Genomic DNA, 65,891 nt, shown 5'->3' on the forward strand with positions numbered 1-65,891 from the left:
TGCTTCCTGTTTTACCTTATTTTTTTTCTGCTAATTGCATATTCATTCGTAGCATTTTCTCATTTCTTTGCATATTTTAGTCTATAAAAATTTCTGTAATGAAGTTTATCATTCGTTCATTAATATTATGTGTTTGTTTTTAGCATTTGAAGCTTATCATTGTTGTTTGGCATTTGATTTCAGATCTCTCATTCATTAATACTTGTCATTCATTCTTACTGCACATATTGTTGAAATTTTGTTTTTTTTATTTCTTCGTTCAGTATTTTTAGCCAATTTCTTATTGTTGTTTTTTTTCTCATAGACTATTTCCAATTTAGTCATTTTAGGATTTCCTGTTTTAGTACACATTTCATTTCAATTGTAATGTTAGTTATTTTCATGTTTTTACAATTCCTTTTTATGCTATTTTCAGTTTACTAGTCTTCTTGTTTCATATCAAGTCCTTGATTCAATTCCTTAATCGTGTGTTTTTCATGTTTTGTTGAGGAAGTGTTAGTTGTTAATTGTCTTCGCTATTAGTTAATTGAAATAGTTAGATTTCATGTAGTTAAGTATTAGTGAGTTGAAATTTGGTTAAGTGTCAATTGTTAAATATAGTTTTAATTGTCATTAGAATTCTTTCATGTTTTTAAGCAATTAATTAGTATAATTTGCTTAATATAGTTTTTACTTCTATCTTGTGTACTGCTTGTGTTCATTTGATTTGTGCAGAATTGCATGAGATTGGAGCGGAAATGACTACGTGACACGAGGAAGCACAAGAGTAGAAGATTTTTGCTTTTATTTTTAGAATTAGAATTTTAATTGGGTTTGTAAATATTGCAATTTACGCCCTCTGCGAAGGGTATTCATTTGTTGTAATAGTTAGTTGTTTTTACTTTTCTTGAACATTTTACATTTCAATAATTCGGCAATAAAGGTTAGTTTAGATTTGTGTACTTGAATACAAAATATTCCTGTTCCCTGAGTTCGACCCGGTCTCATCCACTAGTGAGAACCGGTTTTTATTATTTGATGTCTTGTTTTCACATGTTTTTCATTTAAAAATCTTTTAAAAATTACAACGATTTAAAAGAAGACATCACCACAGCTTATCCCAAAGTAGATAAAGTCATTTAAAAAATGTAAAGCATATTTTTCTCTTTTGTGGGTAAGTAAATCTATCAATAACTAGTTTTTCATGATTTGACCTTCATCTACCATATATACATGTATTGATTTTGTAATACATGTACATATGAGTATGAATATGCATGAGAAAAACTCATGTTCTAGATGTTCTCTTTAATCATTTTGTAAACTAGTTGTATTTTCAAATGGTTAGATCTATATATTTTAATTTTCAATGGTAGTTTTCTATTTTTAATTTATGTTCATGGTTAGATCTTATGTATCTTGAATTTTAATGGGTTTTTCTATTTTTAACTCATGTTCATGGTTAGATCTTATGTATCTTGAGTTTTAATAGTTGTTTTCCATTTTTAACTTATGTTCATCATTAGATCTTATGTATCTTGATTTTTAATAGTTGTTTTTCATTTTTAACTCATGTTCATGGTTAGATCTTATGTATCTTGATTTTTAATAGTTGTGTTTCATTTTTAACTCATGTTCATGGTTAGATCTTATGTATCTTGATTTTTAGTGGGTTTTTTACACTTTTGACAAATGTTCATGGTTAGATTTCATATATCTTGATTTTGAATGGTTATTGTCCATTTTAACTCATGTGCATGATTAGATATCATGTATTTCGATTTTTAAGAGTGGTTTTTCAATTTTAATACATATGAATGGTTAGATCTCATGTATTTCGATCCCTAATAATAGTTTTTCATTTTTAGCACATGTTCATGGTCAGATCTCATGTATTTTGGTTTTTAATGGTAGTTTTTCATTTTTTTAATACATGTTCATAGTTAGGTCTCATGTATTTCGGTTTTTAATGGTAGTTTTTCATTTTTTTAATACATGTTCATAGTTAGGTCTCATGTGTTTTGATTTTTAGTGGTGGTTTTCCATTTTTAATACAGGTTTATAGTTAGATCTCATGTATTTCAATTTTTAATGATAGTTTTCCATTTTTAATACATGTCCATGGTTAGTTCTCATATATCTTACATTTTAATGCTAGCTTTCTCATATAGATGCATGTTGATACATATTAATCATCATGTATCCGCATGTATGAACCTTAAAAAAATATGAATATATATTTTTATGGTATATGTAATACACATATACCCGGATTCAAAGATGAACCAAGTGCGGGTCCAAATGTGGAACCACACAAGAGTTCTTGGATCCCATTTCATAAGGAACTATCTAGTTAAAAAAGAAAACAAAAAAAAATACATATAATATATATGTATATCTTAACGATTTTTAAATCTGCTATGTTTTAAAACAAAAAATATATATTATATCAGTTTCTGGTTGTTGGCCTGGTTCAGACCAGACCTGAACCTAGTTTGGTTCAGGTCAGATCTGAACCCTAGCTGGTTTAGACTAGACTTGAACCAAGTTTCGGTTCAGGTCAGGTCTGAACTCAGGTCTATTCAGACCGGACCTAAACTGGTTTCGGTTCAAACCGATTTGAACTTAGGTATGTTCAGATCAGGTCTGAACCAGGTTCAGATCAGATCTGGACCCTAGTGAGTCCAGACTTGGTCTGAACCAGTGAGCCTTGTTTGGGCGTGTTGTTAACAGAAAAAAGGGGTAGAAGAAGAAAAAATGTTCATAGTATTTAAAAAAATTATAAACACACACAGTAAATATATATATATAACCATGGGTATGTGTGTGGATGTGTCTAGTTCCAATGGGACCAAGCGTGTAATTATGTGCACATTGTCAGTTATGGAATCTTCACTAGGACTTTGCACACACTTGTGCAGATGGGAGTATTGATGTCCTAATGTATGATGCAAATGCATGATTAAGTATGCAATGTGATGTAGATGCATGCAATAAACTAACATAGGATGCAAATGCATGCAATGAAATGATGTATGGTGTAGATGCACGATTAAATATGCAATATGATGTAAATGCATCCAATGTGAAATATTATATAAATTATTTAGGCAATAAAATTGAATGTGGAGAATGATATTTGAGGTTCTATGCTTGCACTATGATTTGTTTGTATTTGAGTGTATGGTTCATGGAACCTTCGTAGTGTCAATGGACACACTTGTGTGGATGTTTCTATTATTGCATGTGATACGGTTATGCATGTGAGCCATGTCATTTATTTGATAGTTTGGGTATGAGCTTGGGTCTGTTAAGAACCCACGAGGTGAGCAAAGAAGTATCATACTTGTAACACATGAGAATTCGATTCATTTTAACTTTTAAATTCTATCAAAATTTAAGTTAAATTTAAGTTAAAATTAGGTTAAATTCAAGCAAAATTCAAGAGTTTAAGTTGAACTAGGACTCTAATTAGGTCTGATATGAGCCGTATATCTCATATGAGATCAGATTTGGTGATTTTCGGTTATGGGTTGGTTCAGAAAATATAATTTTTAAAATTGACCGACCTCCATTTTGGGTTTTCTAACCTAGATAAGGTTCATAATTTGATTATTTAAAATTTGATTGGGCTGTCTTTTGGACTCAAACCAGGTTTCTTATGAGACTCAACGGGTCATGCTCAGCCCAATGGGGTGACAAATGCCGATGTGGTGGCTCATAGGAGTTAAGGGGTGGACAATGGCTTTTATGGACCTTGGATGAGTCATATTCGGCTCCAAACCTTAGTATTTGGATCCAATATTGATTTACACTTTATTTATGAATTTGGACCTTAAATTAGGTAGTGGATTTAATTAATGGTATTTGGATCCAATCCAATTAGGTTAGATATAATCCATGACATTTGAATCTAATTAAAGATGGACTAAATTGGATATAACTCAGGATATTTGGATCCAATCTCATTGGATTGGACCCATAGGAGGGGACGCTCTAACAACATCATCATTATTTTGATAGAAATTTTGATTGATTGGTGGCTCACCTACTAAATCGGAGTTGACCTTGATGTTCCTCATTTTGAGAGCATTAAAATCAACTATTTATATGCCCAAATGGGTGTTTATTTGATCATTTTTATCATCGATCAAAGTTCATGCATAATTATAGGTCAAAAATCAGTATTTTTTTCATCGACTAAATTTTCTTGTTGATCCATGTGCATGCGATTAAATCTAAGATCACTGCAATAATCTATGTTTTGAGGGCTACCGAATTGACTATTTAAATGTCAAATTTTGATGAGTCTTTGGGTTTGTAGGCCTCACAGAAGATTACTATGTCACTGGAGCCCAAGGCAGGATAAGAAGCCCCCACCTTTCTTTTCTAACTTAATTAATTTTGAAATCTAATGAGTTATGGCACATAATTTATTTTTTATTTTATTAATAAATGAGATTAACAGATATTGACCTCTTATATTACAGGTAAAAATCTTGTCTAAGCTCATCTATAAATAGAGGCCCTCATGAGGAGGATTAACCAGGTTAGTTCTTTCTCCTCCAATTCTCAATCAAATTTTCTAATTTTTCTCTCTATTATCTTTTTCGTTTTTTTTTATCTTAAAGTTTTTTTAGCAGCCATTAAAACTACTCCAAGGTGCTAAGATGAGAGACAAGGGCATTAGTTCGTCCGAAAACACGATTAAGGTAGGATTCATCCTACTCATAGCATAGATTTTATGCAAATGCATAAATCGTGCATCTTGCCGATTCTACGGGCTGATCCATGGTGGATTAGATCTTAAACAAGTTAGAAAAAGGTTTTAAAAATTGTTTTTAAATCAATACCATTCTTTGAAATGGTTTTAAAGATATGATTTCGGTAAAACTTTGCCTAAACGACTAAACCAGAAAATCGGGTAATATGAAACGTGTAGTTTCGCGTTCCTACATGATTTAAGATGGAAATATCCTTGTTTTTAACATGATTGAATGAATATTGATTTTATTTCATGTGTTTATAGTATAAATCATGTTCTTGAAAATTTATTTTATGTGTTCCATGATGATTTTACATGCTAGCATCTTAAACTAGTTATTCTGTGCAAAAATCATGAGTTATATTGATAGTTTAGGATCCTGTGAACACCCCAAATTTTCCAAAAATTCCAAAAATTCCCTCTTTGCCCCTGACCTCCGTCTTTTGAAATAATCAGATCGATTTTTGATAAAATTCCCATAAATTTCTCGGATTCGTTGGAATCCAGACTCGATTTTCATTTCTAAACCATTTTTTTGAAGGATTCTTCCAAAGAACAACGTTAAAGCTCTTGAAAAACCCTTCTTCTGTAAATATTTTCAAATTTTACAAAATATTTTGAAAATCCTTTTGTTTTCTCATAAATTTCAGAGTTTTATCTTAAAAACGCCAAAAAAATAGGAAAACCAAAAAAGAAAATACAAATATATATATATATATATATATATATATATATATATATATATATATATGTATATCTTAAAAACCGTCTTTTGAAAAATCGCCCTTTTGATAAAATATACCTTATTGAAAAAATCCGATAAAAGAGCCTCGTCTCAAAAAAATTTAAAAGTTAAAAGGGTTATTTTGAAAAAACGGAGGAAAACCCTAAAAAGGGTGACTCTCTCTCTCTCTCCCGATTTCGCTGGAAAAATCCTCTTTCACCAAAACCCTCGCACGCTCTCAACCTTCAGGAAGCTTCCCCATTTTCGGCCCTCCATCGCCGCCCATCTCCAACCCATTTCTTCCTCCAGATCCTTCTCCTCCATCCTTAAAAAGTGCACGCAAGGCTCTCTCTTGACCACCCGTTACCACCCCCGCACCCCTCTGCTTCTTCACGATCATCCTCTCTTTCCCCATCCTTCCCTTCTCATTTATTCCATTTTTGCTGAATCGAGAGAGATTTCAGCCCCTGCAACAACAAATCTGGAGGAAAGTATTATCCGATCGATCAAACTCATTACATAAAAGGACCGCCTCTTCACCTCCCCATCTTCGTCGATCTTCTCCTCCTCCTCATTTCCTCTCCTGGTGTTTCTCATCGATCGAGGAAGCCTTGATCTCAATAACAACAGACACAGGTAAGTGGTCTACTCTCCCCTTTCTCTTATGTATTCTTTCACGTTTTCTTGTTGCATTTCCTTTAAATCCTTCATAATCTCCTTCCCCTTTATCTCATTTCTCTGATTTTATTTCCTTTCTTCCTTTTATTTAGTTATTTCCACTAAAGCATCCCTGTGACATCAGTTTGTTCATAGCAAAACCAATCTACAGACATGCAATACTAATGGAATGCATGTATTCCAACATTTTTTATTATTATCCCCTTTTTTCTCTCTTTCGTTTTTCTTCTGAGTTTTTTGCCATTTTCATTATGTTTCGTTTAATGCTCTGTTCCCCTTTAATGATCGTGTAATATTCTTTAGATTTTTTGAGTTTCCGTTTTGATCATTGATCGGTCTTGATTGACGCACTGGTTTCTTATTCACAATAGATTTTCCTGTTTTGTAGTTAGTTATATCATGTGGATATTTTCTATTTTCTTTGTTCTCATTCCACCCAATTCCGCATCTCATCTTTTTCTTCTTTCTTTTCTTTAATCTTCATGTTTAATTTACCTTTCAAGCCACAATTTACATTTGGTTCTGGGTTTTGATTATATTTCAACCTGTGTTTGTTCTTTTCCTGCATCATCGTGTTTTATACAATTGAATTCATCTCTTTTGTCTTTGTCAAGTATTTGCACCTGATTTGTTAAGAGATGTTGGCCTGACTCCATACGAACTCCTTTTTTTTTTGCTATACTTTGTCATAAAAACTGATCAAGAGCCACTGTGGAAACGTGGGGTTCACTGACATTTGTAACAAGATCCACCATACTTTCTGTCATACAGATGCTTGCTTACCATTCTTTTGCAATGCCAAAACCTGGGAAATCAGGAATCCGCGGCAGCATAGGGGGTCGTTCTACTAGTTTCCACAAGCATAATGTTTCAATGCCTCATTTTCCCACTTATCACACACACACTATGCCACTTCCTAGGTATATGTTGGTGCTTAGCACCTATTTACCAAGGTATAACTAATATATGGCCTTGCACGTGAAAAGGGTGACCCTGTTCATTTTTTTTTATCCAATCTCCTTTGTTGAGAAGACAGGATCGGTTGGTATAAGCTTCTGCGATGGACTAGACTCCCTGGGGTTTCATAATGCGATTGTGAATTCAGAGTGGGTTGAAGTTTTACCTGGAATTTCACGGTCCCGGTTATATTTCATGCTTCCAGGTGTCCAACCAGATCTAGAAGAGATGGGTTTTATAATATGAGGAGATGGCTTGACTGATCAGCCTCCATTACCAAGGCATTCACACTTTCAAACAGTCAAGATCGGGTATGTGGCACTCTAATGTATTCTTACGGGATACAATTTTCCAAAAGTCTAATGCTAATTTCTTCACATATGGATTTTCGGTGCCATCACTAGCTCTTTTGTTTTGGGGTTGTCAATTTTACCCGTCTATATGCTTGTATATCTCCTGCATTCTTCTTTCTGTAGTTTGAGTCCTATAGTTTGCTCTAAATGATTGCTCACATTCCTCTTGGTTAGTTACTGTAATATACAATTTTTTGATTGATTGTGGCATTTACATTGGTTACTTCATAAGCCTAATAGTTAATTTGATCAAATAGTTGTTTGCGTTCATATAATTAGCTTCCTTCATACATTACGTTAGTTGACATTAATTCCTTCATTGCATCAAATTTGCTTTCATGTTTGCACTAGTCCTTCATATTAGGTATTGAGTATATTTAGTCAGATTACACTAATACTCATGTTACATACCTCTTTTGACCAAATATCAGTGTGTTTGCACCCCTGATTTACCAGAATTTCCCTTTATATTTTCTCTGTTCAGCATTCGTTCTTTCATACTTGTTTCATCTTTTTTTAGGTTGATCATGTATTAGTCACTTAAATTCACCCAGCACTATCACCTCAATCCGTCACCGCAATACCCTGCTTGGGGGAGGAGACAAGCACAGCGTAGGGGCTAATCTAACTTTTAGCCAAGATCCAATAGACTTGCTAGATCCTACCATTATAATTCTATAGGTTCCACATGAACATTTAGACCATTAGAATAATAGTGAGAAAACAGATTGCCATTTTATCCTGTCATAGCAAGAAGCTTTGATGATTTCTGTGTAGGAAATCTCAAAGACCCCTATCACCTCTCTTGGTCATTTAAATATCATCTGAAACATTGAAGCATCGGTTCACAACTGAAAACCCAAATCCCTTACCTCCCTTCTTTAGTGTGTTTCTGTAGCTTTTTGCCAACATATATATTTTTTTTTTGTTTTTTGCAAGTTTTGTATATAGTATGCTTCGTAGCTCCTTACATAGAATAGCTTATTAGGTTTTCTGTAAATGTTGCATAAAATTCTGTGAGGTGTCACCACAGGAAGCCACAACAGATGGCATTCTAATCTATGTTTGACCTCCAACAGCATCCACTCCAACTCCACTCATGCACAGCCACATCGTTCTCTATGAGCTGTTCAAATTCGGGTACATGTATGGTACCCCCAATCTGGCGTCATCTTTTATATTGTTATGCCTGTCATGAATATATCGATGAGCCATTTGTACATAACCTGTTATATATACTTTACCTGTCAAAATATATAATATCCATATCTTCTTTTGATGAGTAAACTCCATGGGTGCCAACAAACATCCAATATGATGTATTGTTACCCTAATCACCTACAAGCACTTATGTCCCTGGCACTTAGGTACACACCATCCTGTCTTTGCATCATTAGGTATAGGTGCGCCTTTTCCTACACTTGCACAATTGTCTTCTCCCAAATAGCCCTCTGCTGTTGCCATCAACAATGCCTCATCTTGCCCTGCTGCCACCTATAACCCCTCCTGTATACCAATAAAGGGCCACCTTTAGCATAATTTAGCTTATGTAGCCCCAGTACAGTATGCGCACCTGTTTAGTCCCATCCTAAGTATATCTTTTCCCTTTAAATGCAACAGCTATGTCATCAGCTACGTTCAGCTCCTGTCAGCCATAGGTCATTTCAGCCAATGCGACTGTGTTGCGTTAGGTGCATATCAGTTAGGTCATTTTTCAGCAGCAGTATTTCGATATCTGCTGTCCATGTATCCATTCTTCCCACCTTAACCCATCTACTCTATATTCATTTCATATATATATGTGCATATATATACGCATATATATATGTATGTATAAATTCATTAATGGTTATCCTTTCATACCTAGATTATCAAGGTTATTTCATCAAATATTAAGTACAAAGTAAGTATACGAGTGTCTTATTACTTACAGTTTTGAAATCAATGCAATTTTTCTATTGATCAAGTGTTTTGCAGGAAATATGTGGAAAATCTCATTAGTTGGAGTCATAAGTTCCATTTCATGTATTGTAATAGCTAGATATTAATGAGAATTCTTTACATTCCCAGCTTTAGGTAGAATGAATGAGCATTGTAGATATCATGTATTACTTGTTCTTCGTGCATTTTTGCAATATTTCACAAATGGTGAAGCACGAATGGTACGTGCACCATTTCGTAAGAGGTAAATCAATCCTAAGTTGATGATCTACATCAATGGCCATAGTCAGGGTGTGGACAAAACTTAGGATTTTTATCTTTTACGAAATAACACTGGATCCACACTGGATCCATTTTCAAAATTCATCATATTTCCTTAAATATTTTCCTCTTTTATTAGAATTTAACTTAAAATTGACTCATATTGGATCTCAGACTTCAGATCCAATTCTCCTTTAGGATCCAAACTCTAATTTCGCTTTGGATCTCAGAACACAGATCCAAATCCATGTTAGGATCCAGAATCCAACTCTACGTTGGATCTCAGACTTTAGATCCAATTTCCTTGTAGGATCCAGAACCAATTTCACCTTGGATCTCAGACTTCAGATCTAAATCCATCTTAGGATCCAGAACCCTATTTCTACATTTGGATCTCAAACTTCAGATCCAAACCCATTCTAGGAACCAGAACTCAAGTCCATCTCAGATTCCAAATCTCGGATCCCACTCTGTTTAGGATCCGAAATCCAATTCCAATCCTAGATTTCAATTCTCGGATCTAATCTGAATCTCTTAAATCCATTTCTATTCTTAAATACCATTTGATTATCCTAGATCCATTCCGAACTTAAAAATCCAAATTCAATTCCATTTCAAGTATTCATTTTTCTCTTCTTAAAATTCAAATTCAAAATTCAAAATTCAAATTCCAAATTTGACTTTGAAACTTCATTTTCTTTCATCTTCAAAAGCTTCAAGTCATTCTTTCTCATTTATTCTTCCAATCCTGATTTACTTCAAAAACTTAGAACGCCTCTGATCTCTCTTAAGTTCTAAGTTAGATTAAATCATTTCTCCACTCCTTTACTAAGTTCATCTCAGAATGCTTGGAACTTTCTAAATCAACTTTCAAAAGAGCATACATCCTTGCGTTGCACAAGTATGGTTCTTTGTGCATTTAGAGTTAGGATAAATTCTTAGATTATATTTAGGCAAAGCAAAAGGCATTGATTCGTTCCTTGGTTCGATTACCCCTGGTAAAGGCGCCAGGAACGGTCGAACCTCGTACCGACGAGCGAATTTTGTCTCTCCATTTTCTCACACATTTTCAAAAACGGAGGCGAGCAATCTTTTAAATCTTTTCAAATCAAGGTCAAGTGAGACCGCGCGAAAGAGTTTCTCTTCTCTTCTTCCTTTTCTCATTTTTTTCTTCTCTCTTTCTTTCTGTCTTTTATTTTATCCCTTCAAAAGGAGAGAATAGAGGTTGGAAAGGAAAAGAGAGGGAAAAGAGAGAACATTACGAGAGGAAAAATTTTGCGATGATCACAGATCCAGAACATGTTTTATTGTCATATGACATTTTTATGACTCTATATGATGTTTAGATACAGTCAATATGGTTGATTCATGATTTAAAATCAATATTGCATGTTGATGCATGTGGTTTTTCTATTTTTATCATTTTTTATTTTATGATACACATGATGTCATGATTTTCTTAACCGACTCATCATGGAAAAATAATTATAACTCTCAAATCAAATCACCCCCGGCCAAACCCTTTTGTGGAGACCTTTCAAACATTTGGAGGTGTCTCAGTATAACATTGGGCCACAATAGTGGTACGAAAGTGAGGGTTATGGTTGTTGCAACCCAAGACAGAAATCTTGTCATGTGTGCAGAGCATTTTTTGATAGTCAGTTTTATAGAAAATCTAATAAATCAAAGGTTTACTGTTTATGACTAATTTTTTGATATGCGGTGGTTATTGTGTGAATTAGTCTGAGAAAAATAAATAAAAAATAAGTTTAATTTTCTATGAGTCTTGGAGTCTCACACAAGTCATATGAAATTCAAGATTCTGCACAAAATCTGGATCTGAAACTGTTTCAGATAGAGACCTGTCCAGAAAATCTAGAAAATTCATATGATGGATTTTTTGGTAAACTCAAATGCTTTTAAAAGATAAGAAGTATGGCTAACACCAAAAAAAACTGGAGGGTGAGGTCTCTCTTACATCAGGTCTGGTGACTGCTTCTTTACGAAGCAAGTTTCTCACAGGTTCTGACAAAATAGAAAATTAGTTTTTGGTCTGTGAATTTCTATGAGCAAACAAAACTGTTTTTCTGTGAGCTATCACTTGGATTTGAGAGCTAATACATCCTGTTATGACTGAGAATTTTTATGGGTTCATATATGTTCAGGATGATGATCTAACATATTTGTAAACAACGTAAAGTGTGTGAGTTATATGCTAGTTATAACGGCCCGGACGATTTCAAACCAAAAATACCAGAAATTTTTTTATAAGGTTGAATCTATTCTTTTCTTTCCTTTGTTTTCTTTTTTAATGTAATAATGCAATTGTCTCATCAATGGACTTGTTCCAACCGTACCAAGTACTAGACGGCCCACTTGAGCACAAGCACGAGAATATCTTAGCTTCCTAGTACCAGATCCTGTACAAAACCATCCATAACGAATCTGATTGAACCATTACATAAAAGAGTTTATTAATATACCAAGTTTTTTAGCATTGACTTTGCCTTAATCGAATCAAGCTCTAGGAAGTCAGTCAGCGCATGCACCGGCATTTAGTAGCTCCATAGAACAAGGTTCGAAGTTAAAGCATCCAACTGATAAAATCCTTATGTTATTATAAGGTGAGTAAACACAACGGAAAAGTATTGCTTTTTTAAATCAATTTCATAAATTGGTTTCTTGGTTAAATATCTAGACACATTATATTACGAAAACTATTACCCTCATATGCTTGAATAGAAATTGACCATGCATAAAGTAATTGAAATTCAAAATTTAACTAATAATCAAATATCTAATTAAATAGTCCTTTAGCAATTCAGAAAGTATCAAAATTCAAATAAAATAAGAATCCCTTAGGATCATCGAAAACATCAGTGTGCACAACACCCTCCAACTTCCTGTACTCGCTCTGGCCATCACATGTCTCCTGAAAAATATTTTATTTTGAAAGAATGAGACTTTAAAAAGTAGTAAAAATCACATAACTAATGTAATGTGCAACACATAAAGCTTGCATGATATAAATAACTCAGAATTTACATCCACTACCAATAAGACAAATATAAAGTTTCTATCAGCTATTCATGAATTCCAAATTCATAAGCAAGTATGGAATAACCATCTTAAATATGCTAACATCGAACTCCAGATTATAACAAGATATATATCAATGAGCATTAATTCATCAACTTTCAGGAACAAGAATAATTTACAGTAATATAAAGTAAAGTAAAGCAAAATACAATAAAGTAATGTGAACAAGTAATTTATGTTTCATCTTGATTTACCAGTCTACCTGGGTATGGCGTAGACCCAGAGTCGGACTTGTAAAGAGGGCAATGAGGCTTAAACCTCAGGGCTCCTGGGCCCAAAAAAAATTTAGGGGCCCATTTTTAAGGCCTGAGCTCCCCATTTGTTTAGAAAAGGTTCGGGTAAAGGATCAGACTCAGATCCTTTACCCAACCCGGATCTGATTAAACATTAAAAACCCATGTGCCCCCTCGTCTTCTTTAATCTAAAACCCTTGTGCCCTCTCGTCTTCTTCAATCTAAAACCCTTGCATTGGCCTCTCTTCTTCTTCAATCTAATTCTCTTGCGCTAGCCTCTCTTCTTCAATTTAATTCAGATTTGACCAACTCCACACCGATTCAGAGCTCACTCAATCAAAATTGACATCGAAGTTTCGGCTTTCGGTGCCGCCTGGATTTGATCTAAAATTTAGAACTTCTCTCTTGTTCTATTTCTCACCAGAGTAGTGGCAGCAGAGGTCGCTAGATCAACTCAGGTATCTCCCAAAATCTTCATTTGTTTCTTTTTCTGGATTCGTCATTCCATTTGGTCTGGTGGAGATTTGGAATTGAAGATTTTCTAATACATTCACATAATCACAGTCCCACCTGAGCCTTCTCTCCTCAAAATAGTGCGTTCATTTTCTTTACTGATAGCAGCTGCTAGTGTCAGGCCCAGCTGCCTCTTGTTGTCTTGCAACCTACATATTAAATATATTGCACCTCCATGTTCTCTTCTTTGATGCCATCTCTTTCAGAGCATTGGAGTTATGATTCTACATAAGGGATTTCACAATCAAGTTTTTTTTCTAATATTTTTCCTACTGCCATAACTTGGATTACTCTGCACATTGTTAAAGTTCTGAAATTAGCATTTTTAATTCTTCCATGTTTTGAACTTAGCATTTCCAATTAGCATTTCCAATTCTCTGCACTTTGTTAAAGTTTTGAAATTAGCATTTCTAATTCTTCCATGGTCTGAAATTAGCATTTTTAATTCTTCCATGTTCGGATGTTCCTTTCCTGTTTAAACTCTCTGACTCTCTGAGATATATGCTTAGTTGTCTATTTCTTTCATAAGTCTGATATTTTGCATATAAGTTCTGAAATTTTATTCAATTGGCATGTTAGGTTTATATGAAAGTGATTGAAGTTGTTAAAATTATTGCTTCTTTTGGGTTCTTTTTGTTTTAACTCCCTGATTTGATTCTTTCCAGAAATTCATCACCTTTTACTCTATCTGATCTCAGAGTTCCTCTGTTTTCGATTCTCATCTTGCTTTGGTGGCTTAGATTCCAGGAAGAAATCCATTTGGAAAAACATAAGCTCTGGTAAGAAAGTGTCTCACCTTTGGATTTGGAGTTTGCTAACTTCTTTTGACTTTTGGACCTTTGGACCTTCTGTTAATTTCTGATTTGTTATTAATTTCTATTAATTAATGTCAGTTAATTTTTGTTAATTGATTATAGGTCATTTTTTTAATTTTTTATTTATGATTTGTTTTTGTTAATTGATTATAGGTCATTTTGTTAATTTTTTATTTGTGATTTGTTTTTTTTAATTGATTATAGGTAATTCTTATTTTTTTATTTCTGATTTATGAATTTTAATTATAGGTATTTATATTATTAATTTTTGTTAATTGATATTAGTTAATTATTGTTAATTACTATTAGTTAATTATAGGTATTTTTAATTATTTATTTTTAATTTGTGATTTATTAATTATATGTATTTTTGTTAATTGATGTTAGTTAATTATAGGTATTTTTGTTAAATTCTAATTTCTAATTTGTTGATTTGTTAATTATAGGTATTTGTGATTTGTGATTTGTGATTTGTGATTTGTGATTTGTGATTTGTTAATTATAAGCAACAGATAATGCCTTCTAAGCATAAATCTGGTGCTCAAAAGAGAAAAAGAAGAGAAAGGAAATCAATATTAATTCAAAGTCAAACTGGAGCTATCAACAAATATTTTAATAGAACTGTGGAACCAAATGAGGAAGCCCATGAAACCATGGATCTGAATGAAAATGATGAAGCCCTTGAATTCATGGATCTGAATGAAAATGAGGAAGTCTATGAAACTATGCATTTGAATGAAAATGAGGAAGTGAATGAAATTATGGACTTGAATGAAAATGAGGAAGTGAATGACATCTTGTTTCAAGAAACTGAAGATGGAACTCGAACTGAAGAGATTAAAGAAACTGAAGATTCAACTACGAATTTAGAGGATTATGCAAATTGGAATAACATCGATATGAAACTCCAAGATTTTTTAGTAGAAATGGGTCAAAAAAGAGTGGATGACATCTTGTTTCCTAAAGATAGAAAGAATAGGCATTTTGATTCATCACATTATACATGTGTACTGACAAATGGGCAGACATCTGATAGAAGATGGCTAATGTATTCTATCTCTTTAGATAAAATATTTTGCTTCTGCTGTAAGTTGTTCAAAACATCACAAATGATGAGCAGAATGAGGCAATTGGGCAATCATGGATACAACGATTGGCATAATATGCATAGAAGTTATAGAAATCATGAAGCTAGTAGAGATCATATGGAATGCTTGTTTTCTTGGATTGATTTAGAAAAGAGACTCAAAACAAACCAAACAATTTATCAGAGTGTGCAAGTTCAAATCAACAAATGGAGGCATCATTGGAGGCAAGTTTTGACAAGAATAATCTCTATTGTGAAAAGACTTGCCAAAAACACTTTAGCATTTCGAGGAGATAATGAGAAACTTTATGGTGAGAACAATGGCCTATTTTTGCAAATGATAGAAATGGTTGTTGAATTTGATCCAGTAATGGAGGAGCACGTTCAACGTGCTCAAGCACGAGAAATTCAGTATACATACCTTAGACCCAAAATTCAAAATGAGTTAATTTTGACATTAGCCAACAAAGTGAGAAGTGCAATCATTGCAAAAGTTAAACATGCAAAATATTTTTCAGTAATTCTTGATTGTACTCCTGACGCGAGTCATAAAGAACAAATGTCTCTAGTACTACCATGTGTTGATGATTCGATAGACACGCCGAAAATAGAAGAATATTGGATTGAATTTTTGAAGGTGGATGATACATCAGAACTTGGATTGTCAACTGAATTGAAAAATGTGCTAACTACACTTGGGCTTGATATTGATGATATAAGAGGGCAAGGGTATGACAACGGCGCTAACATGAGTGGAAGACACAAAGGTGTCCAAAAAAGAATACTTGAAATGAATCCTAGAGCTTTCTACACTCTATGTGGTTGTCATAGTCTTAATTGGATGATTGTGGATATGGTGGAATGTTGTCCTAAAGCTAAATCATTCTTTGGAGTAGTGCAACGCATCTACACATTGTTTTCTTCTTCTCCAAAAAGATGGAAATTTTTTAAAGATATGGTGCCCGGTCTGACTCTGAAGCCATTGTCACAAACACGGTGTGAAAGTCATGTTGAGAGTGTAAAAGCTATAAAAGATCAAACTACACAAATAAAAGATGCTTTGCTTGAATTGGCTGAAAAAAGTGAAGATTCCAAAACAAAGAGTGAGGCCGAGACCTTAGCAATTTTTTATTTGGAGAATTTTGAGTTCTTACTTGGAATGGTGATTTGGTACAAATTGTTATATGCAATTAATAATGTCAGTAAGTTTCTTCAGTCTGAAAGTATGGATATTGGCATTGCAGTCAACCTCTTACAAGGACTTATTTTATTTCTTGATGAGTATAGAGAATGTGGATTTTTCAGTGCCATGGATGAAACTAAGAAACTAGCAAGTGACATGGGGTTTGAACCTAAATTTCGAGAAAAATGCATAACCCGAAGAAAGAAACAATTTGATGAAAGTGGCAGTGACGATGTAACACTATCAAGTGAAGAATCTTTTAGAGTAGAATATTTTTTGTTTATAATTGATCAAGCTCGATCTTCCCTTCAACTCCAGTTTGAACAATTTAAACAATATAAAGAGACTTTTGGATTTTTGTTAAACTTAGAGAAGTTGAAGACTGAAGTTGATCCCTTAAATAGCTTAAAGAAGTATTGTGAGAAGCTTGAGAAATTTTTAAGTCATGATGGGCATTCAGATATTGATGGTTATGATTTATCTACAAAGTTGATGACCCTGAGGTGTTATTTAACCACTGAAAGAACGGCAATTGATGTACTACGTTATTTGGCGAAATTGAATGGTTTATTCCCAAATGCTTATATTGCTTATAAGATTTTGCTAACAATACCAGTTACTATTGCATCAGCAGAAAGAAGTTTCTCAAAATTGAAGTTAATCAAGAATTATCTTAGATCAACTATGTCTCAGGACAGATTGAATGGATTGGCTATGTTGTCAATTGAGAAAGAAATGGTTAAACAACTTGATTATACTGATTTGATAAATATTTTTGCATCTAAAACAGCTAGACGAGTAGTGTTTAAGTAGTTTATATAAATATTTTATACATTGTTATTTGATATAATATAAATATTTAGAATATCATATTTGTTTAGTAAAAATATAAATCTTATCGTTTTTTGAATGATGATACTATCAAGTTGTATCTTATTCTCTTGACTTTCTTGTTTCACTGTAATTTTTTATTTCTAATTTTTGTTAGCAGTTAATTTTTGTTAGTTAATTACTATTAAATATTGTTAGTTAATTTCTGTTAATTGATGTTATCGCTAGTTAAATCTAAAAATGATATAAATATTTGTATTAGTTAATCTCTGTTAATTAATGTTGAACAACTTGATTAAACCGATTTGATAACTATTTTTGCCTCTAAAACAATCAGACGAGTATTGTTTAGGTAGTTCATATAAATATTTTATACATTTTTATTTAATATAATATAAATATTTGGAATATTATATTTGTTTATTGTGAATGCAAATTTTATTGTTATTTTGATTCTTTAAAAAAAAATGGAGGCGCTGCCCCCAAACTCCTACTATTAATAGGGGGGCCATTTTTTCCCTCCGCCTGCATAGACCAACCCAAAACACGCTTACTAGCTCAGGTGTTTATTATGCTATATATTTTATTATGCCTGAGTATGCCCCTGAGTTGTATCCCCTAAGGACGAAGCCTAAAAACTGTGAGAGAAAACGGGCGCTCCGAGAAAACTCTACTCAGAGGCGTGACACCAGCGTCACAACGATAATCATGATCACTCACTTTTGCAGAAGTACTCGGGAACTGCCACCTAGGATGAATTGACAGTCTTGGTCCTCCTAATCTCCCTAGTTGGAGGACATGGTCATAAAATGCCTCTCATGAGTCAAATTGAAGGGTTCAGAGAATTTCATACCTTCTACCCTCTCTAAGGTAGATCGCTGTCAAGCAACCAATTAAGCATACCTCGACAAAATAAGGTATATCTAGAAGGACTATCACAGGGTGTCTTTAACTTAGGTTATAGGTAACACATGCAACTACCATTTAGGCTAGTGCACTTTTCATCTCAATGTTCCCTCTTATGGAACCATTATTATCTTAATTTCATTAACCAAGTGTCCATCAAACCCTATGGGATATCACACTTCCTATATGTATTTAAAAATATTGCATACTAAAATCAAAACATGCAACAATATCACATATACATCATTATGCATCCGCATCTATGGCCAACATGAAACAACATTAACATGCTCACTATTCATTTTCTTCACATGATTTGCAATTTCAATCATGCACATAATCGATTTGTCATCAAAAACACATAATCAAACTGTTATAATTAAATAGGTCCACAAATCTCACTAGCAACATATATAGAAACAATAAATCTTACATTTAACTTTATCACAAATATTTATCTCACATCAAATATGATTCAAGCACTGAATTTATGAAAAGTTTAAAGAAAATATCAAAACATAATCAAAGTCATTAACTCAACTTTCTCGATAAGAGCTCCCATAAACCCTTACCAATCAAATTGATATGACTACAATTAATATTTTGAATTTTCAATCCCCAAATCATATTAAACTTAATTAAAATATATATGGTAGCATACACATTAAAGAACTCATTACAATTGTCCCGTAAATAAAAAAATACATAAGTTTTTTTCCCCGATCCAAACTCCTATAAGCCCAAACCGGAAAGACTTATATATTTCTAATTACGTTCAATTGTAATAATGCTTAAACAAAATGAATACACATTACTTAAACTCAGTTCATGCCATACAAACTACCAATAATTCATATCTCAATGGAATATGCCTTTTAGAATCGATCAGAATAATGTATTTGCAAAACAATATGAAAGGAGTCATGTATTGCACATACGATTCATATAAACATCTCAATCAAATCTTCTCACACGGATAGCTCAATAATCTTGATGCAATATGACCTAAACTCACTAATAATATGCAATACATGTTAGAAATATATCAAAATCATAAGTTTCTAACACGTTGCTAATTAAAAACTAGTATAAGTTGTTAAAATAATTTTGGATCTTTGGTAACTCCATTTTATAAAATCTGTCGAGAATAGCAGAGAATTGATAAAAATCATGATAATTTTATCGTGGTTACTTGTACCTGTCAAGAATATAACCCAATAAACCATTCAAAAAAATAATAAATACACAAATAATTAAAAATGCTTTACGAAACCCTATTCTGACAGAGTTTTGTCCAGAATCTATAATTTACAGGATTTTAATCAGATTAAGGTATTTCTTAAAAAAAATTAGAACATTTTTTACAAAACCCTTTTTGCAAAGAATGATATTAGGTATTAAGATTCACCCAAATTTTTTATAAAATATTTAGAGTTGTTTTTCATAGGTGTTTACAATATTTATCAAAGATGGGTCAAAAACTTTCTATAAATAGAGCCAAAAATTGAAAACTTATAGGCATGAGTTCTTCCATTTTTTTACAAGGACAGACTCTAAACCATGTGTCTCGCAAGTGGATTTGGCTTAGAGCTGTCAAAATATTTGATGGAGAGGGTTTTGGAAAGAAAATCTTTCTAAAAATCGATTTCTCTAAATTCGGGTTTGAGAACCTGATTCAAACTTTTGATAAAAGAACAAAAAAGTGAATTTATGTAAGAAAATTATATTGAAGTTAATAGAAAGGGGCTGAATTTGATTTCCTCTAGAAGAAATCGATTCACCCCCAAAATTGGTTGAATTATTGAATTAAAAATGAAAAAAAATAAAGTATGCATGTTATCGATTTTGTCAAAAATAAAATCAGTAAATTTGGAAAAATACATATAATACCAAATTGTTTTCCTACAAATTTTAGTTAGATATAGTAGTAGTTAATGATCATGTGAATGTACTGGAATGATAAGCATGATTTTCTTTATTTTTATCATGGGAAATTTTGTATTTTCATATGCTTTATTACAAATTTTACCAAAACTATTTTTGAGAAAATAGGCTTCGGGGAGACGGGTCTGTTTTTTGGCCTAACAGTCTCACTTCACGGCCTATGGATGCACATTTGAAACATTTAGTTCGATGTCATTACATATGTTTCATTCTTTTCAAAATCATGAGTATGTGTATAAATAAACAAGTAAAAGTTAAACATGTAACATTAAAAGATTGATACTTACTAAGAGAAGGTAAGTGGTACTAATCTGACTTTGTGGGTATCGATTTGAGCACGGAAGGTTGCTTCTCCCCAACCACGAAGATAGAAGAACCCTCCACATTAGACTGCAATGTGGAGGTACAAAATCTCATGAGTAAAATTTGATGCATCGGGATGATACTATAAAAACTTCTTTCGCTATTGGCATCCCTCACCCAGCAGTAGCGAATGGTGCTCGGACAGGCCAAAGCCACCCGTTGATTGAAAACATCGCCTGCGTTGTAGCCCTGACCCAGGATTTCTGCCTATGTTTGTACCCACAGGGTTTTAAAAATTATAATTTAAATGACTATGCATTAGATAGGCATGACATGCATCATATAAGAAAAATATATAATTAAAGATAATTAATGGCTTTTGCATAAAATCAACTTCTAGAATGGTAAGTGCATGCATTTTTAGTTATTCATGTTTGAGTGGATGATTGATTAAAGTTAATTTTGCAAATGTATGCTTGAATGATATTAGAAGTTGATGTTTAAAAATTATGTTGTATTTAATCTTGTGAATGTATGAAATATCGAAGTAATTCCTGCTTATTTGTTCTAGTTTATGTATTTTTGAATAGCTCTACCCTACTAAGACATGTTTGTCCAACACTATTGATTTTAATGTTTTCAAGTAGCGAGTGAACTCATATGCAATGGCAGGAGGTTGCGATGGAGACCGAGCCAAGTCTTTCTCAACCTCCGAGTGTTTTGGACTACAAGCATTTTTATATGATCCAGACTCTGATCATTTGATTTAATTTGTTAAATGAACTTTTATTATTAATTTGGAGATATATGGACATTTACTTAATTCATGAATGTTTAAAATTTTAATTTATGGCATGTATGGATGTGAATGTGATCGAGAAGTAATGCGTTAAGTTTTTGTCCCATTTGGTTTTTTCGCTATAATTTTATAAAAGTATTTCAAAAAAATACTTATGTAGAAAATATCAACAACAATATTTATGTTTGCCTTGGTCAACCTGCGAAGTGATGCAGCGCATTCGGCATGTGACATGCGAGGACCCACATTCTTCGATCATGACCCTCTTCACTGCATGATCGACCCCATATTGTGGCATATAAAAATTCATGGACAACATCACACATCTTGGGCTTTTCAATGAATATGTGTTTCCACGTCCAAATCTACATAACAAGTATTAACAAGGATTAATACATAGTATGCATCTATATATCAAAAGTTTATGATTAATATACAATATATAAGTATAATGTATAAGTATAAATCAAAAGTTTAGGTACAGTAAAGAAATAAGTACCTCCAACAATATCAGCATCCCGACAAGGTTTTTTCTTCCACTCCTCGTGCTACTTAAATTTGCATATAAGTGTGCAAATGAGGTTTCTCCTCATGCATACTAATCGATGCGATCCAGCTCTACCAACAGTTCGTTGTATGATGCATGAATCAACTTTTCAATTATGTCGATGAATAAGCATAAGTCAAAGAAGTATAGCAAAAATGCTCTCGCTGACATGTTCACCCTAATGTCGCCCTTCCTTCTAATACACAGTAGTCTCCTCTTCATCCTCTAGTTCCTAAGCCATGAAAACATGATCCTTTCACCTTCGAACAATCATCATTTGTTTGTAAGTAAATAGCACGCAAGTGCTTGAAATCTCTCCATTGTTGTCTACTCATTAGCTCTCCATGGCACTTCAGTTTGGTGATTTGTGTTATATCCAATAACGTGATAGTCATCTCAAGATCTCTGAACTGAATGTGTTGGTTGTCAGATTGCAAAACTACACAACGGCCTCTAAGAGGGGTGACTGATGTTCCATGGTGTGATCTCTAAGAATTTTTAATAACCTCAATTTTGTTGGCGTAGTTTCAACATATTGAATTTTTAATTGATATATATTTAATGACAGCAATTTTTTATGCATATAATTAAGATATTAGCATGATATCAATCTCAAGAGTATAGATAAGTTGTTATTTATCTATATGTATTAAAATAAAAAACAACAGATTACAGTTACTGATGCAAAATCACTATTTTGCCGTTTAATCACAATTTATGATTTTACCGATTAGTCAAACCATCATGGTTTGACGAGGAAATTGCGTGTATTAATCACGATTTGGGGAGGGTAATCTCTGACGAATCGTCGAGGGCAAGTTTGGCTAATATGTTCGATTCAGTCAGCAACCACAACGCTAAACTTTTAACTTAACATTTAACAGTAATGCGTTCACCTAGCAGCGTGCTATAAACATATAAACCGCAGGTACGGGTGTTCGTCTCCTATTTTGAATGGGAAATAAGAGTGAGCAATCTCGTCATCCCAATCAACGTTGTCAAAAAAAGGCATGTTATTTTGATGATGGTGACTATGGCAATGCGGCATAGCAATATCAAGTTTTATTTTTATCATAATGATAATTAAACACACTACCAATGCTGCTGATAACGACAGTGGTTTGAGAGTATGATGATGAGCATGTGGAACGTGTGAAACATGATCATTGATGACTAAAATCAAGTGTCAAAAGCGCATCAATAATTTTTGCATAGCACCCATCTAAAACTGTGAGCCAATAGCGAGTGCAACTGTGTAAGGTATAACCATCGCTCAATAGGTGCCTCTATGATGCCCTTGTGAAAAAAAAAAACAGAAAAGAAGAATTGGCTCCGTGCTAGGTTGTTTTTTAACCGAACGTAGACAATCTACGATGAGAGCAAACAGGAAACAATCAAGTGCACACGTCTTGATTGCTGTGAAGAGCACGTTTACAAGTTCAGGGAGGTGTTAAATAAATTCATCGTTGCAAGCTCTTTTTTAATTACCCAAAAAAACATAAATAGCTAAATCTAAGGACCAAAATATTTACCAAAAACTCAGTCAGATTGTTTGAGATGAAATGAAAATAAAATCTAGTTGAAAAAGAAATTAAGAAAAATATAATATACATGCATTCTCTTAATTATTTTTGGCTGAGGGTCATGAAAAATTTCCATATACTGATCATTTCACCAGGAATGCATACCACTCTAAAAACTTGTCATCCCCAACCATCACACCCATCCGCGAAGTAAGTCTCAACGATATCCAGCAATCTCCTCAGGTGTGGGAGCCAACTCATTGCGGCTGAATCGATCCTCATCGTAGAAGGTAGCTCGAACCAGCCTACCACCAAAAAAACGACCCTCAAGATCAACAAATGCTCGTGTTGCCTCCTCAGCTCGCTCAAACTGAACAAATATTCTAACAGCTTCATCTTCTGGGAAGCCTGGTTCTGTGATTTCAAATATCAGAACACGTGTCACTGTGCCGTGTTTCGCACACTCCTCCGCAACTTCGCTGTCAAGTTCGTCATCAACTTGCCCAGGGCCAACCTACACAAGTAAAATTCACAATCAAGAATGGACCAAAAAAATTAGAGAATGTACAGATAATAGTTGCCAAATCTGAAAAAGGAAAACAGCTACTGCATTAACATCCAATTTCTATCTATCTACAGTTTTTCATTTTTCAGGAACCAAAAAGGAAAATCTATCCTTGCATCTGCAACAAACTATTATTGAACATGGCCAAATTGGGAAAGATAATACAGGTCAGCTGTTTCCTCGTGCACGTTATTCTCTCCCTCACCATTACTAAGACTGCTTCAAAGCTAGTGTAAATAATCAGACATTCTTCCACATGATTAGTTCAGTTTCTATTGTAAAATATGTAATTTAGAACATAGATTCCAGTAGCTACGCGAAATCTATGTTCTAAGGCCTGCAAACAGGCCTATACAAGCAACCATTGTTTCAAATCACAGATCAACTTGAACCTCAGCTAGAACCACTTCATGGATCAAGTCCCAGATTGTTTAAGCAGATCCTGCCCAAAGTACCATTTCCTGTGTAGCTTCTGATCCATGTGACTCTTGAGCCAGGCAAACATGAGTTAGGTAGCCCGGGTCACAAATCCATCTTTGCACAGGCTATCTGCTATGAAAGCTGGGGACTAACCCCCCAGTGTACCTGAACCACAGAGCTATTGGCTCAGATATTGCAAATGTCAGAATTCCAGCTATGAAACTTAAATGCGCATTTCTCAATATTATTAGAGTACTGATAATCAATAAATTCTCAAATACCGAAGCCAAGCATGACTAATTGGATCGAAGAGTCAGGTCATCATTAAGGAAGCAATAGGAGTACTTCAAAGCACTTTTCCCTTGGTGCTTGGAGAATGAACCTCTTAATTTGAAAGCGTCAAAGACAAGTGGTCATGCAGTTAATAACCAACCCAGGTCAATTAGAGGACCATCGAATTGGAGAAGAAATTATGACCTCCTACAGAAGGAAACCATGACGCATCAAAAGGATATGATGGAAGATAAAGATCGATGTGCCTAAATGAGAAATCTTCATTTTTTACCATTGTGGGGGTAATGTATTTTAATTTTCAGCTCTTCTCTATGGTTTTTTGAACTTTTCATTATTTATACTAGTTTTCCAATTATGCAACATTTTAAGCCTCAGATTCACCTCAAGCATTTAAGGTAGAACTTGCTAGAAATTTCACACTAAAACTTCAAAAAAAATGCTGGCTTACTTTTTAAAACTATGTTTTAAGTTTAGGAATTTAAGTTCCACCAAAAATCTATAATGATAACTAGAAGTTAGAAAAGGATTGTGTATAAAATTATGTTGGACAACTTTCTACAAATTTAGTTTTGCTCGACAACATGAAGCCATAACTCCAGTTCAAGAACAAGCAGGGGTGGGAAAGAAAATGTTTACAAAACACTAAAACTAACTGTTAATACATTGATTTTCTTAATTGTATTCATGGGTTCATCTTTCATATTGGATTAAGTTTAAAGGGCCACACTGGACCCCGTTAAGATCAAATGCTAAAAACACCGATGTTGGGAACAAAAAGATTTTTTCCGTGACCAGGAAAAGATCTGACTGAAAATAAGAAATGTGCTTGGTCACCCCATTATGCATTTATTGGGTTCACTGTTGATTTGAAAAGAATTAAGTTAAAAAGGCACCCTGCAATCTGTTGACATCAAATGCAGAAGACCCAATGTTAGAAACAGAAACGAAACTTACAGCTAGCACAAGAAGCTCAGGAAAACATCTTACTTCATTAAACCCATTATGCAGTGAATGCTATATCGAAAAACTAGTGGAACATTGTGAAGAGATCAGAAAACAATGGAACTGAATAGTTCAACCAATTGCCTTGAAAGTTGAAACTAGATGTACAACCACTGTAAAGTGCTATGATGAAGTTATCATTCCATTTTAGCATAGCATATCAGAAAAAATGCCCTCATCTGTACAAGATCACATGAAGAAGAGAAGGCTCTAGGTGGTAACTGTTTCCAAGATCAAAATTTATTAGAAAGACATAAATTCTGCTTGGTGCAACATGGTGATGGATATGCTGTACATTGAAAATGGTAGGTGACAGACAATGGAACTTGAACGTACATTTTGGGAGGAAGGAATGCTGATTGACCATTGACAAAAAATTCCATGTTAAATGCAAAGTACCTAATTTAATACATAATGATCAGCATGCTAACAAAAATGTGTACCCTTTTACGTTTTTCTTGAGAACAAGAAATAACTTTTAATAGAGAATAGGAAGGGTGGAACGAGAAAAATATATAGAAATAGAAAAGGAATAAGAAAATATCAAAAGACAGAAGATTGTCTGAAAATGTGACAACAAGCCCATCTCAACCCACTTAAAACTACCCGATCTCCAAAATATCACAGGTTCCAAGCTAACAAAACAATGAATAGAAGGATCAATTCCATAGTGCAGGTTCATTGTCAATGATGACAAACTAATCATACTTAGGCATTAACATACTATAAATGAACAATGAGAGAGAGAGAGAGAGCTGAAGGGTGTCGGAAGCCACAATATGAGACATGATAAAGAGGAAGAGTCATCAGCTACCATAAACATAATAAATGTATGATCTATCATAGATCCTTTGTGTATTCCTCATGAAACAACCCCAAAATGGATACGGAAACAATGAGGCTATCACTAGCTTTGTTTGGATCTGGATACATAAAATAAGTTTGTTTGCATGTGCACACAGTGTTCTGGCCAATGAATGGAAACTCTAAATAAAGTAAAGTAAAAGGGTAAAGAAGACATGAGAGGGATCCCCAACATGAAAAGAGATCTGATATTTTTTTATGGCATAAGAAGCGAACCAATACAATTAGCCAGAATCCTATATATTCCCAAACCTATACCATGTGCTTGAAGTTAGACTATTGGATTTGATTCCTGAATTAGTTATACTTGTCAAATTATGTGTTGAAAACTACGTTTCTATAAGCTAAGTAACCAGTGAAACTATGGTTCTCTTTACTGATCCAACTGTGATTTGCATCTTTTTATGAGACAGCGTGCAAAATACAACACTCCCAGTGTGGATGCTATTGAGAAAGCAAGAACAGTTCAACTGTTACAGTTGTATAAACTGCAGTGAAACAACCGTGACACTTTCATTAACGTGACACCCTTTTCTAAGATCTAGTTATTTAACTAATCCTAGGGATGATGTTTCTATATATATACCTATATATCCATTATTTTTGTAGAATAAGATTTAAGTCTGAGCAGCAAATTGGCCTATTGTTGGCCCATCTTTAAATTCTTGTATAATAGTCTACTGCACTTCTAATCTTACTAAAAGTGAATCTAACTTATTGCTTATGACTTGAATAGTAAATTCCAGGACAAACTAATTAAAGTTGAACGATTAAACCTATACAAAGATTCTCACAAAGCACATATGAACAGACACACCACAGGGAGCACTTTGGAGTGGAGATAATAATAGATCGATAAGAGAATCCTGGTATTAATTCTGTGCAGTGTTGTGAAAAGCGTTGAGGCGTAGCGAGGCGCTCAACCAAAAACCGAGGCGAGGCGTAAGCCTTGAGGCGTAAAGCGTAAGCCTCAAAAAAAAATTTTGAAAACTTTTAAAAAATTATAAAAAAATATCTAAAAATACAAATAAATAAAGAAATGCGTTATTGATGAAATTGACAACCAATAAGAAATAGAAAATGTCAAATAAGTACTAAAAAATATAAGATTAACATATAAAAGTAACTAAAACCTGATTACATAACTAAAAAATATATGAGATTAGCCTACAAAAGTTAAAATATATGGGATTAACCTATAAAAGTTAAAATATATGAGATTATTCTAAAAAATATGAGATTAACATATAAAAGTAACTAAAAAATTGATTACATAACTGGAAAATATATGAGATTAACTAAAAGAAATTAAAATATATGAGATTATTCTAAAAAATATGAGATTAACGTATAAAACCAAACATCAAACCATGACAGTATATCATACACCTAACATCAAACCATGGCAGTAGAAGTAAATTTAACCACAAACAACTTAGTTATTGTATTGTGGAATAATTAAAGATTGATAAAATTGATTAAATACTTAGTATCAAGAGCATTTACATTATTATGCCATAAAATAAGTTTGTTTGCATGTGCACACAGTGTTCTGGCCAATGAATGGAAACTCTAAATAAAGTAAAGTAAAAGGGTAAAGAAGACATGAGAGGGATCCCCAACATGAAAAGAGATCTGATATTTTTTTATGGCATAAGAAGCGAACCAATACAATTAGCCAGAATCCTATATATTCCAAAACCTATACCATGTGCTTGAAGTTAGACTATTGGATTTGATTCCTGAATTAGTTATACTTGTCAAATTATGTGTTGAAAACTACGTTTCTATAAGCTAAGTAACCAGTGAAACTATGGTTCTCTTTACTGATCCAACTGTGATTTGCATCTTTTTATGAGACAGCGTGCAAAATACAACACTCCCAGTGTGGATGCTATTGAGAAAGCAAGAACAGTTCAACTGTTACAGTTGTATAAACTGCAGTGAAACAACCGTGACACTTTCATTAACGTGACACCCTTTTCTAAGATCTAGTTATTTAACTAATCCTAGGGATGATGTTTCTATATATATACCTATATATCCATTATTTTTGTAGAATAAGATTTAAGTCTGAGCAGCAAATTGGCCTATTGTTGGCCCATCTTTAAATTCTTGTATAATAGTCTACTGCACTTCTAATCTTACTAAAAGTGAATCTAACTTATTGCTTATGACTTGAATAGTAAATTCCAGGACAAACTAATTAAAGTTGAACGATTAAACCTATACAAAGATTCTCACAAAGCACATATGAACAGACACACCACAGGGAGCACTTTGGAGTGGAGATAATAATAGATCGATAAGAGAATCCTGGTATTAATTCTGTGCAGTGTTGTGAAAAGCGTTGAGGCGTAGCGAGGCGCTCAACCAAAAACCGAGGCGAGGCGTAAGCCTTGAGGCGTAAAGCGTAAGCCTCAAAAAAAATTTTTGAAAACTTTTAAAAAATTATAAAAAAATATCTAAAAATACAAATAAATAAAGAAATGCGTTATTGATGAAATTGACAACCAATAAGAAATAGAAAATGTCAAATAAGTACTAAAAAATATAAGATTAACATATAAAAGTAACTAAAACCAGATTACATAACTAAAAAATATATGAGATTAGCCTACAAAAGTTAAAATATATGGGATTAACCTATAAAAGTTAAAATATATGAGATTATTCTAAAAAATATGAGATTAACATATAAAAGTAACTAAAAAATTGATTACATAACTGGAAAATATATGAGATTAACTAAAAGAAATTAAAATATATGAGATTATTCTAAAAAATATGAGATTAACGTATAAAACCAAACATCAAACCATGACAGTATATCATACACCTAACATCAAACCATGGCAGTAGAAGTAAATTTAACCACAAACAACTTAGTTATTGTATTGTGGAATAATTAAAGATTGATAAAATTGATTAAATACTTAGTATCAAGAGCATTTACATTATTATGCCATAAAATAAGTTTGTTTGCATGTGCACACAGTGTTCTGGCCAATGAATGGAAACTCTAAATAAAGTAAAGTAAAAGGGTAAAGAAGACATGAGAGGGATCCCCAACATGAAAAGAGATCTGATATTTTTTTATGGCATAAGAAGCGAACCAATACAATTAGCCAGAATCCTATATATTCCCAAACCTATACCATGTGCTTGAAGTTAGACTATTGGATTTGATTCCTGAATTAGTTATACTTGTCAAATTATGTGTTGAAAACTACGTTTCTATAAGCTAAGTAACCAGTGAAACTATGGTTCTCTTTACTGATCCAACTGTGATTTGCATCTTTTTATGAGACAGCGTGCAAAATACAACACTCCCAGTGTGGATGCTATTGAGAAAGCAAGAACAGTTCAACTGTTACAGTTGTATAAACTGCAGTGAAACAACCGTGACACTTTCATTAACGTGACACCCTTTTCTAAGATCTAGTTATTTAACTAATCCTAGGGATGATGTTTCTATATATATACCTATATATCCATTATTTTTGTAGAATAAGATTTAAGTCTGAGCAGCAAATTGGCCTATTGTTGGCCCATCTTTAAATTCTTGTATAATAGTCTACTGCACTTCTAATCTTACTAAAAGTGAATCTAACTTATTGCTTATGACTTGAATAGTAAATTCCAGGACAAACTAATTAAAGTTGAACGATTAAACCTATACAAAGATTCTCACAAAGCACATATGAACAGACACACCACAGGGAGCACTTTGGAGTGGAGATAATAATAGATCGATAAGAGAATCCTGGTATTAATTCTGTGCAGTGTTGTGAAAAGCGTTGAGGCGTAGCGAGGCGCTCAACCAAAAACCGAGGCGAGGCGTAAGCCTTGAGGCGTAAAGCGTAAGCCTCAAAAAAATTTTTTGAAAACTTTTAAAAAATTATAAAAAAATATCTAAAAATACAAATAAATAAAGAAATGCGTTATTGATGAAATTGACAACCAATAAGAAATAGAAAATGTCAAATAAGTACTAAAAAATATAAGATTAACATATAAAAGTAACTAAAACCTGATTACATAACTAAAAAATATATGAGATTAGCCTACAAAAGTTAAAATATATGGGATTAACCTATAAAAGTTAAAATATATGAGATTATTCTAAAAAATATGAGATTAACATATAAAAGTAACTAAAAAATTGATTACATAACTGGAAAATATATGAGATTAACTAAAAGAAATTAAAATATATGAGATTATTCTAAAAAATATGAGATTAACGTATAAAACCAAACATCAAACCATGACAGTATATCATACACCTAACATCAAACCATGGCAGTAGAAGTAAATTTAACCACAAACAACTTAGTTATTGTATTGTGGAATAATTAAAGATTGATAAAATTGATTAAATACTTAGTATCAAGAGCATTTACATTATTATGCCATAAAATAAGTTTGTTTGCATGTGCACACAGTGTTCTGGCCAATGAATGGAAACTCTAAATAAAGTAAAGTAAAAGGGTAAAGAAGACATGAGAGGGATCCCCAACATGAAAAGAGATCTGATATTTTTTTATGGCATAAGAAGCGAACCAATACAATTAGCCAGAATCCTATATATTCCCAAACCTATACCATGTGCTTGAAGTTAGACTATTGGATTTGATTCCTGAATTAGTTATACTTGTCAAATTATGTGTTGAAAACTACGTTTCTATAAGCTAAGTAACCAGTGAAACTATGGTTCTCTTTACTGATCCAACTGTGATTTGCATCTTTTTATGAGACAGCGTGCAAAATACAACACTCCCAGTGTGGATGCTATTGAGAAAGCAAGAACAGTTCAACTGTTACAGTTGTATAAACTGCAGTGAAACAACCGTGACACTTTCATTAACGTGACACCCTTTTCTAAGATCTAGTTATTTAACTAATCCTAGGGATGATGTTTCTATATATATACCTATATATCCATTATTTTTGTAGAATAAGATTTAAGTCTGAGCAGCAAATTGGCCTATTGTTGGCCCATCTTTAAATTCTTGTATAATAGTCTACTGCACTTCTAATCTTACTAAAAGTGAATCTAACTTATTGCTTATGACTTGAATAGTAAATTCCAGGACAAACTAATTAAAGTTGAACGATTAAACCTATACAAAGATTCTCACAAAGCACATATGAACAGACACACCACAGGGAGCACTTTGGAGTGGAGATAATAATAGATCGATAAGAGAATCCTGGTATTAATTCTGTGCAGTGTTGTGAAAAGCGTTGAGGCGTAGCGAGGCGCTCAACCAAAAACCGAGGCGAGGCGTAAGCCTTGAGGCGTAAAGCGTAAGCCTCAAAAAAAATTTTTGAAAACTTTTAAAAAATTATAAAAAAATATCTAAAAATACAAATAAATAAAGAAATGCGTTATTGATGAAATTGACAACCAATAAGAAATAGAAAATGTCAAATAAGTACTAAAAAATATAAGATTAACATATAAAAGTAACTAAAACCTGATTACATAACTAAAAAATATATGAGATTAGCCTACAAAAGTTAAAATATATGGGATTAACCTATAAAAGTTAAAATATATGAGATTATTCTAAAAAATATGAGATTAACATATAAAAGTAACTAAAAAATTGATTACATAACTGGAAAATATATGAGATTAACTAAAAGAAATTAAAATATATGAGATTATTCTAAAAAATATGAGATTAACGTATAAAACCAAACATCAAACCATGACAGTATATCATACACCTAACATCAAACCATGGCAGTAGAAGTAAATTTAACCACAAACAACTTAGTTATTGTATTGTGGAATAATTAAAGATTGATAAAATTGATTAAATACTTAGTATCAAGAGCATTTACATTATTATGCCATAAAATAAGTTTGTTTGCATGTGCACACAGTGTTCTGGCCAATGAATGGAAACTCTAAATAAAGTAAAGTAAAAGGGTAAAGAAGACATGAGAGGGATCCCCAACATGAAAAGAGATCTGATATTTTTTTATGGCATAAGAAGCGAACCAATACAATTAGCCAGAATCCTATATATTCCCAAACCTATACCATGTGCTTGAAGTTAGACTATTGGATTTGATTCCTGAATTAGTTATACTTGTCAAATTATGTGTTGAAAACTACGTTTCTATAAGCTAAGTAACCAGTGAAACTATGGTTCTCTTTACTGATCCAACTGTGATTTGCATCTTTTTATGAGACAGCGTGCAAAATACAACACTCCCAGTGTGGATGCTATTGAGAAAGCAAGAACAGTTCAACTGTTACAGTTGTATAAACTGCAGTGAAACAACCGTGACACTTTCATTAACGTGACACCCTTTTCTAAGATCTAGTTATTTAACTAATCCTAGGGATGATGTTTCTATATATATACCTATATATCCATTATTTTTGTAGAATAAGATTTAAGTCTGAGCAGCAAATTGGCCTATTGTTGGCCCATCTTTAAATTCTTGTATAATAGTCTACTGCACTTCTAATCTTACTAAAAGTGAATCTAACTTATTGCTTATGACTTGAATAGTAAATTCCAGGACAAACTAATTAAAGTTGAACGATTAAACCTATACAAAGATTCTCACAAAGCACATATGAACAGACACACCACAGGGAGCACTTTGGAGTGGAGATAATAATAGATCGATAAGAGAATCCTGGTATTAATTCTGTGCAGTGTTGTGAAAAGCGTTGAGGCGTAGCGAGGCGCTCAACCAAAAACCGAGGCGAGGCGTAAGCCTTGAGGCGTAAAGCGTAAGCCTCAAAAAAATTTTTTGAAAACTTTTAAAAAATTATAAAAAAATATCTAAAAATACAAATAAATAAAGAAATGCGTTATTGATGAAATTGACAACCAATAAGAAATAGAAAATGTCAAATAAGTACTAAAAAATATAAGATTAACATATAAAAGTAACTAAAACCTGATTACATAACTAAAAAATATATGAGATTAGCCTACAAAAGTTAAAATATATGGGATTAACCTATAAAAGTTAAAATATATGAGATTATTCTAAAAAATATGAGATTAACATATAAAAGTAACTAAAAAATTGATTACATAACTGGAAAATATATGAGATTAACTAAAAGAAATTAAAATATATGAGATTATTCTAAAAAATATGAGATTAACGTATAAAACCAAACATCAAACCATGACAGTATATCATACACCTAACATCAAACCATGGCAGTAGAAGTAAATTTAACCACAAACAACTTAGTTATTGTATTGTGGAATAATTAAAGATTGATAAAATTGATTAAATACTTAGTATCAAGAGCATTTACATTATTATGCCATAAAATAAGTTTGTTTGCATGTGCACACAGTGTTCTGGCCAATGAATGGAAACTCTAAATAAAGTAAAGTAAAAGGGTAAAGAAGACATGAGAGGGATCCCCAACATGAAAAGAGATCTGATATTTTTTTATGGCATAAGAAGCGAACCAATACAATTAGCCAGAATCCTATATATTCCCAAACCTATACCATGTGCTTGAAGTTAGACTATTGGATTTGATTCCTGAATTAGTTATACTTGTCAAATTATGTGTTGAAAACTACGTTTCTATAAGCTAAGTAACCAGTGAAACTATGGTTCTCTTTACTGATCCAACTGTGATTTGCATCTTTTTATGAGACAGCGTGCAAAATACAACACTCCCAGTGTGGATGCTATTGAGAAAGCAAGAACAGTTCAACTGTTACAGTTGTATAAACTGCAGTGAAACAACCGTGACACTTTCATTAACGTGACACCCTTTTCTAAGATCTAGTTATTTAACTAATCCTAGGGATGATGTTTCTATATATATACCTATATATCCATTATTTTTGTAGAATAAGATTTAAGTCTGAGCAGCAAATTGGCCTATTGTTGGCCCATCTTTAAATTCTTGTATAATAGTCTACTGCACTTCTAATCTTACTAAAAGTGAATCTAACTTATTGCTTATGACTTGAATAGTAAATTCCAGGACAAACTAATTAAAGTTGAACGATTAAACCTATACAAAGATTGTCACAAAGCACATATGAACAGACACACCACAGGGAGCACTTTGGAGTGGAGATAATAATAGATCGATAAGAGAATCCTGGTATTAATTCTGTGCAGTGTTGTGAAAAGCGTTGAGGCGTAGCGAGGCGCTCAACCAAAAACCGAGGCGAGGCGTAAGCCTTGAGGCGTAAAGCGTAAGCCTCAAAAAAATTTTTTGAAAACTTTTAAAAAATTATAAAAAAATATCTAAAAATACAAATAAATAAAGAAATGCGTTATTGATGAAATTGACAACCAATAAGAAATAGAAAATGTCAAATAAGTACTAAAAAATATAAGATTAACATATAAAAGTAACTAAAACCTGATTACATAACTAAAAAATATATGAGATTAGCCTACAAAAGTTAAAATATATGGGATTAACCTATAAAAGTTAAAATATATGAGATTATTCTAAAAAATATGAGATTAACATATAAAAGTAACTAAAAAATTGATTACATAACTGGAAAATATATGAGATTAACTAAAAGAAATTAAAATATATGAGATTATTCTAAAAAATATGAGATTAACGTATAAAACCAAACATCAAACCATGACAGTATATCATACACCTAACATCAAACCATGGCAGTAGAAGTAAATTTAACCACAAACAACTTAGTTATTGTATTGTGGAATAATTAAAGATTGATAAAATTGATTAAATACTTAGTATCAAGAGCATTTACATTATTATGCCATAAAATAAGTTTGTTTGCATGTGCACACAGTGTTCTGGCCAATGAATGGAAACTCTAAATAAAGTAAAGTAAAAGGGTAAAGAAGACATGAGAGGGATCCCCAACATGAAAAGAGATCTGATATTTTTTTATGGCATAAGAAGCGAACCAATACAATTAGCCAGAATCCTATATATTCCCAAACCTATACCATGTGCTTGAAGTTAGACTATTGGATTTGATTCCTGAATTAGTTATACTTGTCAAATTATGTGTTGAAAACTACGTTTCTATAAGCTAAGTAACCAGTGAAACTATGGTTCTCTTTACTGATCCAACTGTGATTTGCATCTTTTTATGAGACAGCGTGCAAAATACAACACTCCCAGTGTGGATGCTATTGAGAAAGCAAGAACAGTTCAACTGTTACAGTTGTATAAACTGCAGTGAAACAACCGTGACACTTTCATTAACGTGACACCCTTTTCTAAGATCTAGTTATTTAACTAATCCTAGGGATGATGTTTCTATATATATACCTATATATCCATTATTTTTGTAGAATAAGATTTAAGTCTGAGCAGCAAATTGGCCTATTGTTGGCCCATCTTTAAATTCTTGTATAATAGTCTACTGCACTTCTAATCTTACTAAAAGTGAATCTAACTTATTGCTTATGACTTGAATAGTAAATTCCAGGACAAACTAATTAAAGTTGAACGATTAAACCTATACAAAGATTGTCACAAAGCACATATGAACAGACACACCACAGGGAGCACTTTGGAGTGGAGATAATAATAGATCGATAAGAGAATCCTGGTATTAATTCTGTGTAAAAAGGTGAATGTGGATATGATGAACATATAAGTGATCACTTTATTGAAGGGGAAAAGTGGGCATGAAAATCAATTATATAATTTCCTTCTTCGATAGGCATGTATCTATGGATTATATATAGAGAGATTCAGATGGCATATGCTAGCTGTTGGAGAGTATAATTTGCTAATGACATAGGATAAAGTTAATTACCCACTTAGTTCTTAATTTCATAAGGGGGTTTACTGTTTTCATACAACTTGCAAAAGATTGGTGTTTGAGTTGGACTCCCACTGCATAAAAGTTAGAAAAAGTTGGAGAGAAAATTCAATAGGACAAAACCAGTGTTATTAAAAGCCTCACCTTGAGGCGCGTACGCCTCACCTTGAGGCGCGCCTCGCTCTGAGGCGTACGCCTCAAGGCGTATGAGGCGTGCGCCTCAGGGCTTTTGCGCCTTATGCCTGCGCCTCAAGGCACAAAGCCCCTCGCCTTGAGGCGAGGCGCGCTTTTTGCGCCTTGAGGCACGTTTTTAATAACACTGATTCTGTGTAAAAAGGTGAATGTGGATATGATGAACATATAAGTGATCACTTTATTGAAGGGGAAAAGTGGGCATGAAAATCAATTATATAATTTCCTTCTTCGATAGGCATGTATCTATGGATTATATATAGAGAGATTCAGATGGCATATGCTAGCTGTTGGAGAGTATAATTTGCTAATGACATAGGATAAAGTTAATTACCCACTTAGTTCTTAATTTCATAAGGGGGTTTACTGTTTTCATACAACTTGCAAAAGATTGGTGTTTGAGTTGGACTCCCACTGCATAAAAGTTAGAAAAAGTTGGAGAGAAAATTCAATAGGACAAAACCAGTGTTATTAAAAGCCTCACCTTGAGGCGCGTACGCCTCACCTTGAGGCGCGCCTCGCTCTGAGGCGTACGCCTCAAGGCGTATGAGGCGTGCGCCTCAGGGCTTTTGCGCCTTATGCCTGCGCCTCAAGGCACAAAGCCCCTCGCCTTGAGGCGAGGCGCGCTTTTTGCGCCTTGAGGCGCGTTTTTAATAACACTGATTCTGTGTAAAAAGGTGAATGTGGATATGATGAACATATAAGTGATCACTTTATTGAAGGGGAAAAGTGGGCATGAAAATCAATTATATAATTTCCTTCTTCGATAGGCATGTATCTATGGATTATATATAGAGAGATTCAGATGGCATATGCTAGCTGTTGGAGAGTATAATTTGCTAATGACATAGGATAAAGTTAATTACCCACTTAGTTCTTAATTTCATAAGGGGGTTTACTGTTTTCATACAACTTGCAAAAGATTGGTGTTTGAGTTGGACTCCCACTGCATAAAAGTTAGAAAAAGTTGGAGAGAAAATTCAATAGGACAAAACCAGTGTTATTAAAAGCCTCACCTTGAGGCGCGTACGCCTCACCTTGAGGCGCGCCTCGCTCTGAGGCGTACGCCTCAAGGCGTATGAGGCGTGCGCCTCAGGGCTTTTGCGCCTTATGCCTGCGCCTCAAGGCACAAAGCCCCTCGCCTTGAGGCGAGGCGCGCTTTTTGCGCCTTGAGGCGCGTTTTTAATAACACTGATCTTAAGTTAGCTAAAATGGGATAAAAAAAAGTAAATAAAAGAAGAAAATGAAGTAAAGAGTTGAGAAGAATGGAAAGTAGAATTGGGATTAGATCAAGGGTCTAACTCAACCTATTCTGGATTCAAGTCATAGTGTACCCAGGTCAGATTCCTAGAGTCAAACCCATTGTGAATATCAGGACAAATCCATTAATGTTTTGAATCAACCCTGATCCATTAATAGCCCTATATCCCCCAAAAAAAATAACTATACAAAGCTGTTAAACAACACCACTGAAAAATAAAGAGAAAGAGAGAGAGTCCAGCACTGGTTGCAGCTAGAGGCCGGAATAATTGATGGTCTCTAGCAAGGTTACAGCTATATGTATGAGAAAAGATGAAACCTACCATGTTTCGGAGTAAAAGGACACGAGTTGGAAGACCATTCAGATTTACACTCTTGAGCTTCTTCTCTGCCCTTGATTCACTGGCATTCACAATGACCCCCGCTCTCCTGTCTGTCTTCTTTGCCATCAAGGGAGTAGTGATACCTTGTTCCTGCTTCCCAAGCCCTTGACCCTCCTTCCAACCCATCTTTGCCATCATTTTCTGAGCTGCTGTCATTTGTCCACCAGCCCCGACACCAAGCCCAGCTGTGCCTGACTTCCCAATAGTAAACCCATCTCCATTAGAAGGAGGAGAAGGTGACCTTGGTGCTTCTGACAAGCAGCCACTCATTGCTGCCCGCCGTTTCCATGCTTCTTCTCCAGAAATATTTAGTGTTGCTGACCTTGATTCATAGTCTCTTTCCTTCTCTCTTTCTGCTGCCTCTCTTTCCCTTTCTAGTTCTTTCTCACGTTCCCTCTCTTCCTCCTCTTGTCTCCTTCTTTCAAGTTCCAGCTTCATCTCTGCCACCATCAACCGCCTCCTTCTCTCCCTCCTGTACTCTTCATAATCATTAGGCCTAGTAGGGTCATACTCTTCAACTATAGTAGCAGTAACACCAACAAGGGCCGGTTGAACATTAGATGATTTCATTCCATCATCGACAAATGTGGATCCAGCGCTAACAGAGGATACTGTTTTTGCTAGTGATGAGCCCTGTGTTGGTTTGGGTCTTCCTTGAGACTGCTGATTCTTCACGATTGATTGAGGAGGTGTGAAAAGGTAAGATGGCTTACGCAAGGCTGGTGGTGCCATCTTCGCACTGATTGACCACGGTGTGGTAGACAATTGGGAATGTGTGGATGAACCATTGTTTCTCTCTTCTTCCCCCGTCGAAGAGGGAGTTACTGAAGAAGGAGGGGGGAGATCCCCATATAAACCACCCAACATTTTTTGTTTCCTTTTACTATTTTTTTGTAAGCTTTGCTATCATAAATCAGGATTCTCTTTTCTGTAGTAGCATTCAAGCAATAATCAGCAAAAAAGAGAGCAAAATAAGCTTCAAAAAAGACACAATTTTGAGGCCCAAGGAAAACACGCATAGGAAACCCTGATTTTGGCATTTGGTTAAGAAAAACAGCGGAAAATATGACTTTCAAGCACATCAGTGATGTTATTTCAGATGCAACAACCTACTGTAGAGTAGATATTGCATTGTGAATCAGCAGATCCACATAAACAACCCCCTTTATTGACCGACAAATTTGAGGAAAAAAGAAAACTCAGAACAAGCAGAAACAGGCAAGAATATGACATTTCCGTCGTTAAAGCAGGGAAAACCCCAAACTAATATTTAGTTTTCCATTTCTGATAGCAAACAAAGGAGAAATAAAGCAGGGAAACCCCAAAAAGTTCAAAGTGGAAAGAATAATCAGACAAAAGGTTTCAAATAAAACAGATTGAAGAACTGGGGGGAAACAACAGCGAAGCAGAGAAAGAGAGAGAGAGAGAGGAACTGAAAACCCCAATTCTGAACACAGTCGTAGGAGGAAGAAAGAAAGGAAAGGCCCCTAATTTTAAAAGGGAAAGAGATGAAACCAGCTGCGAATTAGGCAACAAACAACAACAGACACGAAAACAATGCACGCGCACACGAGCGGGCGGACACACACAAGAAGAAATCCGAGCAACTTCAATTAGAACGAAAAGAGGAACAAAGAAAATCCCGAACCAAAGATTGACGAGCGATCAGATGCCACCCCTGATATCTAGGGTTTAAGAACGAAGTGACACAGATTCTTCGATTTCTAGGGTTAGGGTTTAGCGGGGGGGGGAGAGACGATGCAATGGGGATTATGAGATTTATAGGGTTAGGGTTTTTCGGAGGCAGATGAGGAATGCCATACCAGAGCGGCTCGCGGAAGACGTCGAGACGGACGGACGGACGGACGGAACGAACGAACGAACCGCAAGGGCGCAGCAATAACGCGGGAAGTCTTCCCACCTGTTGGGCTACGAGGGGGTTCTCCTTTATATAATGGATCTGTATCGGATCGGGTGAACGCGAAAACGCATCCGAAATTTTGGTGCTGCGACTGCGAGTAGGCTGTCAACGGATCCGTCCTGGCCAGATCCAGGTGGCTCCGGTCCCAGATTCGATTTTGAGGAGGTGGTAGCTGGACTGGCACGGGTCCGACCCAACTGGGTAGGCCAGAACCAGGTTCAGGTTCAGATCACAAGAACCAGATCCAGTAATAATCTTCGTTTTCTTCAAGGGTGTATTTCAATGGCACGGATCTCACTCAGAGATCCATGGACACGGTGACCAAGGTCTAGGGACGTAAATTGGTCGGACTCTGCTAGGATCTAGGTAATACCGAGTCCAGCCTAATCAGATCTGATATATTCGGATTTGGAGTTGGATGGAATCAGTTAAAACTGAATCTGGATCTGAAAAAAACTAAAATCCAACATTTACATATATTTAGATTCGGATCTTAGTCAGACTCAGACTCGGATTCAGATACAAATTCCAATATCGAGTTCAGATCCGATTATTAATGGGATCCTACTTTGGCTACCAAATACTATTAATCCACTGAAGATTTGGGTTACATGTTGGATAATATCCGACTGGTTGACATCCCTATCAAGGTCGGATCTTGCATGAGGTCCACTCCTGCTTCCAACAAATGGAAGGCCTTAGAACGTCATATATAAGATCCTTAAAACCATGAAAATCCACGGATTTTTAATTTGATTGTGGAAGAGGGGGGGGGGGTCTCAGACCAGAGACCCAAGGATCTGAAATCCTAGGATCTCATATCCATAGGGTGGTGAGATAATCCGCTATGAGATCTAAGGTTCTCATATGCACCCTAATTTACATACAATTTCTGAACCTTGATCCAATATTGGGTCAGTCTCATGTGCGGTTTTAAAATACTTGCAAACCATACTCTTTAAATATGGTTGGGGAGATGGTCAGATAGGAGATATGAGTGTTACAGTTCAAATTATGGTAGTAGATTTAGATCCAGGATCTAGGATTCAGACGCACTTTAATAACCTTCTATGAGTCTACCGAATGGGTCTTAGGTTGATGACTAGATGGATGACATGACATGTCTAACTGTGAATAAGTCAAAGATTCAAAGTTTAAATCAAGAGAAGGAGAAGCAGGACATGTGAAAAGACGTATAATTAAGCAGTGGAGTCTAGGGGCGTGTCATTTTAGATAGACCTATGAAATATCTCCTCATTCTATAATTAATTAATGTTAATTAAGCTTGATTAATTATTATGGATAAATCTTTTATTCGGTTTATTCTTGAAATTAGTGTGGAGTCCTTAGCTAGGTAGGAGTCTTAATTTATTTGGTCTTTTGACATTTCTGATTAGATGTTGTTTTATGTAATTAGGGTTCAATCCAAGCTCTACTTGTACATAAGAAGGCCTTGAAGAGCCATATGGGACATTAAATATTGAATTACGTTTTTCTCTTTCACTCTCTTAAACATACTTTCTTCTTTTAACATCTTCTTTTCTTCTCTCATTTCACCTGACACTTGTGTGATGGATCCAGCTTAAACAAAGGGCCAATGTAAAACCCATAAATTTTTGATATATTATAAGAAATAAAAATGAATTTAAGGCTAAATATTATTTGAAAGTAAGATGGAAATTAAATTATAATTTAAACATTAATCGGGATTCAGAATAAATTTCAAATTGAGAAATTATTATGAATCAAGGTTTTGATTTTTAATCAGATTTGATTTGGATTTAAGCTGAACTTAAATGAAATGAAATTTAAATTTCAATATTAGCCCAATTTCAAATTTAGTGCATATTTAAATTGTGAGTCTCATTGGATTTCACTTTCGATTTCTGAAGTTTTATCAAATTTTGATTTCGATTTGAAAAATTGAATTCGGATTGGATTTGGATCTAAATTTGGATTTAATAAATATGTTTTGAATATTGTAATTGGATTTGGGCGTAAGTTTAACCTAAATTAAGATTTAGTTGAATGTCAATTCAAGCTCGAATTATACAATAATTTGAATTTAAAATTTAAAATAAATTTATATGTAATGTTTGTGATTCTTTAGGGTATTTTTAATGAATAAAATAATATTGATAATAAATTTTATGAGAAAGATGTGTAACAATGAAAATTATCTTAAGATGAATTATAAGAAATATCTTATAAAAATTTAAAGTTGATTCAAGTTGATTTTAGTGAAATTCGTATTGAAATGAAATTCAATAAAATAATTAAACATTTTTATTAAAATAAAGTCGAATGTGATTTTAGACATATTTAGGATAATTTGATGTGTATGAAATATAATTTCAATAAATTTGAATTTAGTTTCATGAGTTGAAATCTAATTTTCAAAAAAAAAATAAAAAATGACTAAGTTGTCCTGCCAACCCTAGTTGAAATCGTTTTCGAAGAGTCTCAAGAAAATTTTCTCGCAGAAAGATCTAAATATGAGACAAAGACGGTGGTTAAAATTCTTAAAGGATTATGACTTTTTTATATCCTACCACCCAGGGAAAGCCAATGTAGTGGCAGATGCATTGAGCAGAAAAGCAGGAAGCCTCGCAAGCATGATCAGTAGCAAGTAGATATTACTCGAGGACCTGATTAATTGAAAATCTTTTGACACTGACTTAGGTCGCATTCAGATCGCCAGCCTAGCTGTGCGAACCGAACTCATAGATTGGATTATTGCTCAGCAGAAGGATGATCTGAGCTTTGCAAAGATGATTGCAGTGTGCAAACAAGTCAAGACAACTCTATATTTAGAAGGAGATAATAGCATCTGGTAAAATCAGAGGCTATAGGTGTCAAAGGATCAGCAACTACAGAGGAAGATACTTGATAAGGCACATAGAGCCAAGTATACTATACATCCAGGTAGCACCAAGATGTATAAGGATTTTCAGAGAAACTATTAGTGGAATGACATGAAGAGCGATATTAGAGAATATGTGTTGAGATGCTTAGTATGTCAACAGATAAAGATAGAACATAAAAAACCTAGCGAAACACTACAGATGATTGAGATACCTCAGTGGAAGTGGGACGACATTACCATAGAATTTATAGTAGGTCTACTCAGGACACGACACCAGTATAACACTATATGGATTATAGTGGATCGCCTTACAAAGTCAACACACTTCTTACCGACCAGGGCGAATCAGACATTAGAAAGCCTAGCGGATTTGTATGTAGATGAGATTGTCAGATTACATAGAGTACTTGCCTTAATTATTTCTGATAGTGTTCCAAGATATACATCCAAGTTTTTGGGACAACTTTAGAAAGCTTTGGAGATAAAGCTTAAGTTTAGCAAGACTTTTCACCTATAGACGGATGGATAGTCGGAGAAGACAATCTAGATGCTAGAGGACATGTTGTGCCCTTGTGCATTAGAATATAAGGGCGAATAGAGTAAACACTTTAAGCTAGCCGATTTCGCCTACAATAACAGTTACTACTCAAGCATCGGTATGGCTCCATATGAGGCTTTATACGGGTGACCCTATAGGTCTTCGGTTTCTTGGAGTGAGGTTGGTGATCGCACTATCGAGTCACCAATAGTTCTGCAGCACTACGCCGATTAGGTACAGTTAATACGAAGAGACTTTTGACAGCTCAGAGCCATCAAAAAAGTTATGCAGATCCAAAGTGTCATTAAATCATATTTGAAGTTGAAGATCATGTATTCGTTAAGGTATCGCCAACCATGAGCGTGTTTCAATTTGAAATGAAGGGTAAGCTAAGTCTGAGGTATGTAGGACCTTTTTTCATCCTCGAGAAGATTGGAGGCACAACTTATAGATTAGCACTCCCACTACAGCTTTTGAGCACTCATAATGGTTTTCACGTGTCGATGTTGAGGGAAATATGTGTTGAATCTGACATATATTATTCAGTACGACAAGGTAGAAGTGTTGAAGGATCTCACGATCGAGGAGCGTCTGATAAAGATTTTGGATCGACAAGAGAAAGTATTGTGAAATAAGACGATTCCTTTAGTGAAGATACAATGGCAACACTATAGACTCAAAGAATGTACATGGTAGGGGTGGCAATCGGGTCGGGTTGACGGGTCAGCATACCTCAACACGAACCCGACCCGTTTATTAAATGGGTCGACTGTGGCAAACATGAACCCGACCCATTTATTAAATGGGTAACCTGACACTACACGGTTAACCCGTTTAATAAACAGGTCAGGTCGGGTAAACGGGTTGGCGGGTTAGCAAGCGAGTTGGTGGGTCGGGTTCGGGTAAACGGGTTGGCGGGTTGGGCTTGAGTAAATGGGTAAACGGGTTGGCGGGCGGGTCAGGGTCGGGTAAACGGGTTGGCGGGCGGATTGGCGGATAAACGGGTTGACCCACCCGCCTAACCCGTTTATTAAACGGGTCAGCCGGGTTGGTGGGTTGGCATACCCCTAACACGAAACCAACCCGTTTAATAATCGGGTTAGGCGGGTCGATCCGTTTGCGACACGAACCCGTTTAAGCCAAACCCGAACCCGGCTAAGAAGCGAGTTGGCGGGTCGTGTCAGATTTTGCCACCCCTAGTACATGGGAGCCAGAATCATAGATGAAAGCGAAATATCCAAGCCTATTCGGTATGCAACCCTAGCCAAATTTCGAGGATGGTTTTTTTTTATGGAGAGTTGGATATAATGCCTGTGATTTTTAAAGAAATTTTTGTAAATTTTCACAAATATCTTTATATGTGATAAATTGATAATGATAATATGTATTCAATAATATACAATAGATTAGGTTTTGGAATAAGACTTAAAAAAAATTAAAACGCCAATGAGTCATGTAGACCCTAGTGGAGATTAATTTAGAAATACATTTATGAGAAAATAGATTTTTTAGAAAATAATATCATTATAATAGCCAAATTTTGGTTTAAAGAAATTCACATACATTTGAAAATAATTTGAGTCGCATTTAGAGTCATTCTATTTAAAACTTAAATTATAGTTTTGAAAGAATTAAATTAATTAAGAAAATAATTAAATAGAATAGAAAATGTAATTTAATTAAATTGAATAAGATGATAGCGGTACATAGGTAGGCCATCCCATCCTATGTGGCACCTCCTTATTTACTTAAACAAAAAGAAAAATAAAATTAAAGCTTTAATTGCAAAGGGTTTTTAAAAGTTACCAAAAACCAAAACTTGAACTCAAAAGTCAAAACTTGCCTAATTGAATAGGAAAGCCTCCCAAGAGGGAGGGGCATCCCATCCTAGACCTTTCTAGGATGAAAAGGCTGAAAAAAAGAATAAGAAAGGAAGATGGAATTATGAAAAGGAAAGAAATAAGAATATATATATAAGAGAAAAAAAATAAAGCTTGACCTTAAGCATTTGGGAAAGGTTGAAAACCTCCAAGGGGGTGTCGACCAGCCCATATGTCTTAAGTATATAGTATACAATATATATTATACACCATAAATGTATTGCTTAATATATATATATATATATATATATATATATATATATATATATATATATATATATATATTAACTTAAAGTGTAGTATATAAAAAAAGAAGTTAAGAAATAAAAGAGAATAGAAAACTTACAAATATAAAAGAAATGAGAGGGCATCTAGATTAAATCAAGGGTTGAGATTAGCCCATTGACCTAATCCCATAGCCTTATAAAATGGGAGAAGGGGCTCACGCCCCCTCCCCCCCCTATTTAGCATTTTCTAAAAATTTTGAGCTCTCTCTACTCTCTCCTTCGTCTTCCTCTTGTTTCTTCTTCTCCCTTCTTCTTTTCTTGTGATTTTCCTCTTGTGCAACCAAGAGGTGAACCTACGTGTATTGGTGGGGTGATTTGATTGTCTAGATGCAGCCACCACACGAAGCAGGTGGCTAGTTTACTTGTGGAATTCACTTTTTTTTACTAAAAGGAGTATTTTTGTGCAAAAGTTGGGTGATTCTATTCTCTACACGTAAATCGAAACTCATAGGCACGAGTTTATTCTGATTTGTAATCAAACAAATCTTATACCAAATCTCCTATATGTGGGATTGGTATTAGATTTGTTAAAATCAAAATAGAGAAGGTTTCGGAAGAAAATTCCTCTCAAAAATCGTTTTGTCAAAACCATTTTCTTGAATTCGAATTATCATATTGTCAAAAATAAAGGCTTTTGTAAAAATCTAATTAGGTCAATGAATAGGGGTTGATTCTGATTCTCTCAAGGAGGAATCAACTCCACCCCCAATGTGAAAAATTTACTTAAAAAAGAAATGAATAAGCCTATGTATGCCATGTATTATGAGCTTTCAGAAACAAAAATCATATTTTAATTAAAGTAGGGTAAAAATCTATGATTTTATTATATAAATCTTAGTTAGAATTTGTGATATCATGTTCATATGGATGTGGTATACTGTTTATCATGTTTTGTTATTTTTGTCATGAAAAAATATGCATCTCTATGCTTGATATTGTGAAAATACCGAAAGTATTTCTGAGAAAATAGGGTTCTAGAAGACAAATCAATTTTTTGGCCTAACAGCTAAGAAAATGAGATTTGTTTATGATCGAATAGATAAAAATCATATGTTGATATTTTAGAGAGTTTATTAAATGTGTTCGTGTGAAAAAAAATAAAAATATGAATTCGGGTGGCCTTTTTTGCTCACCCAAATGCATATTGCCCATTACTATGTATTTTCGGCTTGACACTCGACTGGTAAATCATTTGTATATTCCTCATCCAGATGCATTTTTATGAACAATTTATTGCGTTTGAAAGTTAACAAAATTTTACAGTTTATGTTAAAATTTGAGCTATGGTCTCAGAATAAAAACTGAATTGTGACAGTTGGAACATAAAAGTACAGGCATGCATTGAACTGGTCGTATATTCCTCATCTAGAATATTTTTTATGAACATTTTATAGCATTGAAAAGTTGACACAAGTATTTGTAACCTGTAAAAATTTTAGCTCTGTCTAACGAATGTACACTTTTTTGTGACTATTGTAACAATCGAACATAATTGAGAATTGACAAGTTCTAAACCGGTTAAAGGTCTCACTAGCCTATACGTTTGATTTCTATGTGGTTTTCGAGTATGCATTTACAAATGAGTATCCTACTACATATGAACAACTAAGAATTTTTTTATGTAGGAACTAAGTGTCTAATATGAGGCACAAATTGAATGAGGTGCTCATGCACCAACTTGCCCTTGTGGCCATTCACTAATGAGTGAGACACATAGAGTCTGAATTGTTATCGAATACGAATGTGCATTTATTTATGAATGTTGGCATTGAAATGATTGGCATATACAAGTTAATGTGAATGGTTGGATGCATCTAGTTGTTAAAATCATTGCTTCATATTGAATGTATGCTTAAGTCAAAATGAAAAAAAAGCATTGTGCAATGATAATTGAAATATATGTGTTTAAGATTGTGCATCTATAGGCCCGGAATAGGCTAAATCTCTGAGTTGGATTCATAAGTGAGTGTTGCATGAAAGTAATTAATTTAAAAAGTTTAAACCATGTAACAGTAAAAATTGATTTTTTGCAAGAAGAGGGCAAGCAGTACTTTCAGCTTTGTAGACATTGTTTTGAGAACAAAAGGTTGTGCTTCCCTAACCACGAAGATAAGAAAAATCTCTACTTTAGACTACAACATAGATGATAGAAATTCATGAGTGGAAAACTGATGCATCAGGATTACAATATTGAGAGTGCTCTCTCGATATGCTCATCCTTCACATGTAGATTGGTAAAAGGTGCCCAGCCGGGCCAAAGCCACAATTGTATGAAAACAATGTCTGTGCCCTGATCCTGATCCAGAATTAAGCACGTGTTCATGGCTAAGAACTGAAATCTAAAGTGATTGTGCATTCAGATAGGCATGGCAAGCATCATCTAAAAAAAACTAATTAAAAATAAGAAGTCACTTATGCATACAGTCTGATTTCTGCAATGGTAAGTGCATGCATTTGTAACTGCTCATGCATATTTAATTGTTTATAGTTAAGTGAATGTTTTTTATTGAGAGAATTTTGTAAATGTATGTTTGAATGTCCTGTAAAGAAATTTACGTATGTATTTTTTGGTGTGTTGTAAGACCCACAAAATTTTCAAGTATTTTAATACAATATTAAGGATTTTTTAATGTAAAAATATTTATTCTATATGATTGCTTATATTTCTAAAATATAGAGTTTTTGTATTACTTAAACATAATTATTGATTTAGTATTTATTTGTTAAATCTAATCTAATTAGTTTAGAAAAAATAGTTAGTTGTGAATTATCCCATAAACCATGATCTTATTTAACTACAATACTTAATGAACTAGAATAAGCTGGAAGATCCAAAGTAGAAAGGTAGACTTGAAATGGAATCTTAGAAAAACATAGACTTTAAATGGAATTTCAGAAAAATATAGATATGAAATAGAATTTCAAAGAAATAAGGACTTAAAATGGAATTTCAGAAAAATAAAGACTTTAAATGGAATTTTAGTAAAATAAAGTCTCTAAATGAAATTTCAAAAAATTAAAGATTCTAAATGGAATTTAAAAAAAATACCCAAGATGGAATTAAAAAAAATTAAAGACTCAATATGGAATTTTAAAGAAAATAATATCTAATATGAAATTAGTGTTAATTGAGGTTGTTAAACAGAATATCTAAGAAATGATAAACTAATAATTAGTTAAAGAAAAGAGAAAAGACAACTAAGTAGTAATATAGTTTGAATTTAACCAAATAGAATAATAAAATAATAATTAGTTAAAGTAAAGAGAAAAAACAACTGACTAATAATGATACAACTAAATTAAAGTACAATTAAGTTTGAATCCAACTAAATGAAAGTACAACTAGATGGGGGCATTTTTTTATAATGATTATATTTGGTTTTTTAAATCCAAGTGAGATACACCCAATCCCAAGGTAAATCTTCATAATATCATAGGTAGAACAAATAAATTATAGAAGCTAGAATCTCTAACTTGGAATAGGTTTTCATATTAGAAAAAATATACATGGGATATGGAGGTTTATGCTTGAGATAAAATTTGTGAGAATTGAGATGATTAAATCTCAACCCTTGATTCTTTGTAATTGATCCAAGCCACACATCTTGGGTGTAATCATTATCTTCACCCTATAAATACCCCATCAATTTGTGAAGGAGAGATATCCAAGAGTTCAAAAACTCTTTCTCTCTCTTATTTTTCTCATCATTCATGAATTTTGTGCTTTCCTCTTTCCTCGCTTAAGAGTAGTGAAGGGTGCCTATTTAAAACTCTTCTCTACCCTCCAGGTGACTTGAAAGATCCAAGTGGAGAAGAAGATCAAAGCCTAAGTTCACAAGTCAAGGTAAGTGAATTTATTATTTATGCATCTTGATATTTATTCAATCTCTCATCTCTCTTCTTCTATCCCCTCTCTCTCCTCAATTATATAAACATGTGTTTTCATAACACATGTGGATATGGTAGAGTGACATGTATATGCTGATTTCTTTCCCTTTTATGTCTTTTTCTTGACCTACAAGATTTTGGATATGTTCATGTTTGAAAAAAATAAGCATCAATTTCAATGATGTCTTCTCATTTCAAGAACCATGATCAACCATAGAAATTAGTTGATTTCACAGAGTTTTTATTTTCAAGAGTTTAGGCATCCCACAAATTTGGAAGATGGAAATTTATGTGAAGGTGATGAGATTGGTTTATGAGAAATGCATTCTTGAAAATAATCAATGTGAATATGGAAATTGAAATTTTTCTCAAAATTTGTAGGAAAGTGCTTAAATGCATTTGGGGGAAAATAAATTATTGGAAAATCGTATACACATGTCAGATTCACATTTAATTTCTAAAAAACTTTGGATAAATGTGATATGAGAAAATAATTCTTGAAGATTTATAATTTAGAAAGACTACTTGAAGAATTTATAAAACAAAAGGAGAAATGTTATTTTGAAAGGCTTGATGATCTCTTGAGAATACCACATGATAATGATAACATGTTTTAATCAATGAAAATGAATTCAAAAAAAATTGGATGATTATAATCCACTCAATAAAAATGGATTTGGGAATTTAAATGAGTGTGATTCACTCAAATGGAAAATGAGTCTTAGAAATACGGATGAAGGTGATTCACCCAATGAGAAAAATAAATTTGGAAATATAGTTGAATATGATTCACTTAAAAGCAAACGAAATTGATAAACATAGATTTCCAAAATGAGAAGTGATTGTTTAGGAACTAGCTACTTGTATTCCAAATTTCAAGCCAAATACGTATTCAATATATTGTTCACAAGACTAAATTTGGTTCTTATATTTGAGATTCCAAATCTGCAAATAATGCATCAAAGGCTTGGATGATTTCTTTTGAAACATACCCTATTGTGCCAGCCCGACTGGACAGACTAATCAGGACCAACATGGTCCAGACCAGGCCTGCCCCAATCAGACCACACAGGTCTGAACCAAACTTGGTTTAGACCTTGGGTCACAAAGAGAGTTGGCACAACCAACCGAACTAAATTCGGTTGGCCTGCGCCACAACTAGCCAGAATCAGTTGGACCAAGTGATTCGGTCCAGCCGTGGTTCAAGTATGCTGACTGTTCCAGGTCAGATTTGACAAGACCATCAACCTCTTGGCTATTTTTTAGGAAAATCAGAAATAAGAAAAAAAGAAAGAAAAGGAAAAAAATAAAGAAACCAATTATTCAGTTGTTGAGAAAATCACATACAAAGGATTTCATTTCAAAAGCATACAAGGTTTTTCAATACTAAGCTCACACACACTTTAGGAACAAAGTATTCAAAAGGCGATACAACCACAAAGAAAATGAAGGAGTTCTTATTCAATACTCGATTAGGCCTGAGTAAATCGATATAGCAAGATTCAAAGAGTTAAATACTTATGAGTGCACAATGTTGTTGCCTTAGAGAGACTAGACATGTCTATGCTTAGACTCTAGTCAATACAATTGAAAAGAATTCATAAGTCTATACGTGTGCAAGAGGCATGACTGAAACTTTACAAAGCTTATGATATAAGCTAGGCAATAATGTGATAAAAATTTGCCAAACATTCACTAGAATAGTACATATGCTTATAAATGTGATAAATGCACATTGATGTAAGAATAATGTACTTATGCTTGATATCAACATGTGAATGTCTATGCATAGTCCAAATGCCACATCTATATAATACTTGTGTGAGTGTGTGATATTGCCTACAAAATAAAATATTAGGTGAAATAGAACATGCATATGACATACATCTGCATAAGTAGCATATGTTGCATGAAGGCCAGTGATTTCAATGTTTATGTTTATTATGAATTGTCTCTATATGACTATGATGCCTACATGAAATGATATTTGCATATAAACTATTATGCTATGAATTGATGCAATGAGGCATGATGAACATCTCTTGACTTATGTGTGAAATGAACTAACTGCGGAAGGCATTAGTGCTCTAATGAGATGTTGGGTGGGTTGCGACCTTATGTCGTAAGAGAAAGTCTCACTACATGTACTAATTGCCACACATTAAGTCATGGATTTACGCCATCACTTGTAAGGTGCTTATTTGAGAAGCACATGATTTGGGCAGGGGATAGACCTTGTCATGACGTACTGTTAAGCCTTAAAAACTCGTATGATATGAGATGATGACTATTAACATTACCCATAATAAAGATGGAGTCACCCACATCACCCATTCATAAATTGGTTCACCTAAGATATGGTGGATGGTACAACCTCGAGTGATAATTATCGCATGTAGATTTAAACTAATGTCATACCGACTTGAAAAATGGGGAGTGAGGCATCCTCAGACCTCTGTCACTCAGAGTCAGGGAGGTCCAAGTCACCAGACAGAGGGTAGGTCTTAGTTGCTGCAGTGATAGCTGTTGCAATCCCGATGCACCCATGCACCAATCATCTCTCGGTCATTTGGAGGTCGCGACATGGGTTGGGGATCCGGGCAGTAGGTACTACAACAAAAATACAATCTAGCTCATGCAATGGCATATTTTCTTTGGGTACCTAGAGAAGTAAGCCTATCAAAACTTAATACAAACCCTGCTAACTCACTGCCATAGTCAGTTGTAATTTATTTGAGAATATAAGCATGTTGTTATTTCTGAGATTATGATTTTATTATTCTTATTGATATCGCATTATTATGATTATGCTATTCATGTTGTTATCAAGGTTATAAACATGTTTTTACATTTTTTAGATTATGATCATGCTAATCATACTAATATTGCATAACTAAATCATGATAGATGTTTTTTTATTACTTATCCTAATGCATAATGTTTAAGTTTGTTTACCGACTCACAAGAGTTTTGACCCCATTTCATGGGTAGAGGTGACGAACAATGATGCAGTGTGAAGACTCGATGCGCGTCGAGGCCCTGATACAACCTTCCCTAACTATGTTTCCTATCTTGGAACCAACTGTCGAATGTCTCATATTTATGAGATATTTTATTAAACCTTTTAAGATGTATAAACTTTGGTCTATTTTCAATGCATGGAATAATATTTACTTCTTTTGATCATGTGATTGATTTCTAATTTAATTACATAACTCATTTTTGTGACCTACCGAAATTGTTTGACTTTTCAAAAGCCAAACAATTTCCAGTGTGCTATTTAAAAAAAAAAGGTTAAAATTTTATGTTTTTAAGTTAAAAATGTTGGGGCGTTACAACATTGGTATCAAAGCAAAGTTAAGAAAAAAGGTACAAGGCTCGTCGACATCAGCAATTGCACTGTAAGTATCCCTAAGTTCTGAGTTTTAGCTATTACTTGCTATATATATATATATATATATATATATATATATATATATCAAATGACTTCATTGATAATAAACATAATAGCTCATTGTGTTTAGATGTCGTGGGAAGACAAATGCCAAATAATGATAGTGGCACTATATGACTTGGCTCAAGGAGCCGACCACCTAAACCAAACCATCTCTATTGTGACCTAAAACATGCAAAGAAAGCTCAAACCTGTAAGAGATGCAACATGGATCACACGAGGCAAATATGTCTACGACAGTTATGTGACTGCATCTATTGCAGTATGAGGGGCCACATTATAGATGAGTGTCAGCAGAAGAAAGAGCACGAAAAATGGAAAGGAAATATCGAGATGCAAGTGGATGTGCTCTCATAGAGTAGCCCAATGCCATTCCCACTGATCGTGGAAGACCCAAACCCAATGATATGGGAACCGAGGTCGAACTCATCAATCTACACATCAACATCCTCTGAGTATACTTCTGGGGTAATCAACACACCCCTGAGTCTCCACAGTATACGCCAACAACACCACCTTATGCTTATGTGCCCAAGAGGAGGCGCATTGGCAACCCACTGGAGTACCGCGAGCATTACACTAGCCATCCCTAAGACATGGTAACATTCAACCTATGTAGGAGTTCACAACTCCTAAGTTTTTGTGGGTATTGTGTTGCCAAGTACTGATGGGTACCTCAATGTTCTTTCTTTATGTTGTTCTTTTCATTGGACATCGACTAAAGTAATATATCTATACACTTTTGCTTATCACTGGTATGAATGACTAACCATGACACGTGCAACTTTATCCGAACAATGATACCGAGAAAAAAACCAAACTTCACTTGAAATAACACTTTCTTGCATAGATGGTGTGGCAAGGAAGATGAAACACAATTATGGACACTCTAACCAACCTTGTCGGGGTTGTAGAGCAACAAGTCAAAGCTATGCGAGCTATGGGAGACAACCTCCAATAAGTTGCACACAATCGCGCTGCAATTGTACCGATTACGATGAACGAAACTTCGTATAAAAGGTTCATGTATGTGAAACCTTCCTCTTTTACTAGAAAGTCTGACCCAGAAGTGACAACAAACTGGGTGCGAGAAATCGAGCAAATCTTCAAAGTTCTACAAGTCCCTAAGGACAACAAGGTAGGTTTTAGAACCTACCGATTGAAAGAGAATGCAAAAAGATGGTGGGCTATAATTCTGAAAGTCAAGTTCTATAACAAACGGGTGCTATGGGAATAATTTGTCGAGGTATTGTATGCAATCTACTTTCCAAAGCACGAGAAGAGCAGGAAAATGCAAGAATTCTTGAATCTTCAACAAGGAGGAGCTACCTTGGCTGAATACACCACTAGATTCTGAGGATTAGAATGCTATTGTCCCAATGTCTATAATACCGAAGAAGAACGTGCAATGAAGTTCACACGTGGTCTTAAACAAGTATTAAAGACAAAGGTCTATACTCATTAACCTAAGACTTTGGATGAGGCAATCGAAGTAGATACTCTCCTGAAACGAGACTAGAATGATTATCAGAGAACCCAAACCAATCAAGGGGTTTGACAATCATCAAGTTAGAACAGTTGGCCTAGAAAAAGATTTTTCAACAAGCAATCATGTAGTAGAAGGTTCATACCACCAAACAAAAGATCAAGACAACAAGGGGCATGAGGTCTCAACATCAATTACAACAACAAGGGCAAATACAACCTTGCCCATTGCAAAACTTACCATCCAGGATGACACTATCCTTGAAGAACCAAAGGATTTTATATTGCGGTAAGCAGCATCACTATGTGAAGGAATTTCGTACAAAGTTGTATAACAAATGGAGAAACGGACCAAGAACATCACAACAACCACCTCAACGACCACCGCAACAACAACAACAAAAGCCAACAGGTCAAAAGGCAGTGGTGGGACACATGTTCACCACCACCGTAGAACAACTGACAAAGGTCCATTGGGTTCAAGGTAATATACTAATCGCTAGGCAAGCAACTATTACTTTATTCGATTATGGTGTCACTCACTCTTTTATCTCGAAGAAATTCGTGAAACAACTAGATATACTTGTCAAAACCCTGAACTACCTGTTGGAAGTTCATACTTCAACTGGTGAACATTCGTTGTGCATCTCTTATGTACCGAACATAGAAGTGTGGATAGCCGAAAAGAACTTACCTGTTGATGTAATCCTCCTTGATATGACTGACTTTGATGTCATACTGGGCATGGACTGGTTGTGCGAGTGCCATGCATGAGTTATATGCCAAGAATGAAAGGTTATTTTGACAAAACCCGATCGTTCAATCATAAAATTTAAACTGGCTAGACCCACACTCAAGGGTTGAGTGATATAATCCTTGAAATCTCAAAAGTACATTCAGAAGGGATATACTGATTTTCTTGTCAGTATCAATCTAGTCGAACCTAGAACTGCGTCGATAAAAGAGTTGGACGTAGTGAGAGAATTCTTTGATGTATTCACAAAGGAGTTACCTTGACTTTCACCATAACAAAAGGTGGAAATCAACATCGAGTTATTACCTAGAACATCATCGATTTCCAAAGCACCATACTGTATGACACCAACAGAACTCGAGGAGTTAAAGAAGCAATTGCAGGTGTAAAACCCCATTTAAAAAAAAAAAAAAAATTGGACCCGGGCCCCTTTTTTTTATTAGGGTTTTACATAACCCGAGCTTTCGAGCGCCGCAAACCCCCCTTCTCCCCCTTCGCGTGCGGGCAGGTTTGGGAAACCCACCGGAGTTTTCCCTTTCGTTGCCCCCCCTGCGCCTTTAAGAGAGAGGTTGGAGGGCGAGGGGAGTCACGCATAACTCTCGCAGCCCTCGCCCCCATTTGCGCCGAGCTCCTCCCTGCTGCGCACGCCGCCGATGCCAGCCACCACTCCCAGGTACGCCGCCTTTTCTCTTCTCCTCCCTCTTCTCTTCCTCACCCCCCCTATATGTCACCTCGCCGGGAGGCCGACAGACGGCGCACGGCCCCTGCCGTGCCCTCCCGCCTCTCCGATACTCATCGGAGGGCCGACAGGTGGCCTGCAAGGCCCCTGTCGTCCCCTCTTCCCTCTGGGGATTCGCCGAAATGTCGGCAGAGGACCGAGGCCCCTGCGACACCCCCCCCCCTCATCCCTGAGGGTGATAGGGAATCCGACAGGAGGTCGGCTGCCCCCTGTCACCCCCGTCCCGAGCCCTCTCTCTGGCAAGGGTGGGTCCCCCTTGCCATCTCGCGATAACCGGTAGGCAGGGGCAATGCCCCTGCCGCTGCATGTTTCCCGGCAGGGCTCCACAGGCCAAGTGCTCAGAAAAGCAAAACATGTCATGTATGAACCAAAAGAATCATAAAACATTATATGTTGCCCTCTCATCGTAGTCGTACCTCTAGGGAGGTACCACCGTACTTTGGGACAAGTACGTCCCATGTGGGTTACGATGGTTGGAGGATGAGGTTGTAGCAACCTCGATGAGTGCAATTAGCACAATGTTGTGATCACATAAATGGTGACCATTCGCCTTCACGGTTCATCAAGGGAGAGGATGGATGGTACAAAGACTCTGATGGATAGGTTGTTAACAACCACCCCACGGGCAAAAGACTTGGTTTCCCCAGTCATCGGAGTTAGAGGAATTGAGATTACCATAAATTATCCTAGGTGGTAACTCCCAGGCACTTCTGCAGAAGTTGGATGCATCCATGGGCCACGAATGCCTTTGAGGATTTACTCTCTTGGTCACTGACCGTCCCCTTAGGAGCGGACTCAATCAGCCATCCGGGTTAATGAAAACACCTGGCATAATAAACCCCCCGGATCGGTCTCGTATGTTTCTACGTTTCGCGTATGTGCGTACCCACAGGCCATTTAATATCAGAACTTAAAGAATATCTTCATGAATAGTTGTAGATGACTGAACTTAAACTGCTTCAACTAACAACTCTTTCACTTATTACATTTGTTAGAATAGACTACAATTGTTTTAATTGCTTAAATATCATAACTGCTTATCTCATGAATGTCCTGTTTTATTTTCATTCTACTTGTCTGTTCGTGCACCTACTGGTTTGTTATGACACTGACTCATTTCATGGGCAGGTGAGGAGTAGGACTTCACTAGCGGCCGATGGCGCGGTGCAACATGGATCAAGATTTATCTTCTTTCTGCTGGCGGCTTGGCTCTGAGTTTTTTTTTGGAGTTTTCTTTAGATTTATTGAACTTTGGGACAAAATGCTCATTTTGTAATAAACTGCAGATTTTTAAATCTATTGCCTTATTTCTTAAATTCATTTAAGTTGTTGTACATGTGAATGATGCTTTTTCAGCTAACGTACCCAAGATTGTTGACTTGTGTTCCTTTCTAAATGTCTTCCGCTGTCGTTTTTAAAAGTTCAAACTTTAAATCTTTGAAAGGTTTTTCGATAAGGTTTTCGAAATCACAAGTCAAAATTTTGGGGCGTTACAACTTGGTATCAGAGCCAGGTTAGAAAGAGGTGAAATCTTGACTATTGAGCATCCCATCGCGCTGTAAGTAAGTTTTTGATATTTTATAGCATGTTTAGACTAAATTATATTCTTGTTTTATTCGTAGTACCGTTGGATAGATGGATCCGTTTACTGGTTCTAATGGTAGTCGCGGTAGGAGCACATGTAGAGTACGTGGCCGTGCCGTAAGGGAGAGGGGCGGACATGAGATGTTCGGGGCTGGTTACTGGGCTAACCGCCCTCCTCTACCTATTTTTACGGATGAGCAAGGCTGCCCACTACCGATCGCCTACCAGATACCCTTGGCAGCAGCGTGGGCTGAGGTGCATGCTTGAGAAGGTGGTTTTGCGTCTTCACACATTCGGGTGCACCATCAGACACCATAGGAGTCATCGAGAGATTTTGTTCCCCCTGAGTTAGCAGAGGAGTGTGGTTTCTGCGGAGAAACATGGCACACCATGGATGCTTGCCTCCATAAGGCTGAGCATGACGGCAAGATCGCAATTTCGACTGCAGGCGAGCAACCACCACCTCCGGCAGACCCAGTGGGCGGTGTATCACCCACATACACACCTGCGACGAATTCTTCAGATTATAGTCTTGGCTCACCGGAATATACTCCAGCGACGCCCCTTTATGGGCAGGAGCCCTCCTACGAGGAGCCACTTCCCTTCACCCCTAAGCGCAGATTCAGGCGCACAGGCAATAGAAGGGAATATCTTAGGAAGTACTCTAGCCGTCCCTAAGGGGAGGTAGCATTTACCCAGTCTTGTTGGAGTATGTGAACTCATTTATAATTACAAAATAGAACTTTTGCTTATGTACCAGCACAGCTGTATTCTAAATATTTGACTTTCGTAATAAAGATCTATGTTTTTGCCTTTGCTCCTATACTTATGCCTACTTGTACGTCTTCAGTATTTTTGACTATTTAATCTTGGTTGCTTTTTTTAAGGATGGCGGGAAACTCAAGCCACAGCATGGCCGATGAGTTGCGTGAGCAGAGGGGATTCATGATGGATACCCTCAACTCCTTAGCTGAGACGATTCGTAACCAGGGTCGCCCCCATCAGGATCCGGGTTCCCTTGTTGGGAATGCACCAACTGCCACCTATGAAAAATTTCTGAAGCTGGACCCTCCTACTTTCTCTGGCAAGGTTGATCCTGACTTGGCGGAGAGTTGGGTTAAAGAGGTGGAACGGGTGTTCCAAGTGTTGTCCGTCTCTGCTGATAAGAAGACGATGTTCGGGTCCTTTCGATTGAAGGACGACGCTCGCGAATGGTGGGACACGACCCGGGAGGTGCAGTTTCCGGGTGCTGAGGTAATTCCGTGGGAGGCCTTCCGAAGGGTTTTTCTCGGAAACTATTTCCCTGCTCATGCGAGGGAAAAGAAGAAGGTGGAATTTCTGGAGCTGTGCCAAGGCAGCCTAAGCCTGAACGAATATATCGCTAAATTTCAACGGTCGGAGCGCTATTGTCCTCACCTATTCGAGGATGATCATGAGCAGGCCGGAAAGTTCATTCGCGGACTGAAGGAAGGACTCAGGCATAGGGTTCTCACCAGCATGCCCGCGACTTTTTCTGCGGCGGTAGCAGCAGCCACCTTACTGAACGAGGATTGGGAGTGTTCAAAAAGTGTGCAAGCCAAAAAGTCAACCGCATCCGGTGGTGATCAGAAGAAGACCTTTTCCGACGGCCCAGGGCAGCGACCACCATTTTCAGTGAAGACTGAGGGAGGGAAGAAACAGTTTCCTCCAGCGAAGCGCCAACGACAGCAGGGCCATCCACCGTCCAGGCAGCCGTCTGGTGATAACTGCCCCAGGTGCAAGAGGCCTCATGTGGGACAATCTTGTTCGCGGGACACTGGCGGATGCCTGTACTGTGGCAAGATGGGCCATTTCATACGCGACTGCCGGAAGAAAGCAGCAGATGACCTCAAGCGAACTGGCAACGTATCTCAGTCTCCTCGACCACCTCATCAGTAGCAACAACGAGCACAACCAAGCAGTGGCAGGGAGCCGGGTCGAGTTTATGCAGCCGCGGTCGATCAATTGACCAAAGGGGATCTCGTTCAAGGTACCATTCTTGTTGCTGATCAAGCAACTTTTGCACTCTTTGATTGTGGTGCTACACACTCATTTGTTTCAGAAAAATTTGTAAAACAATTGCATATAATGGTAAAAACACTTGATAATGCTTTAGACGTGTATAACCCCGTTGGGAAGAACACTGTTTGCACCACTTACATACCTGAATTGGATGTAGTGGTGGCAGAGCGACACTTGCCTGCTTGTGCTATCCTGCTGGAGATGACCGAATTTGACGTCATCCTAGGCATGGATTGGTTGCACAAGTATCATGCCAAGATCTTTTGCCGTGATGGCAAGATCGTTTTATTGCCTCTAGGCTCTTCGAGAGTAGAATTCAGAATTCCCAGACCGGTTCGAGCAAGCCGGATGATCTTGGCGCTTAAGGCACAAAACTTTTTGCGGAAGGGATGCACTGCCTTTTTGGTTAGTGTTATCCAGTCAGATCCAATGCCTATTCTCATCTGTGAGCTGAATGTTGTTCGCGATTATCCCAACGTTTTTCCTAAAGAGCTGTCAGAACTTCCACCGTCTCGTGAGGTAGAATTCAATATTGAATTGCTACCAGGTACGACGCCAATCTCCAAAGCACCCTACAGAATGGCACCAGCTGAGCTTGAGGAGCTGAAGAAGCAGTTGCAGGAGTTATTGGATCAGGGATTCATTCGCCCCAGCGTTTCTCCTTGGGGAGCTCCTGTGCTCTTCGTGAAGAAGAAGGATGAGACCTTGCGTCTGTGCATCGATTATCGAATGCTCAACCAGGCCAAAATAAAAAGCAAGTACCCATTGTCGCGTATCGAAGACTTGTTCGATCAGTTGCAGAAGGCCAAGATTTTCTCGAAAATCGATCTTAGGTCTGGATACCATCAACTCAAAATTAGGAATGAGGATATTCCTAAGATGGCCTTTCGGATGAGATACGGACATTACGAGTTCACAGTCATGCCGTTCGGACTGACCAATGCCCCCACAGCTTTTATGGACTTAATAAATAGGGTGTTCAAGCTATTTTTGGACACCTTCGTGATCGTGTTCATCGATGACATCTTGGTGTACTCAGAAAGTCGAGAACAACATCGAAAGCACCTAACGATTGTGTTGGAGACCTTGGGAAAGGAACGTTTGTATGCCAAGTTCTCTAGATGTGAATTCTGGCTCAAGGAAGTTATGTTTTTTGGACACGTTATTTCTAAGGAAGGAGTGTCTGTGGACCCTGCAAAGGTTGAGGCTGTACTTAGTTGGCAGCAACCAAAGAACGCATGTGATATCAGAAGTTTTCTGAGACTAGCAGGTTACTACAGAAGATTCATTTAGGATTTTTCTAAAATTGCGTCACCCCTGACGAAGTTGCTGAAGAAAGAGGCTAAATTCTTATGGGACGAGAAGTGCGAGACGAGTTTTCAGTTATTGAAGGAGCGACTTACCAGTGCTCCTATTTTGACCTTACCTTCTGGTAAAGGCGGATTCGTGATTTATACTGATGCCTCTGGGTCAGGCCTAGGGGTTGTGCTTATGCAGAATGGGAAAGTGATCGCTTACGCTTCTCGGCAGCTTAAAATTCACGAGAAGAACTACCCAACTCACGATTTAGAGTTTGCTGCGGTGTTGTTCGCACTGAAGATATGGCGACATTACTTGTATGGGGAGCAGTTTGAAGCATTCATCGATCATAAGAGCCTTAAGTACCTATTCTCGCAGAAAGAATTAAACATGAGACAACGGCGTTGGCTTGAATTCCTCAAGGATTACGACTTCACCCTCTCCTACCACCCAGGAAAGGCGAACGTCGTGGCTGACGCTCTCAGCCGCAGAGCACCAGAAATTTCGATTAATGCTTTATTTGCTGGATGGAGGTTGGTCGAAGACCTAGCCTCATGGGAACTTTTCGCGATCACTCAAGGTTCTATCGGCTTATCCCACCTTGTTGCTCAACCTGAGCTACTTGCGAGGATCATCAATGGGCAGAAAACTGATGCACGCTACGAGAAGTTGAAGGCTCAAGCGATATTGGCAGATACACCTTTTCGTCTGAAGGAGGATGAAAGTATATGGTTGAAGGAGCGCCTTTGGGTTCCTGACGACCCGATCCTTCGAGATGAAATTTTGGCAGAAGCCCACAAGTCTAGGTACACAATTTACCCTGGTAGCACGAAGATGTTCAAGGACCTACAACGCAGTTATTGGTGGAACGATATGAAGCGATACGTGGCTGAGTATGTCTCGAAGTGTTTAACGTGTCAGCAAATCAAGATCGAGCACCAGAGACCCGGTGGGGTCATGCAGCAGATAGAGATCCCTCTATGGAAGTGGGAAGATGTTATCATGGACTTCATAGTCGGTCTTCCGAGGACGCGGAGGAAGCATGACGCGATTTGGGTGATCGTCGATAGACTCACCAAGTCGGCTCACTTCCTACCTATCCGTCTCAACCAATCGTTAGATAGTCTCGCTGATCTCTATGTTAGAGAGATTGTGAGATTGCACGGTGTTCCAGTCTCGATTATCTCCGATCGTGATCCTAGATTCACTTCAAGGTTTTGGGGACAACTTCAGTTGGCGTTGGGCACAAAGTTAAAGTTCAGCACTGCGTTTCACCCTCAGACTGACGGGCAGTCGGAACGTACGATTCAGACCTTGGAAGACATGCTTCGAGCCTGTATGATGGACTGAAAGGAAGAGTGGGATTCCCACATCAATTTGGCGGAATTCGCGTATAACAACAGCTATCATGCGAGCATCGGGATGGCCCCATACGAAGCTTTGTATGGGAGACAATGCCGATCACCTGTTTACTGGGACGAGGTTGGCGAACGAAGATTAGAGACACCTATAGTCTTGCAACACTATACTCAACAAGTGCAGATGATTCGAGAACGACTCCGTACCGCTCAGAGTCGGCAGAAAAGCTATGCAGATAGACGCCGACGAGAGCTTACCTTCGATATTGGCGAGATGGTTTTTTGTTAAGGTATCTCCGACGAAGAGCGTATTTCGGTTCGAGAAGAAGGGAAAGCTAAGTCCTAGATACGTTGGACCGTTTGAAATCCTGGAGCGGATTGGAGAAGCAGCTTACCGCGTGGCGTTACCTCCGCAGTATGCTCAGATCCATAATGTTTTTCACGTATCCATGTTGAGGAAGTATGTTCACGATCCATCGCACATTATTCATTATGATGATGTGGACATTAGAGGGGACTTGACATTCGAAGAAAGACCAGTGGAGATCGTCGACCGTCGTGACCAAGTGCTAAGATCAAAAACCATTTCCTTTGTAAAGGTTCGGTGGCAACATCATGGAATTGACGAATGTACTTGGGAACCTGAGAACGATATTAGGGAAAAATATCCTGACCTGTATTTTGATTCTTCAAGGTAATAAATATTTCGTGGACGAAATTCTTTTAAGAGGGGTAGGATGTAAAACCCCATTTAAAAAAAAAAAATTTTTTGGACCCGGGCCGGGTCGGGTCCGGACATGATCCGGGCCCCTTTTTTTTATTAGGGTTTTACATAACCCGAGCTCACCCGAGCTTTCGGGCGCCGCAAACCCCCCCTTCTCCCCCTTCGCGTGCGAGCAGGTTTGGGAAACCCACCCGGGGTTTCCCCTTTCGTTGCCCCCCCTGCGCCTTTAAGAGAGAGGTTGGAGGGTGAGGGGAGTCACGCCTCCTTCTCGCAGCCCTCGCCCCCATTTGCGCCGAGCTCCTCCCTGATGCGCACGCCGCCGACGCCAGCCACCACTCCCAGGTACGCCGCCCTTTTCTCTTCTCCTCCCTCTTCTCTTCCTCACCCCTCTATCTGTCACCTCGCCGAGAGGCCGACAGACGGCGCACGGCCCCTGTCGTGCCCTCTCGCCTCTCCGGTACTCATCGGAGGGCCGACAGGTGGCCTGCAAGGCCCCTGTCGTCCCCTCTTCCCTCTGGGGATTCGCCGGAATGTCGGCAGAGGGCCGAGGCCCCTGCGACCCCCCCCCCCCCCCCCCCCCCCCCCCTCATCCCTGGGGGTGATAGGGAATCCGACAGGAGGTCTGCTGCCCCCTATCACCCCCGTCCTGAGCCCTCTCTCTGGCAGGGGTGGGTCCCCCTTGCCATCTCGCGATAACCGGTAGGCAGGGGCAATGCCCCTGCCGCTGCATGTTTCCCGGCAGCGGGGGCTCGCCCCGCTGCCTCTGAGGTTTTGGTGCGCAGGGGTGGTGCTCCTGCCGCCTGCCTGTCTCGGTTGGCAGAGGCAATGCCCCTGTCACCCTTTTTGGTCTTGCTGAGCTGGCAGGGGCTCGCCCTCCCTGCTGCCTCTTGACTTCTGGGAGGGCAGGGAATACCCCCCTGCCGCTCTTGACCCTCGGCACGCAGGGGGCCGGACACCCCCTGCAGCTCCCTGATTTTCGCCAGGCAGGGGACGAGGCCCCTGCCATTTGTGGGTGTATCTGGCAGGGGCCTCGACCCCTGCCGTCCCTTAATTCGTCAGGCAGGGGCTGGCCCCCCTGCCATTCCCCATTTTCGACAGGCAGGGGCTGGGGCCCTGCCATTTCCCCATTTTCATCAGGTAAGGGCCAAGGCCCTTACCATTCTTCTTGTGTCAGGCAGGGGCCGAGACCCCTGCCACTTTAATTTTAACGTTGCTGGCAGGGGCTCAGCCCCTGCCACTTTACGTTGCCGGCAAGGGCTCAGCCCCTGCCGCTTCGTTGTGTTCGGCAGGGGCTGCCGCCTTGGTGTTTTTGACAGAGGGCTCAGCCCCTGTCACCCCGCGACTGTCTGCAGGCAAGGGCTCGCCCCTTGTCGTTTTTCTGATTTCGGCCAGCAGGGGCACACCCCTGCTGCCTCTCTCTTTTCTTATAGGCAGGCTTGTTTTTCTACTTCTCCGCATAATAATTAACGTAGCACTGTTGTAGACCTCGCATTGGACCCCCGCTCTGGCTCCGCGGCCCGAGCCTCGTATCATCTACACGCGTAGACGCACGCAGCTGCACGACATCCCGAGGTAGGGGAAAGTCACACAAATAGTATGTATGAACAAAATAAAATAAGACTTCTGAGATAGAGTAGTTATTTGCATATTTGCGTATCTGAAGAAGTATTGGTTGGTCGAAGTTTTACTCTTTGTGATTCTTTTGAAATTTCATAATGTAAATTCATTGGTTTGACTCATTCTATAAAGAATCAAGTAGTTTAATTAGCATGCCTGTTTACGTGTGGGATTACTTAATTCATAATTGTCTATTCTGCATGCTTATTCCTTTAAAACTGCATACTTAAGGTAGACTTTGCGAATAGACTCAAAATCACAACAATTGCTATTGTAATCAAACCTTAAGGCATGTACGGTATGAATTCTATGTAAGATCATGGAGTATATTGAAGTGTGAAATCTACACTTTATTGTTTTGTTGTGATAATATCGGGCTCCACGAGCCAAGTGCTCAGAAAAGCAAAACATGTCATGTATGAACCAAAAGAATCATAAAACATTATATGTTGCCCTCTCATCATAGTCGTACCTCTAGGGAGGTACCACCGTACCTTTGGACAAGTACGTCCTATGTGGGTTACGATGGTTGGAGGATGAGGTTGTAGCAACCTCGATGAGTGCAATTAGCACAATGCTGTGATCACATAAATGGTGACCATTCGCCTTCACAGGCAAGATGCTCGAGTGGGTCTAATGGACCAGAGCATATAGGATGGGGCGGCGGTTAAGAAACCCTCGTCGTACCCATCCGATCTTCACGGTTTATCAAGGGAGAGGATGGATGGTACAAAGACTCCGATAGACAGGTTGTTAACAACCACCCCACGGGCAAAAGACTCGGTTTCCCCAGTCATCGGAGTTAGGGGAATTGAGATTACCATAAATTATCCTAGGTGGTAACTCCCAGGCACTTCTGCAGAAGTTGGATGCATCCATGGGCCACGAATGCCTTTGGGGATTTACTCTCTTGGTCACTGACCGTCCCCTTAGGAGTGGACTCAGTCAGCCATCCGGGTTAATGAAAACACCTGGCATAATAAACCCCCGGATCGGTCTCGGCTGTTTCTACGTTTCGCATTTGTGCGTACCCACAAGCCAGTTAATATCATAACTTAAAGAATATCTTCGTGAATAGTTGTAGATGACTGAACTTAAACTGCTTCAACTAACAGCTCTTTCACTTATTACATTTGTTAGAATAGACTACAATTGTTTTAATTGCTTAAATATCATAACTGCTTATCTCATGAATGTCCTGTTTTATTTTCATTCTACTTGTCTGTTCGTGCACCTACTGGTTTGTTATGA

At 36.5% G+C, this 65,891-nt stretch overlaps 1 protein-coding gene across 1 annotated transcript; it reads right to left on the minus strand.

Moving 5' to 3' along the window:
• Positions 1-23,484: 23,484 nt before the first annotated feature.
• On the minus strand, positions 23,485-40,129 carry LOC149822137 (DNA-damage-repair/toleration protein 111-like). The gene is made up of 3 exons (XM_089980910.1): positions 40,030-40,129; positions 38,147-39,134; positions 23,485-23,955 (listed from the first exon to the last, which is right to left on the minus strand). The coding sequence occupies exons 2-3, from the start codon at positions 39,071-39,073 to the stop codon at positions 23,659-23,661; spliced, it is 1,224 nt and encodes a 407-aa protein (XP_089837036.1). The 5' UTR covers positions 39,074-39,134; positions 40,030-40,129; the 3' UTR covers positions 23,485-23,658.
• Positions 40,130-65,891: the final 25,762 nt, after the last annotated feature.

This window comes from Nuphar pumila, chromosome 11 (genome assembly GCF_984573655.1).
Source record: "Nuphar pumila chromosome 11, dmNupPumi1.hap1.1, whole genome shotgun sequence".
NCBI lineage: Eukaryota > Viridiplantae > Streptophyta > Magnoliopsida > Nymphaeales > Nymphaeaceae > Nuphar > Nuphar pumila.

Coding starts and splice junctions, on each gene's coding strand:
- LOC149822137 (XM_089980910.1), bottom strand. CDS start 39,073: ATGTTGGGTGGTTTATATGGGGATCTCCCCCCTCCTTCTTCAGTAACT. Junction 23,956..38,146: donor TCCTTTTACTCCGAAACATG/GTAGGTTTCATC, acceptor TTACTTGTGTAG/GTTGGCCCTGGGCAAGTTGA.